General features: G+C 38.1%; 4 protein-coding genes across 7 annotated transcripts in view; 2 read left to right on the forward strand and 2 right to left on the reverse strand.

Annotated features, from left to right (window-relative positions):
• The first annotated feature begins 2,444 nt into the window (after positions 1–2,444).
• Positions 2,445–9,360, forward strand: LOC126588232 (serine carboxypeptidase-like 51). The gene is made up of 12 exons (XM_050253312.1): positions 2,445–2,692; positions 2,807–2,901; positions 3,001–3,108; positions 3,204–3,444; positions 3,554–3,597; positions 3,859–4,032; positions 4,152–4,351; positions 4,521–4,590; positions 5,025–5,075; positions 5,670–5,722; positions 5,802–5,934; positions 8,637–9,360. Exons 1-12 carry the CDS (start codon positions 2,554–2,556, stop codon positions 8,715–8,717), a joined length of 1,389 nt encoding a protein of 462 aa, XP_050109269.1. The 5' UTR covers positions 2,445–2,553; the 3' UTR covers positions 8,718–9,360.
• Positions 9,361–11,503: 2,143 nt separating this feature from the next.
• LOC126589679 (uncharacterized) lies at positions 11,504–27,600 on the reverse strand. Of its 2 annotated transcripts, XM_050255048.1 has the most exons (25): positions 27,199–27,600; positions 26,618–26,785; positions 25,091–25,165; positions 24,047–24,125; positions 22,915–22,979; positions 22,643–22,732; positions 22,409–22,498; positions 22,210–22,296; positions 21,487–21,570; positions 20,205–20,327; positions 18,500–18,528; positions 18,276–18,408; positions 17,198–17,758; positions 16,146–16,675; positions 15,967–16,030; positions 15,754–15,856; positions 15,478–15,632; positions 14,614–14,739; positions 13,996–14,066; positions 13,783–13,845; positions 13,116–13,188; positions 12,346–12,465; positions 12,169–12,246; positions 11,990–12,040; positions 11,504–11,896 (listed from the first exon to the last, which is right to left on the reverse strand). In XM_050255048.1, exons 1-25 carry the CDS (start codon positions 27,421–27,423, stop codon positions 11,795–11,797), a joined length of 3,345 nt encoding a protein of 1,114 aa, XP_050111005.1. In that variant the 5' UTR covers positions 27,424–27,600; the 3' UTR covers positions 11,504–11,794. The 2 variants fall into 2 exon arrangements, with proteins under 2 accessions (XP_050111005.1, XP_050111006.1); XM_050255049.1 differs by lacking the exons at positions 25,091–25,165; positions 26,618–26,785; positions 27,199–27,600 and having other exon boundaries at positions 22,915–22,974.
• A 1,458-nt stretch (positions 27,601–29,058) lies between these two features.
• On the reverse strand, positions 29,059–46,366 carry LOC126588333 (L10-interacting MYB domain-containing protein-like). Of its 2 annotated transcripts, XM_050253410.1 has the most exons (5): positions 45,987–46,366; positions 45,357–45,420; positions 30,054–30,571; positions 29,742–29,973; positions 29,059–29,657 (listed from the first exon to the last, which is right to left on the reverse strand). In XM_050253410.1, exons 3-5 carry the CDS (start codon positions 30,549–30,551, stop codon positions 29,269–29,271), a joined length of 1,119 nt encoding a protein of 372 aa, XP_050109367.1. In that variant the 5' UTR covers positions 30,552–30,571; positions 45,357–45,420; positions 45,987–46,366; the 3' UTR covers positions 29,059–29,268. The 2 variants fall into 2 exon arrangements, with proteins under 2 accessions (XP_050109367.1, XP_050109368.1); XM_050253411.1 differs by lacking the exons at positions 29,059–29,657; positions 29,742–29,973; positions 30,054–30,571 and adding exons at positions 30,637–31,365; positions 31,442–31,786.
• Positions 46,367–63,713: 17,347 nt separating this feature from the next.
• The window catches only part of LOC126589728 (vacuolar protein sorting-associated protein 41 homolog), a 16,671-nt gene continuing 8,295 nt past the window's right edge, over positions 63,714–72,089 (forward strand). Inside the window, exons 1-7 of one of the 2 annotated variants that reach the window (XM_050255110.1) lie at positions 63,714–64,130; positions 65,029–65,298; positions 65,374–65,553; positions 66,156–66,416; positions 66,925–67,060; positions 67,152–67,242; positions 68,114–68,216. In XM_050255110.1, coding sequence (XP_050111067.1) covers positions 63,861–64,130; positions 65,029–65,298; positions 65,374–65,553; positions 66,156–66,416; positions 66,925–67,060; positions 67,152–67,242; positions 68,114–68,216 — 1,311 coding nt within the window. In that variant the 5' untranslated portion in view covers positions 63,714–63,860. The remainder of the gene's footprint in view (positions 64,131–65,028; positions 65,299–65,373; positions 65,554–66,155; positions 66,417–66,924; positions 67,061–67,151; positions 67,243–68,113; positions 68,217–72,089) is intronic. The other variant, XM_050255111.1, reaches the window with a different exon arrangement.

Raw genomic sequence — 72,089 nt, forward strand, 5'->3', positions numbered from 1 at the left:
TCAATCATCCAACAATTTTCAGCTACAAGCCAAATTAAATGTTTAAAACATTTGGCAGCAAGTCCTTTTGCAACGTTGGGGAAGCTGTTCATCTTGTGCAAGATAGGCAACAATAAATTATGAACGTATAAATAAATCAACCTTGTGCAAGAACCCAGCTATACATGGATTTCATCGTCGAACTATGCCCTATATTCATATATGATCATTCGAAAAAATATTCAACATTATGAAAATATGGTCATTCGTAAAATATTCAACAGTGAGCAAGACGTGTTTCCACAAAGGGAATATTTTTTTTTCTCACCACCTTCGAGTGATGGTGATTAGCTCCACCATATTTATTACCTTTGGATATAGACTATAGAGTGTTTGATTCAATTTATAAATGAGAGGTAGTATTTGGCAAATTTGTGATAGGGCTAGTGGTGGTGGTGGAAAGGTGGTAGCAGTAGTGATGGTGGTAATGGCCACGAGAAGGTGGTGATGGGCATGGTCATTGGTCATGGTCTTGGTCATGGAAGGTGGTGGTAGAGATGGTAGTGGTTGGTGACAAGGTGGTGGTGATTGCTGCGATGATGGTGGTGGGGTTTGTGCAGACTTAGAAATGATAATTATTAAAATGGGACCTAAAGTTGAACTTATGATCTTGTTCTAAGTGTTTTTTGCACATGAAATTTCTATATTTACGGAAAGGAGTGGGATATGTGCATTCCCCTATTAGGAAATGCAAGTATTATCTATAAAGGTGTAAATAAATATAAGGGGTTTCTCCATTTTAATCCTTGACAAACCAAGATTTGTGACTCTATCATTAGTTTCTATAAAAACATACAAAAATGCATAAAAAGGTATTTAGAGTGCAGGGGAGAGACCCTGTAACCTACCTATCTTCCGGAATTTCTAATATTTTCAACATCAATTCAATCTAGTAATTACATGTATACACTACCAAATAGTGGCACGCTCGTAAACTAACACACTCATTTGGCCTTTGTAGATATGGTAGAGAATTTGGGGTATACGTATTAGAGTAATAGTCTGGTCCAAAGTCGGATTAATTGGTGTGCATCTTACTTATGGTTTCTTATTTGATCAAGATTTTCCACTGCAAAAGAAATGTGTGTACATAGTTGATTTTTGTAATCCACGTACACTTTTATGAGAATTCACCGTGTATATTAAGAGCCAAACGAATGCACCGTGACAATGTACATGGATAGGGAAAGTCGCACTTGCTATAACAAGAAATTAAATAACAAAATCTTTTCTTTGATTTTACTGATTGACCGCTTCTGAAAAAATTCTGAAAGTTATTATATATCATAGAAACAATATGCTACTACCTATTTCCAACACTTTAAAAAACTTCTGTCTAGGCGCTAGACAGCTGGTCACCGCTCCTATTAATCCTTGGGAATTTGAAAATTAAGAAAGAGAGCCTAGACCTACTTAGACACCCGCCTAGTCGTGACTCTTATACAGAAAATAGGTAGCTTTGATTTTTGCATCTTATTTATTAATAAAATGCAAGAGAATTGTTGGATACTCGAATAACACTCAATAAATAAGAGTGATGATAAACTCACGCCATTGTTTGATTTCCTCATCAACGTTATAATCACACCCACCATAAAAGGTTAAAAATATAAAATCATGTTTTCCCACCCATTATAATTCCTAAAATAACCTTCACCACGGTTCCATTGTCCCGTTTCCGCCATCGAGAGGACAAAATAGATGATTGGGTGGAACCTAACCTAATAAAACAAAATTTGTGAAAAATATACAGATTCCCAAAATTTCTAAAAAATTCTGAATGCACTACAATGAGCTGCCTTGAAAATTGGATGGAACCTAATCTAATCAAACAAACCCAAAATTTGCAATCACCATGGTCGTAATCCAATATTAGACGATATGATATGCATAGAATGATATGCAGAGTAATCAAACCTAGTCAGGATTTCAAGAGTCAAGGAATTTCAATTCATAGAGTGCAAAATTTCATTTCCTCTACATTTCTGTTCCTTTGCAGAAGATAGCAAGATATTATGAGGGCATGTGCAAATGAACTCCGAAGAAAAATTTTAGATTCAAAGAGAGAGATAGATTTAGGGCATTGGTCAAATGCCATAAAAACAGTTCTATGATGCCTAAAAAGTGCCATCATGTCGTTTATTAGGGATGAAGAGAGAGAGAGAGAGAGAGAGAGAGAGAGGGTGGCAGTTGGTGGAGAAGCCGTGGCAGTCGATGTAGAAGGCGAGAAGAGATGAAACCAAAGAGGGAGAAGCAAGACGGAGGGAGAAACGGGATAGGGGCTGAAATGTCTTTTTATAGAAAAATAAACATGTTATATAATATAAATAAATTTACTTAAATTTATTTTCTGTTGGACAAAGACAAGGTAAGCTTTTTGTTGCTAATATTAATCCTCAGCAGTCTCTGTACATAAAAAATCTCCTTTTACTTCATGCCTTATTTCCCAGCAAGTTAAGAAGTTGCTCTCTCTGTCTCTGTCTCTCTCTCTCTCCAGTATTTGCTCTCCCAACAATGGAAAAGCTTTCTGTAATACTTTCCGTCTCTCTTCTCCTTTTTGTACCACTTTTTCATGGAGGAACTGCAAAAACAGCGGCTGCTGCAGGAACCATAGATGGATCAGAGGAGTGGGGCTATGTTGAAGTCAGACCCAGTAAGCAATTCACTCACACGCACAATATATATATATATGTTCTTTCTGTATTGAAGCCAGAAATGTTAATTTTAATGTTCATGGAATTTTTGTTTTGGTATTGTTTTTAAACAGAAGCCCACATGTTCTGGTGGCTCTACAGAAGTCCCAACAGAGTTGAGGATCCCTCCAAGCCATGGCCAACCATTCTCTGGCTTCAGGGTGGACCTGTGAGTATTACCAAACTATATCAAATCAAATAATATGAACAACCCTTTTTTTTTTTTTTTTGAACATTGTTTTCATTGATTACTTTTTCAAAAAAATAGGGAGGTTCAGGAGTGGGGATTGGGAATTTTCAAGAGATTGGACCATTGGACACAAATTTGAACCCAAGAAACTCAACCTGGTTGCAAAAAGCAGATCTTTTATTTGTTGTAAGTTCATACAAAACTTCCAACTCTGTTTCCTTCTTTTGAGTTTTATTAATTATATGAATTTAAATTTCTTCTGATTTTTTTGGATAATTTAGGACAACCCTGTTGGGACTGGATACAGTTTTGTGGAAGACACATCTCTGTTTGTGAAAAATGATTTGGAGGCAGCTGCTGATTTGACAACATTGCTGGTGGAGCTTTTCAACAGAAATGAGAGCCTCCAAAAGAGTCCTTTGTTCATTGTGGCAGAGTCCTATGGAGGCAAGTTTGCAGTCACTCTTGGACTTTCAGCTCTCAAAGCCATTCAACAAGGAAAGCTAAAACTTAGACTTGGAGGTAATCAAATTAATTTAATCAGTTTGTAATTATTAATTGGTCTAATTAAAAATACCAACATCTTAAAATGTATATTTTTATCCTTTGAATTATTTGGTTGATTTTGTAGGAGTGGCATTGGGAGACAGTTGGATCTCTCCGGAAGATTTTGTGGTAAGTTACCATACTTCTAACTGCTGTTGACCCACCAATTTTACTTCCCTGCATTAAATTGTCTTTTAAATACAACCATATTGGGCGTAGATAGGGTTCTTCGATTTAAGTCACATAATGGGAATCAATTTGTATTAAATTCGTCATTCATAGAAGTCGAACTCTAAAATTTTATTAAAAGATTATATAGTGGTATTGACAAATTTCCGTTAATGTGTAATTACATTTAGTTATCGATAATTTATTTTTGTACACTTGCAGCTTTCTTGGGGTCCTCTGCTCAAAGACGTGTCAAGGCTTGACGACAAGGGATTACAGGAATCAAATAATGTGGCTCAAAGAATTAAGCAACAGATTCAGGATGGTCAGTTAGTGGACGCAACCAATTCATGGAGGGAGCTTGAGCAAGTCATCATATCTAGCAGCAATGCTGTGGTAAATTTTTTAAATTTTAATTTAATTTTCATATTAATTTACTATTATTTGTGACTGAAACTCAATTAAAACTCACATTTTCTGATTTCATTTACATATTGGATTCGTGACATTTGCAGGATTTCTATAATTTTCTGTTGGATTCAGGAATGGATCCAGTTTCATCCTTGGCATCAATTCGCTATAACCAAGGAATCGAAAAATATTCAATATACCTAACTTCTTTAAGGTCTTCAGCAGGTGGCGGTAAAGGTGATCTTGGTTCTTTGTTAAATGGTGTCATTAAAAAGAAGCTTGAGATAATCCCAGATAATGTGACGTGAGTATATATACTCTTTTCACCATGTTTTGTTTTAAATACATTATCAGTTGAAAATAGAATCATTTTTTTGCAACGCCAACAACAGTTCTCTTTTAGTTTTTACGGTTAAAAATGCTTGGCAAATATGATGTAATCCAAGAATGGTGTATATTTTTTGGGTTTGCAGATGGGGAGGGCAGTCTCATAACGTCTTCCCAGCCATGGCAGGCGATTTTATGAACCCAAGGATTCATGAGGTAATAATTTTTCTAATCCAGAAGAGCGGAACTATAATATAGCCATAAAGTGTACGCTTGCATTATATTACAAGATAGTTGCAGTGTACACTTCAATTAAAAGTTTAGGAAGCTTAGGAGTGGATGAGATTAGGAGACAAGTCGTGAAAACTAAGAAAATGTTACCAAAATCTAACAAAATTGGCTAGAACGATGTGTTTTCTCTCTACACCTAAAGTTCGAGTTAATTTTGTCTTGTAGGAATCGAATAGAGAAATCAAAGTCTCTTCTTCCAATTATTCTTTTTTATTAGATAACCTTTTCCTAATTGAGTATTTTATCTGCAAGGAAATCGAATTTTTGATTGCTCTACTATATTTCTTATTTGTCTTGAAAGAATCTTATGTTGTGCCAACTTTTAATTTTCCTTTGATTTCCCTTTTCTCTTCACATAGGTTGATGAACTCCTTGCTAAAGGGGTCAATGTCACAATATACAATGGGCAAGTAAGTTTTTCTTAACGTAGCTTTCATTTTAAGCAGCAATATCCAACAGTGTTATATTATTAAAAAAAATTAGGACTAGCGAATAGAAAACTGATAGATCCGTTGTAGAATTAAGATATGTGTTAGCGATATTAATTGTGCATTCCACAATAATTAAAAAAAATTGCTACATTCTGCTGGTATTTATTGGATGACTTAGTTTGTTTAGCTGGTTGTAAACTTTTTCTCCCATCGTTATTTTGCATATGCGTGACTAACATAGCAGTAGTAGTGTAGTACAAGTCCTTTCTCTCACCTTCAGCGGCCCGCAGACCCTAGGTCTCTCTTGTTGACTTTGTAGTGTATATCTCCTTCAATCAAGGGAGATTGTTTCTTAGTTATTTCCACTTAAAGGCTTGTGTTGTAATCTCGTTCTTCAATAATGAAAAATACACTTTCTTCATTTTTCCACAGTATTTCTCTTCTCTTATCAAATTTTTACACCGAAAACAAATATTACCAGCTATTTAAAGTTAATTATAATTAAGAATTGGATGCTATTGGATTTGTACAAACTAGCTAGTTTTGACATGACTTGGTTGGTAAATGTTGTAGGTTGATCTCATATGTGCAACCAAGGGGACTGAAGCATGGGTTGAAAAGCTCAAGTATATTCACACTCTCTCTCTCTCTCTCTCTCTCTCTCTCTCTCATGTGGGTGGTGATTTTTTCCATTTTGTTGTTCAGTTGGGAAGGACTCCCACATTTCTTGAACAAGAGTAGAACCCCTCTTTATTGTGGCCAAGAAGGAATTACAAGAGGGTTCACCAGGTCGCACAAAAACCTGCACTTTTATTGGATTCTTGGAGCAGGACATTTTGTAAGTCAAAACTTTCCTCCATCAGCACATAGTAATTATTACTTCTTTTTTAATGTCTTATCAGTGTCATGTCTTATCACCTCTACCTATTATGACCTTGATAACAATTACATCAATTTACATTATTCGAATGCACCTTCATGTAACTATTTGTGTCGGTAAAACAAAAATATTTGAACAAAAAGTTACTAAGTATTTTTATTTTATTAGCACGAGACATCATTATGATAGTGTACTTATGTCATGTAAGTCTTTCTAGATAACATCATAGTCACACTTGCAAAATTTAAGAATATGAAAGAAAATATACAAAGAAATCAACATCACTATTTGGGGAGGGTGACACTGCTTTTGCGATGCATTCATGCAAGTGCAAATAATGCTATAAGCCAATACATTATTGGCATATTAAAAATGTAATTCTAAGGCCATAATTAAGATGTCATCTTGGTAATTATGTCATGGTTTTTGGATAAAGTTGAGTGAAAAATCTGTATATGCTAAAACATTTGTTTAAAACAATAATATTCTCTCTAATGAAAGCTTATTAAGTGTACAAATGTAACAACTCATTTGACCATTTTCTTTAAGCATTTGAGTGTTACCCCTAGCTGTATGCTGGTCTACCAGTTTTTTGGATTAATCTGTTTTCAAATCTTAATTATAGGGGAGTGATTCCTACCTTTTTTTTTTCCACCTTTTGCACACGATTGCTAAATGTGGACTTTTAATTCTTTTAATTAGTCCAGTCTAATGACATAATGGTGTGCATAAATTATTTTCTTAATTATAAATATGGTCTAAAAGTCACTTAAAAATTTACAAAATTTTGAAAGTAAATAATTGCATAGAGAGACTTTCATCGTTCACTATTATTTTGACTACTATTCGGAGCACATTTTGCAATTTCAACTTGGGAGAAAGAGATTCTAAGATGAAATCACTTGGGATTGGATGATGGAGACAGAACGTGCTAAATGCAGTTCTCTTTAAACAAGCTGGCCATAGCTTGGATTGGATCAGCTTGTACGTTGGATGCTTCCATGACGAGAGTGATAAGTTATCACAAACATGCAATGACAAGCCAAAAGAAAGAAAATAGTACCAAAAAAGCAAACATAAATGATCCCCCTTATTTTTTTATTAAGATTATCTCCAAGCTTTGGATTAAAACCTAAAACTTAGGTTTAAAACTAACCCAAATCTTTTTCAGTGGTTTGACTCAAATAAGTTTTGGGTTAAAATCTAAAATTTGGATAAATTTAACCCATAATTTAGGTCAAGGTTAAAAGGTTGGGCCACCAAAATTTAGGTTTTAGAAGTATTGGAGCAAAAAAAAACTATTTCTAGGTTAAAACCTAAAGTTTTAGGTTTTAACCCCAGAATTGGAGATGGTCTAAAGAAAAACAAACCCATGTAATGATCACATGTTTTGTTACATTATATAATTGTTTGAGGTATTTGTCGCTTTCTTTCCGAACTTGTAAGAAGTTGCTAATCCGCCCTCCCCCCTCCCCCCTCCCCCCTTTTTCTCCTTTCCCAAATTTTTTATAATTAGCTAATTTCACTCCTAACGTTAGATTTTAGAATCACATGTCAAATGTTTATCCCTAATGTCAATAGCATATTTTTTTTTTCTTCTTCTTTTTCTCTTCCACTAGTTGACTATTTTTGTTTGAATTAGTCATGTTAGTCCAATTAGCAGCTATAAATATTGGCCATGCCAATTTACCAAGCGAAATTACTTTTTTGCCCTCATACAGTTGCTGTGTGATGTCCTTTGACCAAAATGGATTGAAAATTGGATGAAGATTTCAAAATTTAACACCATGGGAAACTGGCTATTTATACAGGTTCAGGAGATAACCAGTTAAAATTAAAGTCTAGAGAGAAATTAACAACTCTATACAAATTCAAATAAGAAATCAGCAAATAAGTCTAATTGTTATGATCATTTGTTTGATTATTATTTGTCTCATCATACGATAAAACATATATAAGATTTTTAGTAGTATTTATGAAGAAATACATGCATAGAACATGGAAAAATTAAAGCTGTAATTTTTCGTTGTCTCATTTAAATAATTTAATTGCAAGAATTTCAAAACAAAAGAAGGGTTTTGGCTTTCAATTGTTTATGGTACATAAGCTGTTCTTGATCATTGGTTGATACGTATAACACACTACAAACTTTACGAATATGATGAAACTTATGTACGACTAATCCTAACATGATTTAGGGTTAAACAAAAATATACAGAGTCGTAGGTATTGTTTGTTTCAAGTCACGCTTTTGGTATATCTTTCGTTGCATTGCATGCATATGACGTGACAATTACCTGATACATATTAATTATAGTAGAAGTAATCTATATATATATATATATATATGTATGTATGTATGTATGTATGTATGTATGTATTACTACTGACAGTCCATGAAATAATAGAAGTCTGACCGGTCAGTATGTATATAGTAAACACTCATGTGCACGACAAAGCTGACAAAGTCTAACGAACTCAGAAACCTTTTCGATTCTAAATATTTTATAAAAAAATACACACAAATGTTATTATAAATTTTATATAATATATATGAACAATAATTTGATGCTTAAGTTCCATTTTTAATTTGAAAGTACCTAATTAAATTTCGTTTTTGTATATTTACCAACTTCAATGATATTTTACTTAATTTACAGGTACCTGTGGATCAGCCATGCATTGCATTGAACATGGTGGCCGACATCACGCAATCACCTGCTCCTGCTGCTTCTACGTAGAAAACGAAACACGTAATAATATCAATGGCAGACAGACACTGTGTACAAGAAAAGACAGACTGCAGGCACACTACTACAGCAAATAAGCAAACAAAAGAAAAATGATTGATGGGGAGAGGACTCTGAGTACAAAGAGACGAGTCAACAAGCAAACCAATAACCACGTGGGACACAAACATGCAATGAGGGGAAAAGCTGCGGACTCTGCAGGGTAAATAGTTTTACTTTTCGTAAGAGACTGGATTGTCTGTCATCTTCCATCCTATCCCTTTTTCATCTTCTTTTATTTTTATGATCATCGTTAAGTTAAGTTAACATTTTATATTCTCATTGTTTTTTGTCTTATTATTTTTATAAAAAATCATTATAAAATGTTGACGTGGCTTAACCGTAACAACAGAAATAAGAGGGAATAGGAAGGACAGACAATCCAGTTCCTTTCGTAAGAGGCTGCTGAAATTTTTATATTTAATTTTCATTCTTCAATCTTCAATTGGTATATGGTCGAACATTTCTCTTATTAGTTCGGTGTTTTGTTTTTTTAACTAAGAATAGTTGTTTGATCACAAACAGATGTGTCCATTTTTTATGCGACGGTTTTCTTTTTTCTTTTGAATCGAAATATACAACGATTTTTTATTTATGTAATTTATAAGAAGGGAATTTCAAAATTTGAATGAAAGAATCGTATAACGAGCAATTGTATTTAGACTTATGCATAAGTATCCATTTAGTTATTAATTGCATCCAACCGTCATAATGTTGGGGTTTAAATTGGATCTAGTTAAACTGTTGCGACAAACTATTTGCTTCCGATTTTTACCTTGCCTCTCATTGCACGAGGAGGGAGACAGAGGGTTTGCAAGCGTGTTAGTGCAAGTGTGTGTTGCAGTTTTCTTAATTTTGAAACCAAATGATTATGCCATGAGTGGGACGTTGGCTCGGTTAAGTTGCTATCTATGCCTTGAATGCTGATGACTTCACACTCTTATGGATCGGTTGCTAAGAACTATAGAGATGAAGATGAATAAAAAGATTAAAAACTAGTATTCGTCATTCCAATTTGTATAGAAAGAGTACAATTCTTAAACACAGGCGCTAAAGACTAAAAATCTAATACAAGAACTAGTGAAACTTAAGAAAGTGCACTTGATTTTAGGAAGGAAACAGGAAATGAAGCAAGATGAAGCTCTGAGAGGCAGGAAAATGCCTTGTCGATCAAGACAATGGAAACAAGTGTCCTCGAAGAGGAAGCTCAGTTGGGAAGCTTTGATAGCATAGAGTGTTGGTTGGTTACTTCTCGATTTGCTGAATTGAGCTGAAGGTCCTTTCCTCTAAGCTCTCCTCTGGCTTTTATAGTAAAATGAAGCTTATGTGTCCTTTGTGGCATGCTGATAATGAGGGTAATTCGGGAAAAAAAATTTACATAGAACATATTCATCGCCACGCGACGCCATGTGTCCAATAATACATTGTCAAGTGTGAGTTTTTTTCCACATGACAATGTATTATTAGATTGGGAGGTCACATGGCGACGAACTTTTTCTATGCAATCTTTAAATAAGATTACAAAGTTTTAATTTCCACACGTAAAATTGGGATAGATGTTCTTTTTCTCCGTTTACTTGTCCCAACATAATAACCGTTTGATAACTATTTTGGCTTTTTATTTTTGAATTTTCACTTTTGAGTTGGTGACGATGGAAAATATGCGGAGGAAAAAATAAGACAGATGAAAACAAAAAAAACTTAAAACCAATAACTATTTATAGCTCTTCACACTTTCAAAATTTTGTTTTGGTTGATTCATTTTTATTTCTCTCTTTCCCATCATCCTTCTTCATATGTCCCTAAGCCATCTACTTTCCTCGTATTTTAAACACAAAAAATAAAATAATAATAATAAAATAAAAATAGAAAAGATTATAAAAAAGGGTCGTAAATATATGTTTGATAACTATTACTAACAGAATAAAAAGATCCTTTGAGGTACCATTTCCCTAAACATTATGTTCGGGGAGAAGGATTGGCAAGTTTCAAGAAATTGAGTCCAAGTCAATAAAAAATGGATGACACAAATAATTGATAGGAGGGATTAAGGGTTGGTTTGGCATTGCTATGCTTTGAAAAAAAAAGCTGTTGTGAGAATAAGCGGCTGTGCTGTGAGAATAAGTGACTGTGAAATAAATCAGCAGAGTGTTTGGTAAACTTTTTTGTAAAAGTGTTTTTGAAAAAAAAAAGTCTAATAGTAGGTCTTTTCATTAAAGGAGCACTATAGCTCCATGTGCTTTGAAAAAAAGCTAGTTTTCCAAAGCTGCAAATAGCAGATTCAGCTTTTTCCTTTGATTTCAGCTTATTCTCACAGTAGCTTCCAAAATAAGCTTTTTTTTTCAATTTACCAAACACCTAAAACCCTCACAGTTTTTTTTCATGGGTGCTTTTTTTTTAAACACCTCACTCCCAAACCATCCCTAAGAAATGTGCTCCATAATCATTACAAAGGTATGTTGGAGGGTTTGCAAACGACACCTTCCAAGTATTTGCAAATCTCTCTAAAATGTCTTTGTACTGGTCATGGAGGGCTTTATATCTTACATTTCAGAACTTAACCTCGGTCACTTGGGACTTTGAAATCGCAATCGCTTACCCAAACATAGATAAGATGCCTCTCTCTTAAGGTTCGAAGGTCCCTAGCTATTCTACAGAACCAATTCATAAGCATCTGCTCAGGCAAGGTAACGGAAAATTGCACGAAAGCTTTACTACAGTTCGATGAAAGCTCGTGGTTCCAACTTCCAATTGTACGTTTTTCTCTTGACATATCATTATTTCGAGACTCATGTGATCCAAAAATACATTTAATCGTCCCTATTAGGGATGACAATATATTACAAACTGAGACACGAGAAAATATACAACCGGGATCAACATTTACGGTGCACATGAAGATGAAAAATCAAAACAAAATCAAATATACATAGCTCATTAGAAAAAATTTATGTGAAGAGTGAGAGACGAGCAATACGTGGGGTTGTAAATGATTAAAACACCTACCACGCTTATCCGAAGTTGCATGCTCATTCAATCTTTTCTAGCACTTCCAGTCTGGTTTTTCTCTTCCAACTTTTCATAGTGGCAACAAGGTTGATCAACCCAACAATTTGATTTTTTGTGTATTCCTGCAGTGGAAAAGGTAAGTTCATATTCATGATGTAAGAAAATCAGTGTCCAAAATCTAACCACAAGAAGTCCGCAGTAATGGAATCTCTTACCGGGTGAGCACGTGCCCAGTGCACATATTCGGTTTCCGGAAGATAGTATGCCTGACCAAGAGTAGAAAGAGAGTGAAAGTTAGTTTCGAAACCCCACTTCTACCAAATTGTTCTAGTCGCTTAACAATATAACAGAATTTCCGAAGATCTTGCTAACTATTTAGTCTGTTTGAGCTTACCTTAATGAAGGCTTCAACTATTTGTAAATGGGGCTTCACGTTCATTGCCACAAAATGCTGCAAGCCATTGATCAAAACCTAAAACCCACAAAGGAGTCCTGAAATTTATTAAGCTGCAAAGGAGAGCAACGCTAAAGGAATGTTGAGATTCATATCTTGTCCAATTTGAGAGAGAACCTGTAGATCCAATGACATGAGAGCCCGCCCTTCATCTGTACACCTCCTGACACGGGAGAGTCCTTCTATGAGAGTTTGGGCCACAATTTCAAGTCCGTATTCTAAGAGGAGGTCTTGAACCTACATGTACACATACATATATTTGCAATCAAGCACATTTTTTATTTTTAAAATACATGCCCACTTTCGATAACACAAAGTTCTTAGCACAAGCAAGTGGTGATTCACTATGCAATTCAGATACCAATTTCATATTTAGTAGTTGCGTCAAGTCAAAAGTGCATACCATTATACAAAAATATAAAAGCAATTTATCCCTTAGTCTGATATAAACAACGTAAAACCAAATAACTTATTATCTGCTATCATTCGGGAAAATGGAACTGTAGATAGAGCACAATGGCATAACAGAATAACCACACAATAACATTCCATACCCAAGGTAAAACCTAATAACTTTTTTTTTTTACCACCTGGGAAAAAGGTAACTTTAGATAGAGCAGAATGGCATAGCAGAATAACCACCCCATAACAATGCATACCCAACGTAAACCTAATAACTTATTTCTTTTACCACCCGAGAAAAAGGAACTTTAGATAGAGCATAAAGGCATAACAGAATAACCACACAATAACAGTCCATACCCAAAGAATTCACAATTTCCAGAAGCAAACCAATCAAGTCATCCCATTAACCACTCGAACCCTATTGAGAGGAGCAACTTCTCCATTTTATTGTGAAAGTTCCAAGAAAAACAGCCAGTTATTACCTCCTTGCGAATTCCCCCATGAGCAAGCCTTGTTTTATAGTGCTTGAATTCTCCCAATAACAAATCAACATACCTATTAAAGCAACAACTCATGTCAGAAAACTTGACACTTGTCATATGGTAGTAGAGAGGAAAAATTGGTGTGAAAGCCATTTCAGCAAGACTTTTTCACAAATCTCTGTTTCTTGCACATACAAAGACAAGGCGAACATGGTCGTCAAGGATTGACATGCAAAGAGGAACCATGCATTAGACCTAAAAGAAGGGCCTAAAACAAGTTATGCTCAGGGAAGAAATTTCTGAGACTTGAGGATTTGTGGCAAATGATATATTTAAGAAAACACCCAAAAGAAAACAATAAATTATAATGTCATATGATACAAAAGCTAAAACCTCCAGAAACATAAGACCAGACATTGAAGAGCCATAAGCATAATTGAAGTTTGGTTCTCATCCAAGATCTTAATAACGACCACAGAATCAGTTTTAGTAAACATATCGCTCCTAATTTATCATACAGATAAAGCTTCGATGTGTAAAAAACTAGCTGGCCCCAAGAAGGAATTTTACAAAATCTGAAAGATCATTGTCAACGGTATGGTACAAGATCATAAAAATGAACCTGGAAACTTTCAAATAAATAAAGAATAAATATCAAGAAACTAACCCATTATGCTCTAGTCCAAGCTCTTTCACTTCCCATTTTGCATTGGCTATCCGATCCACATAACTGCAAATAATGGTTCTCCATGAAGTGACAAAGTAGAAACCAAGAGAAAAAGGGGAGCTTTTTTAAATAAAAAGATGTTTGATTTATCTGCAGAAAGAAAAACCTAGTAGTAAAGTAAACCCAACCAGGCCATGAACTCTCTGGTCTTACCCATTAATATGGAGCAGTTGTCTTGCAGTTGTCCTATGAATGTGCTCTACAAGATATGGTACAGCATCAACCTAATAAAGATAAATATATATAAATTCAAACTGAATTATAGGCATTCATCAAAAAAATTAATGATTTGTCAAAACATTTGACTTCTATAGATGAATAACAAATAAAGAAATCAAACAAGTCATATTAATAAAATTGTGAGAAACATACAGAAACTTAATTGTGAGAAAAATTATATTGTTAATTATACAAGGCTTACAAGCCTACCTAGTATCTAGCAGTACCGATATAATTTTCTTTTTCAACTTTGGTTTTATTTTCAATGTCAAATGCACATTAGTAAGAATCTAAGAAGTATCACTTTCCAATACAAATACAATTATACAACCCCCATCATAGTATCATCCATGTCACAGAGATATTTATTTATGAGATCCAATTGTAACAAGAATCATTTTATACCAATAAAACATGTTCCTAGTCAATTATCGCTAAACCGTCCACTATGGAAAATTAAACTAAGATCATATCACATCATTTTATTAGCACTCCACCAAACTAGCATGAAATCTTTGGAAAACTCCAGCAGACAATAACAAAGGAACCTACCAGATGTGCATAGAAGTCTTCAACCACAGCAGCATTATTCTGAAGTAGCATTGTCTTGAGATGAGCTTTAGATCTATGCAATATTCGAGCAACAAGGGTGATAGTGTCAGCACCTGCGCATCTTTCCTGCAACAAAATGGTCATGCAACTTAAAGCAGATTTACATTGCATATGGCTTAGTTCTAACTTCTAACTAAAAAACCAAGAGAGAACAGAACATCTGGTAACTTCCATGCCATCACTGAATAGCATTGTAACTAAGGAATTGCTTTAAATTTATGAAGTTATACTGCAGTATTACAAAAAAAGGTCGTACCCAGTGCACAAGGCTCCCGCTTTACGTAGGGTCTGGGAGAGGTGAATGTCGGCTAGCCTTACCCCCATTTATGGAGAGGCTGCTCCCAAGTCTCGAACCCGAGACCTTCGCCCATGAGCAGTAGGTCTCGGGTTCGAGACTTGGGAGCAGCCTCTCCATAAATGGGGGTAAGGCTAGCCGACATTCACCTCTCCCAGACCCTACGTAAAGCGGGAGCCTTGTGCACTGGGTACGACCTTTTTTTATACTGCAGTATTACAAAGATTGAACCTAGTATACAGCATCATAGTCTCCTAACATTTAAAAGGAAATAAAATGGATGACTGAAACATGTTGTATAGGTGTAGCATGCCAACCCATATACACTGTGCAGACCATGATAAACTGCCAAAATGAATAAATGCACAAGTACAGCACATAAACTTTCTAACTTATAGGGCATGTAATAAATGCACAAGGCGCATTAAACTCAAAAATTTTGGAACGAAAAGTTATTATTTTCCATCTAAAAGATGATCTAGGAGGACCATATGATATTTAATTAATACCTTGAGACCAAAGGATGTTCCTGGTGTGTTACTGGGAGGACTCATAGGTGTGATGTCTGTATATGACGAATTTAGAGATGTGGATGAAGATGACGGGGACTTTATCCACTGGTCACAGTCTTGTTGTATTCTGGACAAGGCTGTCTTCAGCCGATCTGTGTAGAACAACATGATAAGGTTTTCAAGTGTGCATCAGAATCAGAAAGTATCGTAATCAGTAGATGATCAGATAAAGAACACAAAATAGTTTGAAGCAATGAAAAAGAAAGCACTCACAATTAATCGGATCAGGTGACCCTTTTCCACCTGCATTGTTGTTTTGCTGAGCAAATGTTTCAAACACAAAATGAAAAAATACCTCAAACAACTGGCATATTCCCTGCAACAACATACTGAATCAGGTAAAATAGACGCATCACAGGTTTTTATTAATAAGCATAAAGAACAGACACGGTAGTGAGAAAAAGATACATAAAAAGTATAAGATACCTTGAAGAACTCAACGTTGACTATTTCCAATTTCTGCATAAGCCTGGCATATTTATCCATTGACCTAAAATGTACAAGAAAATACAGATCAACTGTCAAGCATCCATTCCAAAATATATAATTCAGGCTTTTATATCTGAAAGTGCAAAAATCTCTCCAGTAAATACAGAGCAGTTCACCTTAGAAGACAAATAGATGATCCAGTCTGAGCTATGATTTCTCCATCATTATAATGTAAAGATTGATTTCTTGACAGTCTAGGTTTCGAAATTCGACTTGGGAGTTGACTATCCTCATCAATAAAGTCTGCAAGAAGATCTTCATTTTCTTCTTCCGAAACAAAATTAGCACCATTAGAATGACTTGAATCACTGTTTTGTGGAGAGACCTTATCACCAAGCCTTTCACTAAAATTACCATCAGATTCACCAGTTGTACTGTTCCACTTAAGACCTTCTTTGGATGTATGTGCCAGCTTTAACAAAAAGGGGTTTCCATTTCTTAGCCAATTAGAGAATCCACTCTTCTTGGCACCAGTATCAACAACTCTTGTAGACTTATCAGAATGTAGAACCCTAGCATTAGAATTACCCTCAGATGGAACAATTATAGGTGCTCCATCACCGGCAAGCCCGGGAAATGTAATTTCTTGTACTGTATCTGGTGGCAGTATCAACCAAATTTCTCTTTCCAACACCATTTTAAGCGCCTAAAAAAAAAAAGTTATCAACTGTCTATATAAGTGCACCTAGACAGTGTTGTGCTTGTGCATAGTAAAAGTTTTAAATCTACTACGACATAATTTCAAAAAATAAATTAATGAGAATGTATAAAATAAGTGTTGGGAGGCAAAACTGTTCAAACAAAATGTTTCTAATACATTTGAATTGCAATACACAACAGGGGAACACATGTGACTGGAAAACCATGGTGGCACACCAGTTATGTACATGCCACCTAAGTAGGGTTTTATCTTGCATGTGATATTACAAGTTTGAACAAGTAAAAGCAAATGCAATAAAAGACTATTTATGTGTGTAGCATCAGGCAGTGAGCAATGTCTGGAGGATAACTCTTATTTGGTCACGAGTTCACAACAATCAATAATTTCTTAATCAGTAACCAATCAGTTTTATAAATAATTAGAAAGAACAGAAATAAACAAACATAATATCAGTCATCACATAGCATAAGCCCTATTTGGAGGACAAAACCTGTGAAGTTGACTTACATGTATATTTTGCCGATGAAAAGCTAAAAAATAATTTTCACATACTGCCTTCAACTTCTGCCTGAAGTCAGCTGCTTCAATTCCGCAAAATGCTTCCCCAGCCAAGATAAAGACACCCAGATCTTCATAGTTTTTCAAGAATTGGTGTATGCTAGCAGAAGAAACAGAAGCCGAAGAAAGCAAGACCGATACACGAGTAGCTGTGAGTTGCCAAAGATTTTTGCGTCCCCTCTGAAGGGTTTGTGAAACAAATGCTGTGGCATCTTTCCGTAATTGATACCATGGGGATCCACTTGTTGATGTTGTACTGTCATCCTTACTTGCCTCATCAACTAAATTTTGATAATTAGTGGAAGTTGTGTTTCCTGCAGGTTCAACCAAAGAGCAGGTGGTTGTAGATTCGTCTATGTACGCTGAACCAGGCACTATATCTACAGATTCGGCAAGAGAGCCATTAACTTTTTGGGAAGAACAAGGAGGTGAAATTTGCTGAACCCCCCCAGGAGTCGGAGAGATGTCACTTTCCTTCTGTGTCATGCTTGGAGTTTTACCGGCTGAATCCTAAAACAAAGACATAAAGATTTCTCTCATATCCTGGAAAACAAAATGATTCTGTTTTTGTACGAACATGTGTGTATGTAGGAGCCATATTTCTGCCAAATACCTACAGTCGTAAAGTATGTGACCCCTATGGCTGTAATACAATTCAACGGAATCCAAAGAAAACTAGTAACAGAAGAAAACAGCTTAATTTATTGTATAATATTGATACATCAATACATTTGAGTGCATAAAAGTATTGCAATACAGTTTTCAATTGTTATGACAAAGCAAACAGAAAATGATTTAGAGACAATACTGTATAAAAACATTCTGACGGACAGGTTAAGTTGTAAACAATGGGAAACACATTCAAATATACTTACCAGCCAATAGTAATAAGCAGTAACAAAGAGGAACTATCAACCAACATTATCTAAAATTTGGATGAAGTGCATGTAACCAAAATAAATAAATACATTACCAATTATATACTGAAAAATAATACGATCAAGTAAAAGCGTGAATCGAAGTTTACCCTATTATCCAGCTGAAAGCCCATGATTTCATGATATGAACACATCAACTTGAAAAGGATAGCTAGTGTGTTTAACAAACACTGCCTAAACTTTGGTTCAGGTATCTGAAGGCATAGATCGCTGTAGGTAAGTCTGGAATCACATAAGAATGCATTAGCATGCATACAAGATGTATAGTACTGTTACATTACGATACTAGCACTGGTAGATGTAGAAAATGTACCGACTATTTTGCATGTGAAATCCCTGATCCTGCAAAAGATAAATTAATCATCTAAGTATAGATATTGTCTCACAATACAGCTATAAAGTGAACACCATAGATCTTATCATCTCTTAGATTTTTAATACAAAATAAATTTTTGATCAAGAAAACAAAAGAGTCTCTCTTTTATCAAAACAAAACAGCTATAAACAAACTGCACAAGCAGAAAAATTGAAAGAATAAGGTCCCCTGCAAAGATAAACCTAAGGACTGTCTAAAATGTCTTGACGCCGACATCAGGAAGAATGCCAAAAGTATTCTTCCCCCAAAGAAAACCCATCTGGTTCATATGTTAAAAAAATTATTTTGTTTCTTTCCATCCAAACAATCCTAACAATCACCAAAACTGCAAAGTGCCACAGAGTACTGCCTTCTAATCTGCACTATCTCCCAAAAACCCCTCCACCAAAAAGGAAATCTCCAGCCCCAGCACCCACTATTCCAAGCACTTGCATCTACCTTGCACAAGTGAGAAGGGGAAACGGCAATGCTGAAAGAATGAGCATCTTTATACGGGGAGATGAGCAGGTACTTGGTCTTCTTGTTTGGAACACATTCCAACACTGGTAGAATTTTGCATCAGACAAGGCCCAAGCCCCTGTTGTAGTTAAAACTCTCTCTGATCTTCCCAATACCCAGCCTCTGATGAAGCCATTCCAAATTGATTTTGGTCTGCGGTTTAATAAATTAGGGTCATTAGCTCTACCAACTTTTTGAGTCATCCGCAATTTTCCTCTAATATGCTCCCACAACCAACAGTATCATGATCCAGTCCCTCTTCCAACAATTCTAATTCTTGGGCCTTGTATGTATGCCTACTAACATTTTCCTCGGACCAGTATTACCCTTTCCTGTACTAGGCCCCCTAGGTTTCTTCCCATCCTTCTACCCCTTTCCTAATCTTCATTTTTTATTCTGTAGGATACTAGATTATGGTGCACCCATCCTTTTCTTACTACAAATGTACCCTTCCCCATTCTTCATTGTTTACCTTGTCTTTATGGACTCAATTTTCCTGCTATCCTCTATTTGCCCAAGTGTACCCATCCGACCCCTTTCCTCATCTTCTACCTTGTGATGGTTTGATTGAACTTTTGTGCAATCCTCAACTCACCCAAGAATGACCTTTGACAGTGATTATGAGTTTCCCAGTTGTACAAAGGGAAACCTGGGATGAATCCAGAATCCCTTCTGAATCATAGTCTTGCCTCAAATAACATCAGCTCAAAAAACTTCTGTTGTCCACAACCAAAACGGTAACCTTTCTGAAAAATGATCCAGCCACCCTAACATGATAAGTTGTTTTGTACCCACATTTTGTATACCCATCGTCAGAGCTTTCCACAGAAGTCTTACATAGCCACCTGTTACTGCAGTGTCTCTAGAGAAGCAAAATGCTGCCTTATCTGAAACTCCTTAATTTGTATACACGTCATTTTCAGGTTGCTGCCAAATTTATCTTTTTCTCCACATTATTGTTTTGGAGAAAGAGAGGAGGGAGGGGAGGGGAGAAGAGGAGTTTTGTTAGGGGGGGGGGAGAACATACAGATTAAACATAAGTTTCAAGAAATAAATGCACAACTATGATATCTTTACTTTCTGTGTCACCCCAACACTTGTGCATGAACCATTCTACTTCTAAATCATAATTATATCAGCATACCTCCTCTTGCACAATATTCTTCAATATAGAGTGGGTTTCTGATAGAACTTCCTGCATAAAGAAACTTTGTATCTTCTCAGCAAGGCCAGAGATATCCCCAATTAGTGCATAAGCATCGACCACCTGTTCAGCATTTAATAGTGTATCAAGTCAAAATAAACATCGCACAAAACCTGAAAGAGTATACAATTGATCCCTCAACTTAAACTTATCCTCCAGAAAAAAGAGAAGAATGATGCTGCTGCAACTTAAAACTTTTCTGTACATGCTCTCACTAAAGTGGTTGCAGCATTAATACGTGGATCTACAATAACCAGAAAGCTCTAAATAGTGAATTGAGTAAAATACCACTCATTTATTGATGCTATTCCTTGCAGCTCTCTAATGCCATTCAGTTCAAAGATTTTACCTTTCTCCTGGGTGTTTAAATTTGGTGCTTGTTTTAATTTTATTTTTCTCTTTAGTGTCTTCCGTATATCCCTAGTTGCTTTTTCTATTTTCAATCAAATTTTACTTGCCAAAAACAGAATCCAACTAACAGCCCCAGTTTTATATCAATCAAATACAGAAAATGTATCGAACATTTATTAGAACTTTCAAAAATAGGAATAAGACAATATCAAACTAACAGAAGTTTAAGAATGCAGGTAAAATTAGTTCAGCACAAGGTACAAGCAATGGAATTACTTGGGAGCAATCAAATTACGTAGAAGAAACCTATTAGTAATCAACATAAAAGTAACTCAAAATAACAAATGGAGCAACATAACCCTTTACTTCAAACGGGGAGCAACATAATAACTCAAGAATCAGACATAAGATCATTTCAATACATGGTTGGATCAGACAAGTTGTTACTTAATTCACATACCAAATGGTACAAAGCAAAGGAAACTCGGACTGACTGGAGCAGAACAGAGAGAGAGAGAGAGAGAGAGAGAGAGAGAACAAAAAATACTACTTTCACTTACTAGGTGCTTCATCCCTCTTGTATACATAATTTGGTACTGATATTCCTTAAATAATATGAAGAAAGCAGATATCTATACAGAAATTTGAACCATGGTATTTCTGTGTCCTCCTCATCAATATCATTGCGTAAAGGATAATGACCACTTAAAAGAATATCAAGCTATTTGAAATAAATGTAATATAAGAACAACTATATGTAATGACACTCAAGTAGAAATCTACAAAATCTTCATGCAGCATTTGAGAGAAATTAATGATCAAGTTATCAGGAAAAGCGAAATGAAAGAAAGAAGGAAAGAAAAGCACTGACAGTTATATAGCCCTCCTCATTGAACTCCTGGCACACTCCTAGCAACAAGGAATCCAGCTTTTGAAGAGTTTTTCCCAGCCAAACCTACACCCATGTTATGAAAAATGAAAATGTAAGCATGATAAAGTTTGTTGGTTTACCAGTATTACCCAAAATTCAAGTGGTGGGATGCAAGGCAAGAATTCATGATTATTCTATATTCTGAAATGCCCCTCCCGTGTGGGTTGATCCACCACAACAACCCAACATGTGAAACTCAACCTATATTGGGAGGTTCAGCAAGGGGCCTGTAGTTGGTTAAGACTCGAGCATCCACCCCTGCACCCGAGGTCTCGAGTTCAATCCCCCCACACACCCCCCCAATATCACTTGTATAAAAAAATAAAAAAAAATAATAAAAAAAAAGACTCATATTGGGAGGTGGGAACGTTCCAATTGGAAGGACTTGCACTGAGGATCTCCTTGCTCTAGCAACATGATACAATTTTTATTGGTCACCCTACTCCCATAGCTTAATAGGATGTGGGCCAACAGTTTTTTTATATTTTAATTATATTTTAATAAATAAAGTATAATCTAGTAGCCTCTCAATGGGTAAATATGTAAACTATAAACTAAAGACTTTTTTTAATCCATGGTAAAGAATATTGAGGCACAGAGACGTATGAAATATCAGTGAATCTGCTAACAAAAAATGCTTCTTAATAATAGCTTAATACTTGCCTCTACACCACGGCTCATCTCTTGTACTGCAGAAAGATCTGAAAAAGTATCTAACAGCTGTAGATATTCAGACAGGACTTGAAAGGCCTGTAAATATACATGAGAATTTAACCAAATAATTATAAAGATTAAAATGCAACATGAAACGAAAACTGGAGAGTATAGTCTAAACTGCAGGAGAACAGATATATAAACCCACCTTGCAGTAATTTCCTTCCTCAACCAGAGACTCGAGCTCTGCTTGCATTTTCAGTGCATGACCAAGCTCAGTTAAAACAGGAAGCATGTCCTGATTTTCATAAAAATAGGAAACTGTATACGTAAGGTTATGCTTAGGCAACGAGACCTATCGAAGTGACTATGATCTAGGAACCAGGGAAAAATATCTAAAAAAGATTGTTACTGCTAACCATGCACAAAGTAACAAACATACCAGAAGAGCTTGTTTCTTTTTGGAATTGGAATTTACGATGAGATCCCTAGAAACCTCATTCCTTGATGAGGTCAGATGCCGCCTTCCATTCTGCAAAGACAATTACAAAAACAGTAAATAAAAGCCAGATCAAACATATAAAAGGAGTTTGACGAAAAAGAAACATATAAAAAGAGTTTCGACAAAAACAAAGTTATATCAAATAATCAATAGAAGCAAATGAAAAATTCAGAATGACCACATTCAGGATGGCACGTCCTGCAAGGGCTTACCATGCAGATGACATTTGCAATTTTCAAGTCTTTCTCCAATTCCCTGACCAAATGCATCCCCTTCACTGGCCAAAAGTAAGTGTCAAGATCTCATTTGAAACTGAAATATATTGTAAATCAAACTCCAGCAATGAACTATTGTTGAGCCAGAACACGAGAGAGAGAGAGAGAGAGTAGCGTTGAATAAACAATCACTCAACTACTCTGCCACCCTGGAAACAAATGTTATGATATTTCAATTTGCCGATACAATAGCAATACGATGATAAAAACACATAATATTCCAAAGAGTGCATTTTTGCTCAACCCCCCCCCCTTCCCCCTCCTCCTCTTTTCTCCTCCTTAAAGTGGGGGTGATGGTCACCACCTCATTGGTTACAGTTAGATTAGATTGGTTGAATAGATATAAAACACGACTCTCAAAAATAAACTAATCTAAAGTCAACCAATGGGGTGGTGGGCATCACCCCCACTTTAGGGGGTGAGCAAAAGTATTCCCATATTTCAAAAGACTGTTTAGGAGTTTATATATAAGATTTCCAGAAGATGCAGTATAATACTTCCTTAAATGTACTTTGTTTGTACCATACTTGACCAATCCCGAAACTACCGAGCACCGGTCAACGTTATACCGTCAAGGACCCAGAAGAGTTTCCCTCCAACCAGGAGGCCAATTACAGCGCGACACGTGTCGACATCAGAAGCCAATCATAGCGTGACACGTGTCAACATCAGAAGCCAATCACAACACGACACGTGTCAATGTCAGAATGAAACTAGAAACTCTCTTCTATAAATAGAGATCATTCTCTCACGATATTTCCTAGTACTAAATCATTCACTTGTACTCACTAAAGGAGAGCTTGAATCTATGTACTTGTGTAAACCCTTCACAATTAATGAGAACTCCTCTACTCTGTGGACGTAGCCAATCTGGGTGAACCACGTACATCTTGTGTTTGCTTCCCTATCTCTATCCATTTACATACTTATCCATACTAGTGACCGGAGCAATCTAGCGAAGGTCACAAACTTAACACTTTCTGTTGTACCAAAGTCCTCACTGATTTTGTGCATCAACATACTTCAATACAATTGCAGAAAAGGTTTAGACATTTTGATTAAAACTTACCCATTACTTCATGATGTTCCATAACATTGCGGGATAAACGTTCAGCTACTCTATCCAGTTGTGCCAATCTAAGAGCGGCCTACAAATGAGGGTTTAGATGGTAGATAACGTTGTTAGACATGAGGTTGAAAGAACATAACCAATGGAATTGATTATTACACTTCAAAATAACCATGCCACAAGCATGCAAAAATAGACTATGACTATTTTATATACGCATATGATACGGGTTTCAGCCAGCAATGTAAGCATTGCAAATTATGTTGACAAGGACATGTAATCATGAGAAGTGAAATGTGCAAAGGTCGATAAAAAGTGAATGTGCAAGATCGATAAAAAAGTGGAAACACCATTCAAAGAGAGACAATTGAATTTAAGTGCTCGTGATGTAACAGAAGAAGTATGAATATCAGACAAGAATGAAAGGCTATGCATACACAGATCCAAAAGAATTGTCAATACTGCTGCTGCAAGATATAGACTCATTCATTTCATCAACAATTTGTCCTGTTTCAATTCAACCCAAATAACGAATCTGACAATAATAGAGAATAAAGGCATGATAGGCCCATGAAAAGCATTGGTTGTTTCAAAACCATGATTAGTAGAAAGCAAATGGTTATAAATTACCAAAGAGGTTACTTTTACCAATTGAGCTCATAGAGTAGTGAACCATTTGCAGATCGAATCATCCAAACAGTAACATGTATATGTAACTAACTCCTACATGTGTGAAGAATTTCCGAATGACTATGGCATCATATGTAAGCTAACTAGCCACAAACATATGAAAAATTATTTAACATTCTAGTATAAGATTGAAACAAAGAGTTCAAGAAAACAGGACAGTTTACTCAATTATGCAAAATTTTTATAAAACAATTGAACTAATGCAAAACATCAGAATAGTCCATTGATAGATGAAAAAGACAACTTCGAGGGCAATCCTCTACCAGGGAAACAAAAGACTAGCATACGTGCTGAACAAAATGAAGAAACTGGAATATGCGGGTTACGAGGAAGATGGAGAAACTAGAAAATCACCTGTTTCTCAAAATAAGCCAGCTCACTTTCTTCAGATGGAATATGCTCCAAAATATGTCTGACTGGATCAAAATTCTACATTTAAGAGGTAGTTGCAAAGCTTTTAAGACAGATAATTCAAATTTAATCCACACAGAAATGGTAACCATTGAATAAACACTCCGTCAAGAAGTGGAAGCATTAGCAAGTATTATTAGAGAGAAAGAGAAGGTATAAAATTACCAACGAAAACATAACCACAACAACAACAAAATAATAATAGCAGCCCACTATTCTAAAAATCTCCGCCTAGCGCCGTCTTGGCCCCGCCTAGGCGCTAAGCGGCTAGCCACCACCCTAATTAGTCCCTAGGCATTTCAAAATTAAAGGGCACCCAGACCCGCTTAAGCGTCCGCCTAGCCTGCCTAAACCCACCTACGTACCCTCCTAGGTTGCGACTCCCACTTAGACAGAAAATCTATAACTTTCATTTTGCATTTTATTTTTTCAATAAAATGTAAAAGACTTATTGGATACTTGAATGAACACTCATTATATGTTTGTTCCCTATGTTTTCAATATGTTCTAATACTTTATAGTCATTTTCTTATGCAATTTATGCATCCTAATACAATTATGTGTTTTTTAAAGTATAAATAGGCACTTATTTATACAATATATAATTAATTTACTTAAATCCACCTAGCCCACCTAGGCGCCTAGGCGCTAGGCCCCAGCCCGCCGGCCGACTAGTGCCTAGCGTCTTTTAGAACCTTAGCAGGTGCTCTTAATGACTAGCATGACGTCAATAAAAATGGTTCATTTTGTTTGTGACTTAACTTAAGGTTTGTTGAAAGATAAAGGATCCCAATAACATAGTAAAGCAAGGAAAGAGAAGGGAGTGGCAGAATTATGATATAATTCATTTCTCTACCATACACTTTATGTATACAAAGTAATGAATTACAAGTCCAAAAGTCATAATTGTACTGTGGAGAATACATACTTAGACTACTTAGAATAATTTATAAGGTTGGAGCGAGGGAATCCAAGTTGTTTTAATGATTTGCTCCTCATTGTCATCAACCGCAAAATGTTTAAGATATGGATTTTCAACTACCTCTGACATGATTAAATATTTCAAAACAGCTTCTTATAAGAATAACTAAGAAAATGAATAAATAATTGCCCAAATAAATGAAAATATATCATTTTTGGTTGTTGAGAAAAATTATCTCCTACATGTCTGAGCTACCAATAGCATGTGCAACACCGCAGTTCCACAAATATAAATCTCATGAGGGCTAGTCTTTTGATTGACACAAACGTTTTATAACTGAGGAAGTATCATAGAACACAATTGACATTTCTTCTTGTGGTTGTCAAGAAAACTATTTCCTATGATCATGAGCTACCGTTAGCAACCTTTCTACTACTTGAAACATGGAAGATGACTTGGTAAAATTTTAAATAACCTAACACTAACAAACTACAAGTCATGAGGGCTACAAAATAAAATAAAATAAAAACATAATTATATAGTAGCACCTCTTCGTAGAATTCTTCCTCTATCTCCTCTACTTCTTGACCATGATGTTTGCTTCCATATATCGAGCTCAATTCTTCAGAGCTTGATGATAGACTAAACCTTTGATGCGGAGGCAGTCCAGCAATAGCACGAGCAACAGCTGCGGCAGCTGCAGCTCGTGCGGGAACCTGTTCGAAAAGGTAAACAACACATGAATACATTAAGAACGGAAAATTAATGTTAACCCTGTGCCAAGCAGCTAAATTTTGCAGTAAGCACAACATTTTCGTTCCCTACTTCACAGTGAATTAACTAGAATGTCAGATTAATAAGCATTGCTCTTAAAATGATACTTATTCAACTAAACCTTCTTCTTAATTACCATGAAACCGCAGATAATCACCCAAAACAAACTATTATTCAGTATATAAAGCAAAATTCACACACTTAGAACAAACACTATCAAATTACATGATCTAATTACACAATTTCAACTCGCTTTTACTCCGAAACAATCGAATTTCACACAACTAAACAGGAAACGCATCGAATTGGAGAGCCAAAAAGCTGCATTACGTGCAAAAACAGAAATTTCAATCACCTCTGGTCGATCAGAAGCAGAAGGGAGAAGGCCGAGCGATCTGGCAGACCTAACGGAGCTCAGAATCTTCTCGCCGACCTTTGATAAATCCATTGCACCACCTTGGAACAGAAAAAAGGGGACCAAGAACAAAACCCCAGGGGTCTCAATGCCCTCGCTCAAATCGCCATTGAACAAAAACGGATTCGCCAAAACGCTGCCGAAGGGAGACAGATTCGGCTGCATTTCAATTCGAAACTCGGAGATCACGCGCTGCAAAATCCATTGCAGGAAGGAGCTGCGATCGCGGTTTTGGATCTGATGGTTTCAGCGCGAGTCCGCGTCGTTGCTTTTGTAGACTTGGAGTTCCCTCACTCTCAGCGGCTAATCTTTTTATTGTTAATTGCTGTTGAAAGGATCTGGCCAGAATACAATATATGGTCAAATCTCGCAAAACTAATGCACTATAGTATACTATTACCAATGCTTGAGTAAAATCCATTAAGCACGCGTTATACTTTGTGCCGATATGTAAATGTTTAAAATAATAAAATTTGTTATCGTTGGAAATAAAATAATGAAAAGCTAATCACAAAAGTGGGCATTTTTAATCATAGGATGCAAAACTTTCATAATTTCCAAAATGGGCATACAGAATTCAAATTTTGAGAAATGCTAAGGCGATTTCCAATCGGGTTGGCCGTAATGTTATAGGTCAAAAGATAGTTCTTTTATACACAAAATTCATCTCCAATGAAGATCTGGGCCAAAAAACCTTGGGATCCACAGGGTCAAAATCTAGCCATATGGCCAACGAGCTGGGCATCCTTAGCTAGCCAGCCAACCGTTCAACTGGCCCAGCTGGTTTTTTTTTTTTTTTTTTTTTTGTAAGACGAAATTAAAAAAAAATCTAATTTTTTTCTTATAAATACCTAAGACATTTCTACAACATTTTTCACATCATTTTCACCCTTTCATACCATTTTACCTCATTTTAATTCAATTCTTCACATTCTATTCACCTCCAACACTCTTTTCATACACAGCCTTCTCTTACATCTTCCAATAATCTTTCCTTTATTTTTTTCAATAATTTTCAAGTGGCCACATCTTCAGGTGGCACTCAAATTATGTCCAGTGGTTTATTCATTTAGCGACAACCGATACTCAAAATATGTCCGAAAATATTATTTTAATATGGTAATTTAATTCAATTAACCAATAAAATTTAAAAAAAAACTTAAAATAATAAATTATTGAGAGGGCTAAAAAATAGTCTTCTTCGGTTGGAGATTGTATATAAATATGGTCTAGTATTGTTCATTAAAAAATAATTTCTTGTAAAGCTATAATATGGATGGGGGCTAAACAGAGACCCTTCGGTTAGAGATGGCCTAAGAGCATCTCCAACAATCATTTAATTGCCCTGGTAATTGGATTGAATTTGCCTTCAACCCAAAAAAATCATCTCCACTAGTTCCAAAATGGAGGGGAGATTAGGCCAAGGGCAGAAGCCCTTTTAGTTGCTAGTGCAACTTTCGCCAAGGCTTGCATTTGTTTGCAACAGGAAACGCCACATCGTTGCCAACCCGCGTACATATCTTGTTGCCCTTAGAATGAGTATGGGCTGGTTTGGTATTGCTGTGCTTTAAAAAAAAGCGGCTGTGAAAAAAAACGGTTGTGCTGTGAGAATAAGCGGCTGTGAAATAAAGCAGCAAAGTGTTTGGTAAACTTTTTTGTAAAAGTGCTTTTGAAAAAAAAGCAGTATGATAGTGTTTGGTAAACTTTTATGTAAAACAGCTGTGGCTGTGTGAAATGACCAAAAGGGTATAATACTAGATGTGCTATTAATTTAATTTTCTTAACAAATAAAGATGAATTATTAAATATACTTTATTTTTAAAAGAAAAATATTTATAAACTTTATCTTAAATATTAATTAGTATGACAAACTATTTCAATTGAAATATTTTAGACTGAATAGCTAGAATTCATTAGTACAATATTGTTAATGTACTTGAAAGTAGTCTAATTAGATGCATTCATCAAACTTGCCGCTATTATATTTCTTAATGCCTCTATCTCATTTGATCATTCAACTTCATAATTTCGATATTCTTCATCATCATCATCACTATTATCGCTCTCTTCACAATAGTCTCTGGGGTCATCAAAATGACGATCACGTTCAGAATACCTCCGTATGTAGTTATGAAAAGCCATTGTAGCAATGACAATCTTCACTTGCTTATTGAACGGGTAATTAGGCATATCCCTTAAAATTGACCATTGTTTCTTCCATACCCCAAAAGTTCGTTCAATGATGCTCCTAAGAGAAGAATGTGTGTGGTTGAATACCACTTTATGACCCGTTGGTTCGGCACCCCTACGAAAGTCTGGGAGATGATATCTTTCACCTTTATATGGTCCCAAATAACCTCTCATTTGTGGGTATCCCGCATCTACCAAGTAATATTTTCCTGACAATTGAAAATTTTGTTTTGTATTGTATTAATTATACAAAGCAAGTATGTAAAATGTTATAATATAAGTATGAAGATTACCATTTGGAGGCTTAGGAAAGTTTAAATTTGGATTTCGTAGCACGGATAGAAAAACCCTTGTATCATGTGCAGTGCCTTCCCATCCAGCACAAGCAAATGTGAATTGCATGTCAAAATTACATGCAGCCATAACATTTTGAGTCGGTATTCCTTTCCTACCAATGTATGGAACTTGATCCGGAGGTGGTATTGAAGCCTCAACATGTACTCCATCTATGGCACCAATACAATCCTAAAAATAATAACATTGAAAAAAACCGTCAACCTACACTTATAGTTTGCAAATAAGTTAGAAGACGAGTCAAAATTTACCTTAAAATAAGGCATGTATCTTGTATCTCTCCTTATTTCTTGGGGAATGCCACGAAACTCCGAATCCATCGGTTTGATAATATCTATTGCCATCTTACATACGATATCCAACATAGCACCAAAATATCTACTAATAGTCTCACCAGAATGTTGAAATCTCTCTTGCGCTAATCTATTTTTCACACCATGTCCCAACATATGCAAGAACATTGCTAATATTTCAGTAGCACTCATTCTCCGTGAATCTTTCAATCCATAATTAGTTTGCAAGTCATTGGATAATCTATAAAAGACATCTTTGTTCATCCTAAACATTCTATAGCATCGCACATGATTTCCTTGTAGTACTTCCATCAACCACATATTACCTGTTTGGGAAGAATTCATACACGGAGTTTTGTGGATATATTTTGAGTAATATGTTTCGACAGCTGTCGCTATAGTGCATATAATTAGACCATCCTCCAACTCCTCAACATCTTCATCATAAGTGTTCATATTGAATATACACCTGTAACCTAACACATAATTGAACATTCCATAAGTCATAATCCAACAATCACTAAGAAGTCATAATCCGACATTCAAGAATAATCCAACGTTTAATAAGAAATCATAATCCAACATTCAACATATAATCCAACATTCAATAAACACAAAATACAAGCAACATTCAACACATAATCCTAATGCAAAGTACAAACCACAAATAGTCCTAATTCATAGTTTTAGCTCTCTATTGTTGTTTGTTGAACATATATTTCAACCAAGTCAGCTGCACTTCAGGATCAGTCATAGTGGCAAACACCTCTCGCTTCTCTGCACTACAAAATAAACATGTAGCAAACAACCATAACTCGCTAGGTGGCTCACAACCAGGCAATTGTGCAACAGATGCTATCGCTTCCGCAATACTACAACCTATATGCGGCGGCCTCATCAATGAGTTTGCAGAACTCCTACTTTCATAAACTTCAACAAGACGGTCAATTTGACTAGAAAGTTTTGCAGCACCTCCAATTTTTTTCCCTTTCTTATCAACCTTCTTCTTTTGAAAATCTCCTTGGTTGGTCGCTCTTTTTTTCCCCTTCCTAGTAGCTTGCCTTAGATCCTGCATGGTCTCACTTTCTTCCTCATCATCCAAATCAATTTGCCCTATAGATTCATCTCTTGACTCTGGTGGTAGTACTCCAGATGAAGGTGCCCAAGCATGTTCACCGGTAGCAACTGTGTTCGAGAACATCCTATCTAACTTATCCTCCATCTCAGGACTAATGCCTTTTTTCCGCAATTTTCCATATTCTTTGTTTATCTACAAGTAAACAAAGAATATGGTTAATACATATTCCATGATATCATAATACATATTCAAAGATAAATACACAAACCTGAATTTTATTATTCCACCACTCCTCAGAGGCATCAACGGTGCCCTTGCTCGAATTCCACCCTAGGCCAGTTTCTTTACCAATTAGCTCTTTCCACAACTTCCACTCAATTTTAAGTGCATCCCACTTATTTTTCAGTTGCTTTCTATCATAATCATGCCCTGTCTCTGCCTTGAAGTTAGCTTTAATATTTGCATATCCATCTTTGTCAAAGTGAGTGCCCGGACGATGTCCGGCCTCAACCTCCTTGATGCAAACATCACAAAATATAGATATATTGTGGGCATTCCATGTAGCCACATGATTTGATGAAGATGCCCCCTTCTTTGCCATCGATACCAACTACTGAATTGTATATATACATATATATATATTTATATATTAAAACAAGAACAAATGAAAAATTTCTGAAAAATATTTCTTGCTTATAGTTTCATACTTATATATAAAAGCCTATGAGAAACATAAACCTCTTTTTATTGTTTTATGCCATATTTCTGTGGGGAAATTGAAAGTAATTAATCAGCAGATTGCTAGTATTATGCCAATAAATTGAAGATCTAAACTTCAGTTTCTATGAAGCAATGATTCACCTTTTCCACACTCACTAGAGGTTTCTCAGTAAAACCCAAATTCAACAAATCACTAGAAGAACAAAAGGAAAGACTCCACATTCAAACAATGCACACCAACATATTAGGTAGATCAGTTCAAATCAGAATAATACATCACAACATATCAGAGATACACACACACACATACATACAATAACACTTAATACAACAGATAATGAAGTAAAGCAGTAAACTTTCAGAAGCCCAAAGAAGTGTAATTGAACACACAAAATCCTGAAAAAACTAGTGGCACTGACCTCTCAGAGCAGAGGAACTTAGAGAGAAAATGGAGGTTGGGAATGCAATTAAAGAGTGAAATGTGATGAGGGTATATAAAGTGAGAGATGGGGGGTTTTGTTGGTGAGATAAAAACAAAAGAAAAAGCAAATAAACCGCATGTATTAATTGAAATCTATTTAGCTAGGTATCCAGAATATTCCGCATGTATTATGGAAATGATAAGAAACTGGACAACTTTAATAATAAAATGCACAATCAGGGCACAGCTACAGAGTTGCATATTTGATAAATCATTTCCATGGGACATTAATTTGCACGTAAAAATGTGAGAACTTAGAAATACAATCTGCTTCTCACTGCTGAAGTTTGGTATTTTCAATTATGTTGGTTTTCAAGTATCAAAAGATGATGATGCTAGACAGCTACCAACCCAAAAACAAGCAGCATCCTATAATAATCATCAGCCCATAACACCTTAAAAACAAATCCGTAAATTCGAAGTAAGAAACCAAACAAACAATTAAACAAATAAACCAAGAAGCAAAAGCAAATAAACCACATACAAAAGCATTGATTTCAATTAATACTAGTAATCACAATTGTTTGTACCATACTTGACCAATCCCGAAACTACCGAGCACCGGCCAACGCTATACTGTCAAGGACCCAGAAGAGTTCCCCTCCGACCAGGAGGCCAATCACTACTCGACACGTGTCAAGATTAGAAGCCAATCAGAGCGCAGCACGTGTCAACATCAAGAACCAATCATAACATGACACATGTCAATGTGACAAAGCTACAAGTTTTTCTATAAATAGGGGTCATTCCCCCACAATATTGCCTAATGCCATTTGTGTTAAATCATTCACAAGAACTCACTAAATTGAGAGCTTGATCCTTTGTACTTGTGTAAGCCCTTCACTACTAATAAGAACTCCTCTACTCCGTGGACGTAGCCAATCTGGGTGAACCACGTACATCCTGTGTTTGCTTCTCTGTCTCTATTTATTTACGTACTTATCCTCACTAGTGACCGAAGCAGCCAAGCGAAGGTCACAAAACCTGACACTTTCTGTTGTACCAAAGTCTTCGCTGATTTTGTGCATCAACATTTGGCGCCGTCTGTGGGAAACGACACTTATTCCTACTCTCTTCAGCTGTGTCAAGCTGGTTTCTATCATTCGTACACTTTCTTTTGACCAGGCATCCCTCTCCAACATGGGAAGCGAAGGAAGCCACAGCACACAGAATGACACCCCCCTTGCACATAGTGCGAAACAACGAAAGAAGGAAGGAAAACGAGTTCTTCTTCAAGCTAAAGTCGATGAGTTGGAAGCTCAGAACAACAAGATAGCAATGAAGAATGAGGTCCTCCAGGAGCAATATGAGAAGCTCTTCGAGACACTCCACGAAGCTAGGCAAGCTCAGACACGCGAGCTTGTTGCCCCCGTGGAAGTCAACCATCAACTGGGTGCCCTCCAACATGGAGGGTCACATGCATTCGACATAGATATCCCTGATAGGGAACAGATTACCCCTCGACTTGATAATCAACATGAGGCTTCTCTTAACCCAGTTGCTTCAACCCGAACCATGAGAAGTGGAGGGAGACACCTCTTTACTGAAGGGGCAGAAGGATCGAAAGCCGTCTTTCGCGATTGTCGGGATTTCCTGAAGCAACGTCGAGAGAATTCCATCCATATAAGCTCAAAGATTAATGACCCAATGATTTCTGAGAGACTCGGTCCCCTGCCACGGCCCAAGCCGGCCACCAATTTGGGGAAGGGGCAACAAGTCCCAGAGAGACATGAGGGTACAGGGGACTCAGAGGTGTTCCGACAGACATACCCTGGAAGCCAGTACAGCGAGTCCAGGGAAAAATCACATGCCCTTGATCAAACCTTCCTAATTCCAAGAGGAGATGGAGATTTACGAAAGAAAGCTCCAGTGACACATAACTCCGCTCAGGACCCCCTTGTCCTACAACTTCTTGAGGAAGTAAACAAGTTGAAGGCTGAACGTCAGGCTGAAATACCTGACTGGAACCAACCCAGGCCTGGCCCTCTTACAAGGAGGATCCTCAACACCCCCCTTCAAGCAAAGACAAAGCAAAAGCTTGGCTTGCAACTTTATACTGGAAAAGATGACCCGATTGAGCACCTTAACCTCTTTGAGTCCACCATGGCATACCGGATGCACACCGACGAAGAGCGATGTCTTCTCTTCCCCTCCACCCTCTCTGGTGGAGCTCTAAATTGGTATTGTCGTCTTACACCTGAGACGGTAGACTCATTTGAGGAATTGAGGAAACTATTTGTTTCCCAACACATTTTCCAAACCGATCGCTTGCACTCTGCAGATGACTTGTACACTATCCGCCAGAAGCCAGACGAGTCATTACGTATGTATGCTGGCCGCTTCAGCCATGAATACTCCCGGTGTGCCGAAGCAGATGACAAGACTGCCCTCAAAGCCTTCACGGCAGGCCTACGTGATTGTTTCTTTAAATACATGATCAATGCCAATACTTGGAAGACTTACTCTGAGGTGATGGCGCAGGCTTATAACCATGCCTCCGCCGAGGCAAAGACATATCAGGAGAAACCCCCTACAACCATCCTTTATCAACAAGTGGGAGGTGGAAGCCAGACTCACCTAAATGAGAAGACCTCGACTTCCCAAACAGCAGTGGCACCTCCCCATGCCTTGCATAATGCTTCACCGAATCAACAGACATATCAATTTCAAGGCAAGAGGAAGGATTTCCATCCTCACCACTCTCCTTTCAGTAAAAAGAGTAAGGGACACTATCCCGATAACCAAGGGTATCGCCACAATAACGCTCGCCCCCAGGCAGTCAATGCAGTGGGTCAAACCCGCGTCAAGATACCCCCTACCCCAAGGTATGAGACATACACGCCCTTGAATGCCACATGCGCGGCCATTTACCCCAGCATAGCTCACCTGATACCAAAACCAAAGCCGAGGCACCCAGATTACACGCCCCCGAATAACGCGGGCACGTTTTGTTGCTACCATGAGCATAACGGCCATGATAGCGAGAAATGTATCATCCTCCGTGATCGTATTGAAGCTTTGGCACGAGAAGGAAAAATTGATCAATTCCTTCTTCACCCTCAAAGGGATAACCGTAACCAACGCCAGGTGAATGTCATATATTCCATAAGCGGCGGCACACCCATATCTGAATCTTCCAATAGGGCCATGAAAAACAGTGAACGAAGTCTGAGGCCTGGTCACCAAGTGTTTCACGTGGAAGACATCAGGGGAGGGAAGTATCAAAAACCTAACTGGGATCCGATATGTTTCTACCCTGAGGAAGAAAGAGGCATCATCTACCCTCATAACGACCCATTGATCGTGGAGGCTCACATAGCCAACTTTGATGTTCGACGAATCCTCGTAGACACAGGGGCTTCGGTCAATATCATGTTTGCCGAAGCTTTCAGGGCGCTCAGTGTAGCTGAACACTTGCTCGATCGCTCGATTTCTCCTCTGATAAGCTTCTCCGGTGATATCGTGCAACCCTTAGGGAGCATACATTTACCCTTTACTATTGGTACAGGCCCTTACACGGCTACCATTACCACTAACTTCCTAGTGGTTGACTGCCCAACGGCATACAATGTCATCTTTGGGCGCACAGGCATCAATGATCTCAAGGCTATGGTATCCACGCATATGCTGTTGATGAAATTTCCAACCCCCCATGGCAACGGCTACATCAGAGGAGATCAACTTAGTGCACGATCATGTTACAACACTTCAGTTAAGCAACAACACTTGCCCGGACCCAAGGAAACCCTGTCTGTACATGACCAAGTCACAAAGACCAGCCTAGATGAAGCGAACTTGGATCTTCCTGATAGCAACAATCAACCCGATGATCCTCGAGATGACTCTTTCACCCAGCAAGCCCAACCTGCTGAAGAGTTGGAGAAGGTACCTATCTCAAGAGATTATCCAGATCGCATGGTGAAGATTGGCACCACATTGTCACCACCCCTTCGGTTAGCATTGATATCTTTTTTGAAAGAGAACACTGAAGTCTTCGCCTGGTCATACGAGGACATGCCAGGCATCTCTCCCGATGTCATCTGTCATCGTTTGAGTATTAACCCCAAGATCAAGCCGGTGAGACAGAAGCGAAGATCTTATGACGCTGAACGATACGAGGCAATGAAAGCAGAAGTTGAAAAACTCAAAGGCATAGGCTTTGTCCGCGAAGTCAATTACCCGACATGGGTAGCAAATGTGGTCCTTGTTAAGAAAAATCCGACCAAAGAAAGTCTTTTGCTTCAAAAGGTCTTGTGGAGAATGTGTGTTGACTACACCGACCTAAACAAAGAGTGTCCGAAAGATAGCTTCCCTCTTCCTCTTATTGACAGACTTATAGACTCTACGGCCGGGTGTGAACTCCTGAGCTTCATGGATGCTTACTCAGGATACAACCAAATCCTCATGAACCCTTCGGATCAAGAACACACAGCCTTCACTACCGACAGAGGACTATACTGCTATAAAGTCATGCCTTTCGGCCTAAAGAATGCAGGAGCGACTTATCAGAGACTAGTCAACTCAATGTTCGCCGAGCAGATTGGGAAGAGCATGGAAGTTTACGTTGATGATATGTTAGTCAAGAGCAAACATGCTGACCAACACATCACCAACCTATCTGAAACTTTCACTATTTTGAAGAGGTATCGAATGAGGTTAAACCCCAACAAATGTGCCTTCGGCGTAGGCTCTGGCAAATTCTTAGGTTTCATGATTAGCCAACGAGGCATTGAAGCTAATCCCGAGAAGATCAAAGCAATCCTCGACATGAAGGAACCGGTAACTTCAAAGGACATCCAGAGCCTTACTGGCAAGGTGGCAGCCTTAACCAGGTTCATTTCTAAGGCCACAGACAAATGTGCTCCCTTTTTTAAAGCACTTAAGGGAAGTAGGAAGTACATTACATGGACTGATGAATGTGCCGAGGCATTCAAAAACCTCAAGGAGTATATGAGTAAAGCCCCTCTACTCTCCAAGCCTGAGGTAGGAGACATTCTCATTATCTACCTATCGGTATCAGCTTCAGCCGTAAGTTCCGTTCTCATTCGAAAGGATGGGAATATTGAGCGACCTGTCTACTACGCTAGCAAAGCCTTACAAGATGCGGAGACACGGTACTCTAACATTGAGAAATTGGCTCTGGCATTGGTCATGTCTGCTCGGAAACTTCGCCCTTATTTCCAAGCACACGCCATCATCGTGCTTACCAATCACCCTCTTCGACAGATACTCTAGAGTCCTGACACGTCTGGGAGAATGATCAAATGGGCGATAGCATTGGGTGAGTTTGACATCTCCTACCAACCAAAACCAGCCGAAAAAGGTCAAGCAGTAGCAGATTTCATTGCCGACTTCACATATCCGGTTGACATTGCTTCTACACCTGAAGCAGTGGCTTCATTACCCCCGGAAGCTCAGAAGGTAGAATCAACGACCTCAGCATGGAGTCTGTATGTTGATGGCTCATCCAACCAACAGGGCTGTGGAGCAGGACTAGTCTTGACTACGCCCGACAAAGTAGCAATGGAGTATGCTCTTCGTTTCAAATTCAAGGCATCAAACAATGAGGCCGAGTATGAAGCCCTTCTAGCAGGATTACGTTTGGCCAAGCACCTCGGGGTTAAACAAATTGATATTTTCAGTGACTCCCAATTAGTGGTCAACCAGGTTACCAACAACTTTGATGCTAAGGACAGCTCCATGGCAGCATATCTTGCGCAAACACAACTTTTGCTCAAGCACTTCCACTACCAGATCACCCAAGTTCCTCGAGCGGCAAACAGTCATGCAGACGCCCTGGCTCGCCTCGCCTCAGCTGTGGAAGACAAGATTGGAAGAAAAATTCATGTCGAACTGTTGGCAACACCAAGCACCATGGCCGCAGAAGTATGCAACTTACAACAGGGGGATAGTTGGATCACCCCGATCTATAATTTCCTTGCTCATGGCACCCTCCCAAATGATAAAGTCCAGGCTAAGCCAATTCGATACAAGTCTACCCGCTACCTGATCATCAATGATCAACTCTATAAGCGAGGTTTTAGCCTGCCATACTTAAGGTGTCTTACGCCTGCCGAGGCGGAAATCGTCCTTCGGGAAATACATGAGGGAGTCTGTGGAGATCATGCTGGATCTCGGTCCCTAGCACACAAGACTTTTCGCCAAGGATATTACTGGCCAACACTCCACCAGGATGCCATCAAAGTATCCCGCTCATGTGACAAATGTCAACGATATGCAACTATTCCTCATTCCCCTCCAGAGCCTCTTACTCCTATGATCAGCCCTTGGCCCTTCGCCCAGTGGGGACTTGATTTGATCGGCCCAATGCCGGCAGGGAAGGGCAAAGTCTGTTACGCAGTCGTTGCAGTGGACTACTTCACAAAGTGGGCCGAAGTAGAACCCTTGGCAACCATTACTGAGGCAAAGATAGAAGACTTCGTGTGGAAGAACATCCTTTGTAGATTCGGCATTCCCAATGCGATAGTCACTGACAATGGGCGACAGTTTGACAACAAGAAGTTCAGGTTGTTCTGCTCTAAGTTCAACATCAGCTTATGCTTTGCCTCTCCAGCTCATCCCCAGTCTAATGGACAAGTTGAGGCCATCAACAAAATAATCAAGCGCACTTTGAAAACCAGCTTGGACAAAGCTAAAGGCTGTTGGCCAGAATTTGTACCCCAAGTTCTTTGGTCATATCGCACTTCATATCGGACTTCAACAGGAGAAACTCCATTCTCACTTGCCTTTGGCACAGAGGCGGTTGTCCCTGTTGAGCTCGAGCAAGCAACATTCCGAGTCCAGAACTACATTCAAAGTGAAAATGACAAACAACTCACCCTCAACTTGGATTTAGTCGAGGAACACAGAAACCAAGCTCACTTGAGGAATGTCGCCTACAAGCAACGCATCTCCAACTATTATGACTCTAGGGTCAAGCTTCGTTCTTTCAAAATAGGAGACTGGGTCTTAAAGAAAAGATTACTCTGCGACAGAGTCCCGAGTGAAGGCACACTTAGTCCAAACTGGGATGGACCGTATGAAGTCATTGGCATCAGTCGCCCTGGCTCTTACACACTTAGAAGCTCCGATGGCAAGACCCTTGGCCATCCATGGAACGCTGATCACTTGAAGTACTACTACAAATAGACTCACGATGTACAAGTGTTGAGCTATAGCCGTTCGGCATCCTATGTAATGAAGGCCATTTGGCAATGAATTCAATAAAGAGTCACTACAAAACAAGCAAATGAAGACCGTGTCAAGCGCCAAAAAAAAAAAAAAAAAAAAAAAAAAAAAAAAAAAAAAAAAACAGCTTCATCCAAAATGCTTCACCCGAAAAGCTTCACCTCCAAAGCTTCACCCAAAAAGCTTCACCTCCAAAGCTTCACCTCCAAAGCTTCACCCAAAAAGCTTCACCTCCAAAGCTTCACCCACAAAGCTTCACCTAAAAAGCTTCACCCACAAAGCTTCACCCAAAAAAAAAAACTTCACCCGAAAAGCTTCACTTAAAAAAGCTTCACCTACAAAGCTTCACCTAAAAAATCTTCACCTAGAAAGCTTCATCTACAAAGCTTCATCTACAAAGCTTCACCATCAAAGCTTCACCTAGAAAGCTTCAACACCAAAGCTTCACCTACAAAGCTTCAACACAAAACCTTGCTCCAAATAAACAAATTTTGTTCACAAAACCCAAGATGCCCTTGAACTTGTACAAAAACACTTGGGTAAACATAAACATTTTTTGTTTTACACCCACAAGGGCCCAAAATTTTCCTTCTTATTTATTCACTTATATATGTTCCCAAACATATTATAATAGATCCAACAACAAGCCAAAGTCCCAAGTTTCATAATGGACAGAAGTACAAGCAATTCATCAATAATGAAGGTGCTACAAAAATTGGAATCTGCCCCAAAATAGAAATCCAACCCAAGAGACTTTTTCTCTCTCTCCCTCTTCCGCCTCCTTTCATCTATCAAATTTCTGCAACCTCTGCTCTTCTCCAATGGAGCTGAATTTTGGACACCCTATAGTTCTTGAGCATATGAACAACTTTCAAGAAGGAACCATTTCTGTTTGAGCGACGAAAATTAAAGTGTTGAAGCTCCAAACATGATAGTCGGCTTCTTGCAGATTTCGAAGCTGTTGTGATGTTTCGAAGATCTGGAAATATTTAACCGTTAGTTCATCCTGAATTTTTGATATGTTATGAAAGAGTCGATGAGGAACAACTTCAATGAAGAAAGCATACCGATCTGAACAAGAGAAAATGGAGTTTCGAAGCTCACAACAAATCTGACGGGTTGACAGAAAAATAATAACCAGTCATTCATCATACCTGAGTTTCTTGAGTTATACAGCTCCGAGGGATCTCAAATTTGGATATGTTGTAGTTCACAAGCTGAGGAACAACTTCAATGAAGAAAGCATACCGATCTGAACAAGAGAAAATGGAGTTTCGAAGCTCACAACAAATCTGACGGGTTGACAGAAAAATAATAACCAGTCATTCATCATACCTGAGTTTCTTGAGTTATACATCTCCGAGGGATCTCAAATTTGGATATGTTGTAGTTCACAAGCTGAGGAACAACTTCAATGAAGAAAGCATGCTGATCTGAGCAAGAGAAAATAGAGTTTCAAAGCTCACAACAAATCTGACGGGTTGACAGACAAATGATAAACAGTCACTCATCATACCTGGATTTCTGGAGTTGTACTGCTCCGATGGCTCTCCAATTTGGATATGTTGTAGTTAAGGAATTAACGAACAACTTTCATGAAGACAACTTTGTGATTCGACCTACAGATGATGGTGTTATGTTGAAAAACAATTCCGGTTGTTAGGGGAAATGAAAAACAATTCCACCAAAGAAACATCATTATGATGTTTCATCATTATGGTGTTTTCATCATTATGATGCTTTCATCATTGTGATGCTTCCATCATTGTGATGCTTCCATTATGATGTTAATGCACCAACGGTTACACCTTCTGCAATTCCACTTATTCGGGCATAGCAACCTTCATCAACAAAATCTATGAAGAAAAAGTCCGGGGCTACCACTTAGAAAACAAAAGAATGAAGTTTTGGTACTTACGACATGGACTATTAGCAAGACACCTCATTCGTCAACTCCCTCGACTAGAGACTTGGGGGACTCCCACCATATGCTACTACGCCTTGGTACTCAAAAGTTCGTGACTACTCAGTGACTTGGATTTTTCAAGTCTCCAACCGAGAAGTTTTCCTCACTCGGGAAATTAAGGGAACACTACCTCAAACTACATGCTTCACTCACAAAGCTTCAACAATACAGGTTTCAACAAAAGCAAAAATTCAAAGAACTTTATGAAGAAGGCTTTGGTGTATTTAACACAATATGTTGAAATGAAGCAAAGCTTATTTATTAATATTTTCGATAAGCCACAAATATGTACATATACATGAGTCAAAATAAACAAACAAAAGGGAGCCTTCACAAAGGTTGCTTAGGGGAAGTCTCAGCAGTCGGTAGAGCCCCAGAAAGAGAAAGCACCGGAGGGTGGTTATCCGGAGCTTCAGTACTTGACAAAACCCCAGAAGGAGGAGGCATTGGAGGTTCATCATTTGAAGCTTCATTACCAGGTACAACCCTAGAGGACGAAGGCAATAAATGCCTTTGGAACAAACCCACAAACCGCTGATGATCAAGTAAAACCTTACCATCAGATTCCTTCATCTGGTCAAGCTTCCTCTTCATGTTTGTAGCATAGTCATGGGCGAGCCGGTGCAACTGCTTATTCTCATGCTTGAGCCCTCTAATCTCCTGTTTGAGACTCATCACTTCAGCAGCCAATGATTCAACTTGGCGGGTTCTAGCAAATAGGCGTTGGGCCATATTAGACACAGAACCTGCACACTGAACACTAAAAGCCAGAGAGTCCTTAACAGCCAACTCATCAGACCGTTTGGAAAGTAGTCTATTATCTTTGGGAGTGAGAAGGTTCCTGGCCACCACTGCAGCGGTCATATCATTCTTCATCACAGAATCCCCAACGGTAAGAGGACCAGTAGGGGATATGAAGGATGGGCGCCATATGTTGTCTGGAGAAGGCGTGGCTGTCTCTTCTCCAAGGTTCAAGTCAAAACGACGGTCGGAGGGTCCAGACATTTTCAAATGTGTTGAAGAAAGAAGAGGTCAGACAAATCAAGATCTTAGAAGTGCAAGAAATGAGCTTCTACTGGTAGAGATTCAAGTGTGCTGTGGAACTTAATGCCAGCCTCTATAAAAATCTGCACTCGACGGAGCTTCAGAAATCGAAGAGGCGTTTGCTTTCTCAAAAGCTGGGCTGCTCAGAGACCACGAGGGCCGATCTCAGAAATCGAAGAGGCGTTTGCTTTCTCAAAAGCTGGGCTGCTCAGAGACCACGAGGGCCGATCTCAGAAATCGAAGAAACACCTGCTTTTGCAGCCTCGTCAGCACCTGTCACATGCACAATCAGCTTTGCGGAAATTACGGGCAATCTGTCGAAGATTTCTGGTGAAGTAGAAAGCACGTGAATCTTACTGTTCAATCACCGCTCTCCATATGCACCATCAACTCCTCGGGTACCACATATAACTTTGTCAAAGATCTCTGACAAAGTTTAGGCACGAGAATTTCGAAGTTCCAGCTACCCTACTATTACCCATAAGGGTAAAGGAACAGCACCACTGCTTGACAACTGGAAAGTCCCTATGTGTGTCGACCTCCGTGTTTTGCGGCAAGACAAGTTGGCAAGAACGTCCAACCTTTACTCACATTCGAGAAAAGACTCTCAACATAATTACTTTCTCAAAAACCGGAGCAGCACCGCTTTCCGAATCTCGAGAGTCAGATCCTCGACGGGATTGCTTGTTCGAAAACCGAAGAGGCACAACTCTCAGAACTTCGAGAGCCAGATTTCCTTAGATAAAGCTTGTCTGTAATCTTCACACGTAATATCAGCTTTCCAGATACCACATACCACTTTTTCAAAGTGCTCTGACAAAATTAAAACACGTGAAGCTGGCAGCTCCCACTACATTGCTGTGACCAAGAAGGGTAAAGGAATAGCATTACTACTTGTTATTGGGAAATCCCTATATACATTGACCTCCCTCCTCAACGGACAGGCAAACCTGCAAAAATGCTCAACCCTTTCTCACATTCGAAAAGGCACCCTCAACATAACCTCTCGAAATACTCAGCTTTATTTCCCCCCGATAATACCTCAGCAAATAAGCCACACCAAGAACAAGAGTATCTCATATCATCAGGGTCGAAAGCAAGAGTATCCCATATCATGCTTTCTCCCTGTCTTTGTCTTTGTCCTTGTCCACACCTGCAGGACAAGGAGAAAGAGAGCAGTCAGTCGGAACCTGAAATCAAACCTCCAATTTGGAACTGACTGCCTGGAGCCTTTGCCTGGTTGCTTACTTAGCATTGCTCTCGAGTACTCATCCTCAACTGCTGTCAAGGTCACGAATTCCACCGGCAAATACCTCATGACAGTTGATCAGATATTGGCTCTTTACACTGAAGCTGCCAAGCGTGGATGAGTCACTATGAAGGAATGTTCTGAAGGACCATTTAAATGCAAAGGTTGCACACCACTTCTGCCATGCAAAAGATTGAAGCAGAAGGTTCAACGGTGAGCTGAAACAGATCACTACAGCACGACACCTTTCCATACCACATTCATTATTCCGTCAACAGCAAAAGTATCCCATATCATCAAGGTCGAACGTACTCTAGATTTGATGGACTTGTTTTGACCCTCAAATTTTTGAGTCGGCCTTATACTCTGAAGGGCACCAGAAAACCCTCCAGCACAGTTCAAGAATAAGCCTGTGGAAAGTTACTTCTTCAAAAGCAAAAGTATCTCATATCATCTCTTATCCATTTGCTTCTCCTTATCCTGGCAGTTGAATGAGAGACAAGGAGAATGAGAACAATCAACCGGAAGCCGACGTCAAACCTCTGATCCTGGGTTGCTTACTTGGAAGTTTGACTGCTTACCTTGTCTGTCACCTCTTTCGGCAGATCTCCTAGCTCGGCGACTTGGGGGACTCCTACTATAGGGTTTGTATCACACTTGACTAAGCCCGAAACTACAACTAAGCTTCAAGTGAAATTGATACATTACCTTGTGCGTCAACATCAGCTAAATACACCATTCCCGGATGGAGGAAAAGTACTTCCAGAGAAGGGCAGATGAAGATCAGACCACACTTCGGTACTTAGAAGTTTCGTGATTACTCAAGGGATTGGATCTTACAAGTCCCCAACCGAGGAGTTTCCCTCACTCGGGAACTTAGGGGAGCACTGTTTGTACCATACTTGACCAATCCCGAAACTACCGAGCACCGGCCAACGCTATACTGTCAAGGACCCAGAAGAGTTCCCCTCCGACCAGGAGGCCAATCACTACTCGACACGTGTCAAGATTAGAAGCCAATCAGAGCGCAGCACGTGTCAACATCAAGAACCAATCATAACATGACACATGTCAATGTGACAAAGCTACAAGTTTTTCTATAAATAAGGGTCATTCCCCCACAATATTGCCTAATGCCATTTGTGTTAAATCATTCACAAGAACTCACTAAATTGAGAGCTTGATCCTTTGTACTTGTGTAAGCCCTTCACTACTAATAAGAACTCCTCTACTCCGTGGACGTAGCCAATCTGGGTGAACCACGTACATCCTGTGTTTGCTTCTCTGTCTCTATTTATTTACGTACTTATCCTCACTAGTGACCGAAGCAGCCAAGCGAAGGTCACAAAACCTGACACTTTCTGTTGTACCAAAGTCTTCGCTGATTTTGTGCATCAACAACAACAAAATCAAAAATTTATTTGCAAGTTTCCAAAATTAACAATCGAAGTATTTTCAATTATTCTTTCTCTTTCCAGGAAACAATTAAATATTAACGAAAACCATAAATACAATACAATAGGAACGAACAATACCTAGAGCAAGACGGAGAAGATGAAACCGTGGCGGTGGAGATTAATAGACGGGAGGAAGCACAGTCTAAAAATGCAACATGAGATGGAGGATTAAAAGCAGTGTACTGGCAAGCATCAACAGATAGAGAGGATTAAAAATGGATATGCAAAAATGCAGATCCAACAACAACACACAAATCTTCTCAACCGAACATCAATAGATAGAAAAGGCAGGGGAGAGTGGTTTTGCTGCTCAAAAGGCAGGGGAAAGTGCTTCATGGATCTCATGATAATAAACCTTAATTCAAACCCCAAAACTGAAATTTAGAGAATTAATTCAAACCCCAAAACTGAAAATTAGAACATTAGAACATTAACAAATGTAACCACCGCCCTATCAATTGAACCCAAAAACACAAAAACAAATGTTAACTAGGTAATCTCCTCTCTTTCATGATTTCCTTAAATAACTAAATCAATTTTGCACAAGACATAGACAAAGTACGAGGAACCAATCAGAAAACAGAACTAAACGAATCACACGAACTGATGATATATAGGAAAGAATTTTAACATTAAAAATGCTGTTTTTTTTTTATACTAATTGGATACATGGGAAGAACAAAGATGCAAAATTTATAGCAATTTTACCTGGTCTTGGGAAAATTGAGAAGGTGGTCGACGCCGCAACCTTTTCTTCACTAAGAGAGGGCAGTGAGGAGGAAGAGGTGCAGCGGCTGCATACGAGAGAGAGCTGAGGCGAGAAAATTTTAGGGTTTACGAGAGAGACCTGTCTTGGGGTAATTTTGGGTTATTCAAAAATTTCATTAACTTTTTTACTGTTCACCCGTGTTTTTTCTCTTCAAAGCCGCTTTGGGCTTTTGGAAGCTGCTATTTGCAGCTTCCCCATTTTGGCTTATTTTGATCTCAAACTTTGAAAAAAAGCTGATTTTCAAAGTTTACCAAACACCTAATCCCTTTGGGCTTTTTTTCATAGGTGTTTTTTTTTAAAGCACCTCACTCCCAAACGGGGGCTATATATCTTATACTGTTATAAAATCACAAATATCCCAAAAACATTCCAAATAAATACAATTTGTTTTTTAACAACACACTTAAACAAATTAGTCAAGGAACAAACATACTATGTACACACTTACAAGACATACAAAATAAAAAAAATTATGAATAGTAATCGTCCTTACTCTTGCCCTTTCTCTTTTCAAATGGTAGACTTGCACGAAGGCAATTACTGTTTAGAGTGAATAATAAGAGCAATGAAATTGCCCTTCCCGCGTTCCTAAAACGAGTGGAGATGCTCTAAGGGACTCTCTCAAATGTAAGACTTTCCATAGACTCTGTCATCTCATATTTTTTTTTTTTCACAATGTTTTATAAAAGCAGTTCCAGCTTTCTCAATTGCAATGGGCATTGGGTGATTCAATCCACCAAAACCAACAAAAATGAGCTACACCCCAGCCCAAACAAGTCAAACAAAATAAAAAAAATGAGGCTCGACTGCTCACTTGGGCCAAAATCGCCCAACCCAGCATATGCGGGAGGGTGATGTAAGGGTGATGTCACCCACATTATTTTATTTGTGTCAGGCGTGTGGGCTTCACGCTCTCGTGAGCGCTAGTGGACCAACGAATCCTACATTACTGGGGCCCACACTGCAAGCGCACAACAGGTTCAATTTGCATAAAGTTTCTATCTATAGTTCATATTTTTTCAAAAAAAAAAAAAATACTTATTAGTTGTTTCCACGTGGCACAATATGAGTTGTTGGATTTTACAAAAAAATAATTCAAACGGTCCATGTTAATTAGGTAAGAAATAAGTATAATAAACATCAAAAATTACATAATCGTGACAGTGACGGAATCGGTAATTCTTATTCGAAATTAAATATAAATTTATTTATTTATTATTTTTTTTTAATTTAATGTTAATTGCATAGGCAAACTTATTTTACAAGGTGAAGATATAATCGGGCAGTTATTGTTCACTAAGGCAGTATGACACACCCTAACCCAGATATCCTAATGTTACCTAGATGGCACGTGCTAGGCGACACCCGAGAGTGACGAAAGTCATAAATATAAGAATATGCATGAATATAAGAGAACCTGTAATTCAAAAGTCATATAACAAATAACGATGATTCTAAATATACAATTGCTAGGAGACAATAGTAAGATTCTGAATTAAACATAAGTGCAACGGAAGGTCCAACGATCACAAATCCAAAACAAAAGATGCACGAATATGTCCAAAGCACACTACTACACGGAAGTACGAGTGAAGGTAAGAAATCAAATTACAATTATCATAAGGAAATCATACATAAATGGAAGGTTGCAAAGTCATTGATAGAGAAATGCCTTGATGCTCGGGTCGTATTCCTCGTCATTATGTCCTAAGGGGGCGCAAAAACAAAAGGTGAGTGGACCATAATTTATACCAATACTAATAATACGAAAACCAATTTCCTTTCTGAACATAATAACCCCTTGTTTTGAAAACACATATATAATATTACATATAGGTTTTGCTAAAACTCTAGCATGCCCTGAAAACATTCATAGGTAATAAAACCATATGTACAAGTGGTATCAAAACGCCCAAAGGCAAAACTCAAGAATCTCAACACAAATCAATGATAAAATCAACTAGGGGTATCATAGTCACCCGAAGGCATAACCTGTCCATCACCTGAAGGTGAAGCTGTACGACACTGGGTTACGCCAGTGAAGAAACATGGTAGGTCTCATCACTCGAAGGTGAAGCTGTATGACTCTAGGTTACACCAGAGAAGAAAAATAGCTATATATAGCATAACACACCGACACTAGTCGTGGTTAGTGAAGTTGTCTGACACTGGTTTCACCAGTGAAGCTGGAGGTATAACACAAGTATCTTCAACTGTGTCATAAGGCCATAGACTACATACCCGTGTTGTGTGTATGTGTCGTATGATAACCCACTAGATAATCACTGAAAACATATCTCAAAAACTCATGCCAAAACACCAGAGCTTATAACTAAAAACCTGGTCAAATAAATCCATACTAATTTATATTCGTAAATCCACCGAATTTCATACGTATAAAACCAGTAGTTCATAACCTTTAGAAAAATGTAAATTCAATCATCATAAATATGTCGTAAAAACAATTTAAATAAATCACAAATTCTCTGTAACCATAAATATAGAAATCCATAAAGCATAATATAAGACATGTTCAAATCATGAAATATGAAATGCATGCTAGACTAATAGTTGTAAAATATTCAATTTGAGAAGGGGTCCACTCACAAATATTCCACTCATTGGGAGCCGCTCGAACTAGGGAGGACTGGATCACTTCTAACCGATACACTTATACACCAATAGAGACTATTTAATAAAGTGTTACTAAAACGATGGAATTTAAGAAAATGGACAACGAATTTGGATTCGGCATGTCGAAAAACCTAATGAGGGATCTCGAGTTCCCCAATGAGCCGCCACGGGACGACGACCCGGAAGGCCACAGGCAGCCACAAGCACCGAGATGGGTCGCAGAAATAGTCATCGATGCTGCAGTGGATGACGACAAAGCACAGTACCTCCAGCAGAGGCGTTCGTGCTCCACGCGCCGGCCATGGCTGTGTCCACGTGTCGACCGTGCCAACTGGGTTTCAAACTCGGGTCGGATCTGGGCTTGGGTCTGAGGGGTTGGACCAGTTATTAGGTTAGGTCAATTATTGGATCGGATTTGTGCCTAGGCTATAGATTAGGCTTGGTTATTGGGCTAATGGGTTTGGGCCTGGACATGGGCTAATGGGTTTGGGCCTGGACATGGGTAATGGGTTGGGCTCAAATTGGGTTGCAGGTCGAGTTGACACGATTGAGTTTGCGGGTCACCAGACCTAACGAATGAAAAAGCCAGACTTTTGGTCAGAAATTTTCTCGGCTCCGATTTGGGGTCAAGAGTTTAAAACCAAAGTGAAGCTAAGGAAGAGAAGAACAAGAGTTTACCAATGTGAGGGTTGATCGTGGTCGGAGTTGGGGAGAGGAAGAACATACACGGACAAAGTTAGAACATTCGATTTTCAACTTAAAAATGCATCGAAGACCAGAGAATAACTCAAATGAATGGAGTAGGGCAATAACCTCACCTGGGTTTAAGCAATGGAAACTTGAAGCTCTCGGCTTCAATGGTGGATCACTCAAATGGTGCTCTGATTATGCATACAAGGATATATTCGAATTCCTTGAGTCTCAAGGATTCCAAATATGTGATTTTGGGGCTGGGTTTGTGAGATAATCGAAGTGAGAACAAGGGTGAAGCTCTCAGAGCTTAGATAGATAGGAAGTGTCTGAGAGAGGTGTCGAGGTAGAGGTAGAGAAGAGAGAAAGGGTGCTCTAGAGTGAGAGAGAGGTGTCAAGGGAGGAGAGTAAAACAATGGGCCAGGTTACAAACCCAACATAAGGGTATTTTCATAATTTCGTATGTAATTTTTAAAATGGGTTGTTACACAGTAACTGCGTTGCTCTAATGTTGGCACATGAATGACATTAAATTGTAAGGTTGCAGATAGTCCTACTTTAAAGATAATATACTTAGGATTTCTCTTTCAACACAAATAAGGACCACCACACAAATGAGGCACCAGACAAAAGCATAAAGTGGTTAAAATCAAAAGGCATCAGAAAATGGTGGACAAAAAGATTTCAACCAGCTTTCAAAAATAGTGACAACAATTTTAGAAACAGTGACAACATTTTCAAAAATAGTGGCAAATGTTATTCATTTTTAGAAACAATGTAAATAATTGTATCTTTGTGTAAATGAGTCTTGTAAGTTAATAGATCCATTTGTGTATAAATGAAGGTCTTCCTTCATTCACAACACACAAAGAAATATAGAGAACCTCACACATAGAGCAACCAACTTTCCAAGCATTCTAGCATCCGTTGTAAACATCTTTCTTCTTTTCCCTTGTAAACTTTTGTATATCAATAAAAGAGCAAGTGTACATATTCAACCAATTCTTCAATCTTAAGTAAGTTTTCTTTCTTTCTTTCTTTTAGTGTGTTTGTTTAATTAGACTTCCAGTCTAAAATAGAGAAACACTATTGTAGTTATGTTATTATCTTACTTAACTGACGATCATACTTTGTTTGAGCACTCTATTATAGTTAAATGTTTGTAAGGCAAATAACTAGATATTAACCAAGGTACCTCTAAATTCTCAGTACCTTTGAGTTCAGCCCTTGTGGCCTTATACCTACATTGGAAGTGTCTTTCATGCTGAAACATGTTGAGTTCCATATGCAAGGTTTTATGTCAAGTTATTATATGGTCATCCAACTATTTAACCGAGCCCCTGCTTCGAATTTGGTATTAGAGCCAAGTTTAGCATTTTAATAGTATAATTATAATAGTAAAGTACCTTAAGGACGAAAGTCATCAACACAACTGATATCACACGCTCGCTTAATTTTTGTATGAACGTTGTATATTATTGTCCCTGTAGACATTGTCAACCATAATTACCAGGAGTTTATTTTCTTAGATATCCAACTAAAACTATCATAAAGAGAAGATTAGCATATATTTATAAGTAAATTAACAGGACTCATGTTATTGAACACCTTACATTCCCCAGTAAGGATAAAAAAGTTCTGCATAATATATTAGCAACAAGTAGACCAACTAATTATACTTTAGAGACTTTGAGAAAGAAAGAAAGAAAGAAAGAAAGAAAGAAAGAAAGAAAGAAAGAAAGTAATTAAAAATCAATTAGTAATAACTTTGGAGAAAGGTAGATTGTAATTTATGATTGATTGTCTTAATTTAGAAATTAGTGAACAACAAAAGAGAAAAATCACCTTAGACCAAAATAGTTTTGTTTGTTATTTTCCATTAAGGAAGCATAACCAGATTTTGCATAATGAAGAAAATGTCTAAGCAAATAGTATTGTAAATCTTATTATTAATCAAGCAAAAATATAAATTATGTAATAATAAGCATATTTATTTATTAATTCAATTGTTAGATTGTTTAAAATAAAAAAATCTTAAAGACCATTAGGCAAAATTTAGATTATATTACATTTCAATTAGAAAATAGTAATAAAAATATTCAGAGATTTCCCAAGAAGAAAGAAATAAAAGAGTTCATTGATATTATATATAGTAAGCCCAAGCAAACATAATCAAATCAATAAAGATAGTTGAGCAATCAAATTAGAAGTTTAAAAAATCCATTGAGTAAAAAAATAATTAACTGAACAAGTAGATAGATTACATGATAAAATAGATATATTATTAGTTTAATGATCAATTCCGGAACTGATAGCAAATATATCCAAACTTTGAAAGAAATTAGTAAATTAGATTAAGAACAGTTGGTTTAATAGATTTTTCATCACAAGTAGCTAGTAGTAATATTCTAATTAGGCAAAACAATTTAATTATCCAATTAATTTTAAATCTAACCAAAAAATTTGATCAAGTTGAGGAGCAGATAACATAAATTAATCAAGTTTTACATAAACATCCTCATCAGCTCCACCATCTTTATAACAAAAAATTAGAAAATTTGACTTTGAGCACAATAATCATAATAGAAGACCTAAGATTAATCATTTTAATATAGAAAATGGGAGGTTGTTATCTGGTTCTCTTTGTTACTTGTCAAGCTCCAATCCCGACATACATCCACGGTCGACACGTGATGTCACCACGTACCTAATTATCTATCATGCCTCACCTCAAGACATGACAAAAAACAAATCAATGATTCAACAACGCATTAACTTTTTCTTTTATATCATTACTGCATCTAACCTTAGCATTTGACTAACACACCCCGACCTGGGATGTCCACTAGAACTCTGAATCGAGTTGTGCTGGTCGACACCTGGAAGGTGACGAAGCCATAAAGTATGATGATGTGGAAAAAATGTGAATAAAATTTAAACCTAAAAGTGCCTAAATACAAGAGTGCACCGTGAGCAAAAATGAATCTATTTCACACGCGACGTCAAAGTATAAGTAAAGTACATAAGAGTGGATTGGAAATCATACCATCGAAGGTAATCTCCAATACCAAGACTTGCCACAAATCCTCGTCGATACGAAAGCTCTACTACTAGACCTGGAGGGATAAAAACAAGAGTAAGTGGTCAGAAAATAAAGCTTTAATAAAGACCTTCTAAACGATATAATCCCTTACCGTAACACCTGTTTAGCTTCCAGAAAATCATACTACGGATAAACATGAAATCAAAAGAATACTAACATTAGATCCGGAAGTATACCACATCACAACATCTCATTAGCAATATAAATAATCAAGTGCTTAATAACCTATACTAGCAATCCAGTCGGAGTCACCTATGATGACCTGTACAACTACAGCCATATCTCATCAATCAATGCTAGCTCATAAGTCGGAGTCACCTATAGTGACCTATACGACTTATCCATATCTCGTCACATATGCTAGCTCATAAGTCGAAGTTACCTCTGGTGATCTGTACGACTTATTCATATCTCGTCACATATGCTAGCTCATAAGTCGAAGTCACCTCTAGTGACATGTACGACTTATCCATATTTCATCACATATGCTAGCTCATAAGTTGGAGTCACCTCTAGTGACTTGTACGACTTAATCTATAGCTCACTAAGTATACCTGCACACGAGTCGGAACCACCTAATGTGGTATGTATGACAGGGCTAGGTGTAAATAAGTACGCTCAAGTGCTACGATCACGTGAAGACTGTGCGAATAATTACGGGTCACCTACGAGTCAGAACCACCTAAAATGGTCTGTACGATAGGACTGTGCACCTACTTTTGATCAAAGGTGAGCGTAAGGTGCGGGAGGTGAACATCATGTGAAGGATTGTGTCTTGGCCACGGGCGGGAACACTAAAACCGGGGTGCAGGTTTATGAGCTTTCAATGCATCTCAACATAACATGTACGACTCATGGCCAACCCGTATGACAATGTTGAAGTTGCTTAAAACATAATATAATCATGCCATCACTCGATCATTCCAAATAAAATGTAATCATAATTATACATCCCACATTACACAATATATACTCACCTGAACTTATCTATGCAACCCACGTTCACCTTTGTACTTTAAAGCATTCATAATAATTATGTGCAATAATATACTTATGGACATGCCTGGATGCAATTCAAAACTTAACCATATCGTAGTGCTTCCAAATATATATATATATCAATAATGTGGCGTAAAATGCACAATCTATAATGCCTTACTCTCGAATTATTAATTTTCGAGAATTATTATCGGTGACAAGCTCAACTAAACACTAGTTTAACTAACTATCAATACTTACAATTCTTTACTTCGAATTCTCGATCCTTCATACAATGATTTATGACCAACATCCAATCACTAAATCATAAGGTTAAATTTCATATTTTGTACCAATGTCCCTTACCTTGCACAAATTCCCAAACAAGGATATTACCTCAATTACTTAATCTCATTTATGTTATGGCTGCATCTAACATCTCGTTAGACTGCCTAGTACCCTAAATAGGAATCAAGCCAATCGTAGTTCACATTAGTACTTCACGGCATTCACAGTAATTATATGCAATAATCAGTTTATAACCGTTTGAGGAATTATCAAATATATATATACACACACAATAGAAAGGAAAAGACCCACTCACCTGAGGTCCGCGCTATGACTCCTTAGCACTTATATCGAGACATCACGAACCATCGTCGCCTATAAGCAATTATCAAACCACATCTCAGAGTTCATACTGATAAAACACACAATTTACATAAAACAAATCCCTACGTAATTCAATTCGGAAGATCTGTATCACAGATTTCCGGTCCGTTGCTTCCAAAGATCACCATTATACCTCTAGAACAATATCCTAAAGTTCCATTACGATCCAACAGCCGGATCTCCACCAATTGCCAAAACTAAGTGGCGGTTAACCTTTTATTTTATGAACTTACAAATCCAATTCGGGAAGATCCGTATATCGAATTCCCAATCCGTAAGTTCCTATGGTCCTCAAATATTACATACTATAACATACTAAAGTTTGGCGACGATCCAATGGTCGGATCGTCGATTCATATCTTTACCAAGTAACGCATCCTAATGAGTTTAGGTCCAAATGATCAACCTACGATATACAATTGCCAAAAATGAACTCAAGACATCTAATTTAGCCTAAGGATAACATCAACGGTCCCCTGGCCACGCGCCTCTGCTGGTGGCAGTCGGCCGCCCCGACTCTCCGGAAAATCCAACTATTTCAAAAAAATATCAAAATTTGCAAGAATGAAGATCTCAATGAATAGCGTAAACTTTATACATGTGGCCAATTTTGCTCAAACCCGCTGGAACCCTAGAAAATGGTGTGCTTCAATTCAACCTCCATACTCACTCCGACGCCTCGACCATTGCTTGGGCTTTATTCCTAAGGTTGAGGGGAGCCTATGGGTGGTGGTAATTGGTTGGGTTAGCTTCAAATTTTTACGAATTGTCACCATACACCCGCACGGCCCTCGTCGATTTTTCCTCTAAAATACCACTAAATTCTTCTAATTTTGGGATGAAAATGGAAGAGAGAGGGTTAGGGTGGTATTTCCAGGTAGTGACTCAACACAATTCATCGGAAATTGGCCAGAAAATGCACTGATTTGCCCTTGATACTCGGCCGGGTCGCACGGGTCAAGGAGGAGACCCGATTTCCCCCTCCTTCTCACCTTCCCTCCTTTCCCTCATTTCCCTCTTTTCCCTTCTCTTTGGTTGGTCAGTTTCCTCTCTTCCTTTCTTGCGATTGGGCAGCAGCCCATCTGTCTTCCCTCTCCCGCTCCCCCTTCTTCTTTCTCTTCCTCTTTTTCATTTTTTTTTTAAAAATCACTAAATGATAAATAAAATATACATTAGAAAAATATATAAAAATATATAAATAGTGAACAAACCAAAAGTACTTCTCGGGTTTACGGTTCCGTAATGTCGAGTACTTCAGGAAAACGCTAATGGATTAATTCATACACCTCGCTATACGTTGGTCAACAGAAGTCAAGACCCTCGCCTCTAAGGGCATTTTTGTAAAATCACACTTTTAAATTTTGTAAAAACATAAGATTAGGGATGGTCACATTGACTGTCTGCGTACCCTAAGACAGAATCAAGCCATTCAGAGTTCATACTTTATTTAAACCCCAATATTTCTCATATTTCTTCTAGCAGAAAAAAAAAAAACACATAAAGTTCTAGAATCACTCAATGAAACTCGACTAGCATGATTCACTATATTCCAAACTACATAATGAAACATATACTAACTAGAATTGTTATTTCATCATTCACACATCTCACAATGTTTTCCAACACAATTCCACAATCACAACATATAATCAATTCCATGAACCCAAGTTGCACAATATTAACAGTTAACTATGCTAATTAATCAACAAGATCAAATATTACTTAACTAATTTTTTTTATAATGCCAACCTCTATAAGTTTTACTGTATTTCATTATTGAAATCATATCTAGCATTATAACCCTAAGTTACAACCACAGGTGTATTGAGCAACTTCTATGCACAATAATCTTGGATTCTGAACTAACTCAATGAAATCCAACATGAAATGGGATTCCGAACCAACTCAACGAAATCCAATCAAAGGTAGGGTTTCAGACCACTGAATGGAACTGAATAAGGAAAGCGATTATGGACTACTTAACGAAATCCAACTAGGAAGTTGTTGCCCATCGTGGATTTACCAAGCACAACCATATGCATTGTTTAATAGTGTAAGCAATGATCACCCATCATGGATACCAAGAATGATCATCCCTCGAACATGTATGGTCATCCATCATAGATATACCAAGTGAAACCATATTCTATAGTACTGGATAATGATCACCCATTGCAGATATACCAAGTATGATCACTCATAAAATATGTATGGTATCTCATCGCGGATATACTAAACAAGACATTTTCATAGTCTAATAATATAGGCAATGAACACTCATCACAGATATATCAAGCATGATCACCCATTGAACATGTAAGGTGCCCCGTTGCAAATATACCAAGAATGACCATATCACATATATACTAAGTATGATCAATCGTAAAATGTGTATGGTCTCTAATTGTGGATATACCAAGCAAAACCATATAGTATAGGTAGTGATCTACCATAGGCATAGTCTTATAGCTTTGTCTATCGCGAAACAGCCGCCAATTTGGGTCAAGTTTGAGTGGAAAATGAAGTTGGAGAGGCTCTCAATCGATTGGTGGTGGCAGATGGTTTCGTCGTAGTTGAATTTTGTTGGAATCGTCATTGAAATTTATTGTAAGAAACATGTTGAAAACCCAGGTCGCGCGTTAGAACGGGTCAGGTGCAGAACCATGTATCCCAAATGGAACCCCCATCACATAATCTTGGAATTTTATGAATAGGAATCCCAAATTACCCTAAACTTAGATTCGAGCGTTGCATGCTCAAATCTACCCTGAAGTGGAGAAACCTCATTTTGGTTAAGGGCTTTAAGCCTCTTTTCGACTGTCACTGACTAATTGTTGGCCACAGATTAGGTAAAAGTCGATTCTCTTCTTTCCCAGCTTCTAATTGGTATCTTTTGTGCAAAAGCGGTTAAGAAATTATTTTGTTGTGTTAATTTGAAAATTTCTGACAAAAAACCTAGATACTAGCGAATTTCTGGCCGATGAATGACAAGAGGACCACCAAAGAATGAAGGAAAATATTTCATCAACTTTGAGGACATATTCTCTTGCCATTACAATATACCAAACGACAGAAGGTATATTCTGTGAACTTTACGATTGCACGCTCAGTAGATTGGCGCGTGTCGGCTCAGTGCTACCGCATATTAGCTTGGTTCAACACATATTGGCTTCGGCCAGCACGTGGCGGTAGGTGAGCTACTTTAAATTCAATTTTAGATAATTTTCAAGTCCCATTATTGAGCAAACTAAGGGAAATTAGCTTTATTACATTAATTATCATTAGTTGAATTTTCAATATAAAAAAGGACTACCCAAAAGAATATTGTGGACATAATAGGTAGAGCGGCTATGACCCCGTAACATACCAGTGAGTGAGTCTTTTTGTTTTACAAACAATATATTTATATATATTATATGGACGGATCTGTGACATTATATTTTTATGCTAGACTTTATGTAGATTTTAGACCATTATATTAGTTAATGGTTGAGTTGTAATCTTATTAGTCTAATTTATTTTATAATTTAAACAATTAAATATTGAAAAGAAAATCCTTAATTAGGATTTTATACTCTCTCCTTTTCGTGTTTCAATTAATTCTGACCTCCCTTAATTTCTCATTCCACTCTTTCTTGTTTATATTCCAGTTCTCTCCCTATCGATCCTCCTGCATATTTTTTATTGTCCATTTGTCTTGCTATCTCATTATTTTTGTTTAGAGATGTGCTTCTCATTATTCGATTCTCCTTCCTTTTTCCCCTAATCTTAACGGTCACATGAGTACAATGAGAATTTTATATATAGTTTTCCTTAATAACTGCTGATAACTTTACATTTATTATATTGATTGTGATAATAAACCTGTAACATGACATCTTTATATCAAATATGCTTATAATTACATGTTTGTGCCAGTGTCTTTTATTGTACTGGTTTAGGCGCAGGACGAACCTACTTGTTATTCACATCACACTGTTTACATTGCTTTGGATCCAAAGTAGGTGATAGCTTGTTCCCCCTTATTGTGGTGGTAGAAATCCCATAGGGTGTTGACATACATGTAAGGGAAGCTCTTAACACAACTTCACGTGGTATAGTACTAGAAGGTAAACCTTAACACCTAGCAAGTTCATGTAGTTACTTCCTATGCGTCTGTGTGCCTTCATTAGATAATGAGCATTGATTTTTGTGACAGTGGTTAGAGATATTTTGTAATAGCACCCTATATCATTTGACTCATTTGTATTGCAAGGTACCTTACTACCTATTCTTATATTATTATTTTAAAATTTTGTACACTTGTTTTACAACGAGAGGTTACACATTATAGTTTTCAATAACTTTGTTTTATAGGCCAACTCACCCTTATTTTTCGCTCATCCAGTACCTAGAGATTGAGCTTATTGGAGTACGAATATATTTGAGGAACTAGTTGACTTGAAGTATGTTATCTTCTGCAATAATAATCATCCTTTATGGATAATACTATTTTTTTTTTAACTTTTTGCACTATGCTCTAAACTTCATGTTTTGTAATAAGGGTTTCCACCCAATCACGTTGTACGCTCTGATATATTTAGTAAAAGTTTAAATTTATTTGCACTTTTACATGGCAACCATACTTCATGGCTTGGTCACCCTCTAGGCGTTGGCAAACACACCACTGTTCGGATGGACACATGCACTTTCCAGGATGGGATGTGTCATCACCGCCACAACTTCCTGTTTTTAACCCCAATCTTCCAACCACCACTCTCCCACTTTTGAAGAAGAAAAGCTTTCCCAATTACCTCAACCTCCTGGAATTCAAATACCTTATTCGTCCAGGGAGTCCAATTCCTCCAATTTTAGGAGTTGAATTCCTTATTTCATGTGGGCTCCACCACTCTCTTGATTCCTTCAAAATTTAAATGCTTGAATACTTTGTGGTCAAAATCCAACTTTCTATATTTATTCCAATTACAAGTGGGTAAAAACGGCATCAATTTTTTGACTCAATTTAAAACACACTAAAAAATGACATTTTGTTTGTACCATAAACAATTAAAAAAAAAGGATTTTTAGCTACACTCCTGGAACTCGATTTCGATCTACCCTTGCCTTATAAAACTTAAAAGACGCCACTTTACTCTCTGAAACTCAATTTCGATCCCACTTTGCCTCTGAAACACAAAAGTCACCACTTTGCTCTCTGAAACTCAATTTCGATCCCACGTTGGTCTTGAAACTCAAAAGTCGCCACTTTGCTCCCTAAAACTCGATTTCGGTTCTACTTTGCCTTATAAAACTAAAACGTTTGTCACTTTACTTCTCGAAACTCAATATTTACTCCAATTTGACTTGTTTCTATGTGTTCCATTAATAACTGTTTACTTGTGCATTATTAAGTTCCTCGTTGAAGTGACACAAGTATAAGGTTAATATTTTTAATCATATTATATACCATTATCCCTTCTCCCTCCATCTCCGGCCACCTTAACATTAATTTTGTCATTTCTTACCTTAACAATAATTTTGTTTATACCATATTTAGGGCATCGTATTTAGATCTCGTACAAATACTCGAGGGACTTAAATGTAATTATGTAATAAAGGAAGGGGCAAATATGTAATACGCGAGGAGTCCTTATTCTATAAAAGGACTCCCCACTCTCATAATTAGGGGAGGCCATTTTTGAAGCCTTCTCACCCCTATCACATCCCCTCTCATATTCAGAGGTTCTCTCCCTCACCTCTCAGATAAATACAACAATCAGTGTGGACGTAGCCCAAACCTTGGGGTAAACCAAGATACATCTTGTGTTATTTACATTTCTTGCAGATTCACGGTTAGATTTACGTTGTTCCAAGACCTTTCCGGTTTTGTGCATCAACATTTGGTGCCATCTGTAGGAATCGACATGAAAAACTATGTCGGTTCTCTTTCATTTTTTCACCTCCGCCGTGAATATGCAAAATCACAAAATCTGCAAAAACCTAACACGGGTTGTACTCTCTCTGCGACCGCACAGACCTGTCGTTGGTCTCAGTTCTGCGCTAACTGCACAGACCTGCCAGTTCTCAATTCCCACCTCTAGCTGTCACAACTCGGCCCCTAACTTATCACCGTCCTCTTCGGTCAATCTCCGACCACCACGTGCCCGACCTTCCTCTCTCTTCTTCTTATTCATTTTCTTCTCCGTCTCTTTCCTCATACGCTGCTCCCACCCATATAGGATCAAAGCTCTCATTTAGCACTATAAGGGCTTCCATCCGCTGCTTCCATCCATTGATCACTTGGTTTCCTCATCGAATCAAGCAAAGATCCAGCTGGTAGTTGCTTTCCTGGGACTTGCACTTGCTTCTTTTATAAAAGGCTTGGCTCTATTTATGCTATTTCCATCCACTTGGCCATAACTTTTCTTCGCGAGTATATTTCGTCTCTTCTTGGAAATCCAATGGTTATTGGGCGTGAGATCCAAAGCTCGCTGGACGGACCGCGAGACAATTGGTGTTTTTCTTTTTGGGCTTCAAAGTTACGGCCTTGGGAGGTAGGAGCAGGCCTGGTGGTTGCGCGAAGACGAGGAAGATGGTAAGCGAGCGTGAGGGAGTTGAAGCCGCAGTGGATCTCGACGGAAGTGTCCTCACTAGAATCAACGGCAACCACTGCAGAGCTTGAAGTCAAAGGTTCAATTCGCCAAGATCTCCAGGCTCAATGTCGTTTTTGCTTCTCCGTTGTTTGCGGTGTCATCGTTGCTAATCAGTGTGAACCAAGCTTCCATTTTTTCGGGTTTGTTATGTGTATTACAGCTACAGCTATAAAGGCATTCAAATCGGTGCTTCAAGAAATTTTCCTTTCCTCTGATGGGTAATCATTTCTTCCATTCATTTTTCTCGATCCATCTTCATCGCCGCAGCCATAAACGGCCACAACCCATTTCAGAAATCCCGAACCGATCGCATACATCCAGCCAATCGGGTTTGGATTTGTGAGCAATTCGGATGGGGATGTGAAACGACGTCGTGGAGATTGATAGCTTGGAGGAAGAGTTGCTGTCAGAAACTGCAACCGAAAGGCACTGTGTGGATTTGTTCGTAGCTCACGAAGGCCACGTAAATGGAATTGCGATCAACCAAGAAGATGACTGCATGTTCACTTGCTCCTCGGATGGCTCAGTCAAGATTTGGAGGAAGGTGTTCGGTGAAAGTTCTCACATCCTAAACTCGGTGGGTTTTCACCAGATGGAGAGATAGAAAGAGGCGCAGGAACATGCCGAAAGCAAAAGCAGTGGAAAACAAAAGGAAAAGAAAAAAAGAAAAAGAAAAAGAAGGAGTGATGGGCACGACCAGGCTATCCAAGAAAAGCAAGTGGTTTGCAAACAAAAGATACCTACAAAGCAACATGGGTTGACAGAGAAGGAGCGGGGAGGACAACAGAAAAACACAAACAAAAGCAAGGAATAAACATCCCACCAGAAGGATGTGATTTACTTTTCTTGTTTTTGTATGATGTGATTTATTTTTCTTATCTGTTGGAGACATCAGAGGGTAATAAAAAAAAAACGGAAAAGCTCAAAAGAAATGGGCCGGTATGTTGTGGAGGGCGAAGGCCCATAAGCCCAAAATAGCACCAACCAGGTGATCAAAAGTACGCCCAATACTCCAAAATTATTCGGCAACCTGCTGTTATTACCACCAACCAGGTGATCAAAAGTACGCCCAGTACTCCAAAATTATTCGGCAACCCGCCGCTATTACCACCAACCAGGTGATGAAATGTACAATCCGTACTCTAATATCATTTGGCAACTAGTCATTCATGCCACCAACCAGGTGATGAAATGTACAACCCGTACTCTAATTTGGCAACTAGCCATTCATGCCACCAACCAGGTGATGAAATGTACAACTTGTACTCTAATTTGGCAACTAGCCATTCATGCCACCAACCAGGTGATGAAATGTACAACCTGTACTCTCCTTCATGCCACCAACCAGGTGATCAAAAGTACGCCTAGTACTCCAAATTATACATGAGCATTACTCATGTCATTCATACATAAACATTCATGAGCATCACTCATGATAATCATACATAAACATTCATGAGCATCACTCATGTCAATAAGCTTCAAAAGCTTCATTTAGAGAGCCACAGCTTCAAAAACTTCATTTACAGAGCTCTAGCTTCAAAAGCTTCATTTACAGAGCTCTAGCTTCAAAAGTTTCATTTACAAAAGCTCCAGCTTCGAAAGCTTCATTTACAAAGCTCTAGCTTCAAAGCTTCACTTGCAAAGCTTCACCTACAAAGCTTCAGTGTAGGGTATACAAATACCACCTCTGAACAACCACCACTTCGGCCCATACATGGGACTCCCTCACCTTCGAAAGGGACTCATTCACATTCAACGCCACAAGCCGAGCCAACCAAGACAACATAACCCACAAGCCGAGCAGCCTCGCAACATGTGATAGTTGAGTATCATTTCGGATTGGACACCGCCTCATATCGAGTATCAATCCTAGACGACATCTAGTTACTTCGGCCCACACATGGACTGAATTTCAAGTCTCCAGCCAAAAGACGCTCTTGACTGAAGACTTGGGGGACTACTGTTTATACCATATTTAGGGCATCGTATTTAGATCTCGTACAAATACTCGAGGGACTTAAATGTAATTATGTAATAAAGGAATGGGCAAATATGTAATAAGTGAGGAGTCCTTATTCTATAAAAGGACTCCCCACTCTCATAATTAGGGGAGGCCATTTCTGAAGCCTTCTCACCCCTCTCACATCCTTTCTTATATTCAGAGGTTTTTTCCCTCACCTCTCAGATAAATACAACAATCAGTGTGGACGTAGCCCAAACCTTGAGGTGAACCACAATACATCTTGTGTTATTTACATTTCTTACAGATTCACGGTCGGATTTACGTTGTTCCAATACCCTTCCGGTTTTGTGCATCAACAAATTTTGTCATTTCTTATGTTCATAATGGAGGTGGCAATTGAAGAGAGAAAATGATTATTTTTGTTCCTTTTTACTATTTATTTATTTTTGGAGGATTAACAGTTACAAAATTTAAATGGCTGAACTTATTTTAAAATAGAAACAAGACAATATAAAGTGAATTTTAAGTTTTAAGGAATAAAGTGACGGATTTTGAGTTATAGGGAGCATAATCGAATTGAAATCGAGTTTCCAAAAAATAAAATAACGACGTTTGAGTTCCAATAAAACAGCGAATGTTGAGTTTAAAATTATTTTTTTGATGAAGAAACTTATTAGACTTTTGAGTTTCAAATGATAAGTGAAATTAAAATCAAGTTTTACAAAGTGCAGTTAAAAATAAGGAAAACTAATGAAAATAACTTGAAAATTTTGAGTTTTAATGATAAAAATAAAATAAAGAGTAAAATAAATAGTACCATAATTGATTTTTTAACGTAAAAATATAATTTTTCGTTAAAATAAACAGTACCATAAACGTTTCGTTAAAGTTCCCTAAAAAATAATTGTTAAGCTTTAGAAAAAAATAAAATGACATTAGGTGGCGCTCATTCTGCGTTCATAACCACTCTTTTGTCCCTTGCAAATAAATAGCTTTGTCTACAAACCGAAAGTACCCACACGAAGGAAAACTCAAACCAAACAGATCTCTCTCTTCCAGTTCTCAACTCAATCATTCTTCCGCCTGTCTCTCAGAGGCGACGAAGCAACCACGAGAAGAGCTGAAGACGTACATAACAATGGCCCCGATTCCGCCCGATAACGGCGTCGAAGGCGACGACGAGATAGAGGAAGAGGGCGAGGAGGAAGAAGAAGAGGAAGAGGAGGAAGAAGAAGAAGAAGAAGAAGAAGAGGAAGAGGAGCCGAGGCTCAAGTACCAGCGAATGGGAGGCAGCATTCCCACACTGTTAACGAGCGATGTGGCGTCGTGCATAGCCGTCGCAGAACGAATGATCGCGCTCGGGACTCACGGCGGCACCGTTCATATTCTCGATTTTCTCGGGAATCAGGTGAGGAACCGAGCTTGAATTCAATTCAATTTTGCATGTTTTGAATCGATAGTGGTTGGGATCATTGCATTGACGGGTATGTTAGTGCGATTCGGGGGAATTGAGTAGGATGTAAAATTGAAGTTGAGCTGATTGGATCTGGTTTTTCTCGGTAATTTTTAAATTTTTACAGTTTTACCGGAGAATTGAATGTAAGGGTTTTAAACCAAGTGGCATTTAGTTTGGGATGGTCAATCGGGTTTTTGCAATTAGCTCAATTGGGAATATAAAAAGAAAGCTACTTTAGTTAAATTTCATTTGGTTAATTATATGCAGGAGTTATAGAGTTGTTTCCTATGATTTTTCTGTACTTTTAAGTCTTTGGTCCAATCATGAATCAGAATATGAAAGCCTATTCTTAAGTTTTGTATTCAAACGTTGGCGTCCGAATTGAATTTTCAGCTATGGTGAACTTATACTCAGAGAACCGAGTGCAATGGTGTTCTAGGATTCATATAGCCAACCCCACTTAGTGGGAAAAGGCTTTGTTGTTGTTGTTGGTGAACTTATACTTGTAGGGTGATTTAACTCTACTTGTCCGAAAATCAGTCACTCAAAACATTTATTGTTTGATGGGTAAATTACCTATGCAATAGGTTACAGAATGCAAAGTTTAACCTTGACAAGCATTGTAGGTAGTTTGCAATGTCTGTACATTGTTTGCAAAGATGATTTCTTTGGGATATCTGTAGGTAGTTTTTGAACTCACAGTTCTTATATTCTGCCGTCAGTACTAAATTTCTTGGTACGCGTGTTAATACTCTATATCAAGTTATGGTTGATCGACTGTTGCATTTTGCACCTGATTTATCATTGAAGGCAATATGCCAATATTATGTACTCGATTGCTTCTTTACAGGTTAAGGAATTCCCTGCTCATACTGCTGCAGTGAATGATCTTAGCTTCGACATAGAAGGTGAATTTATAGGAAGCTGTTCAGATGATGGGTCTGTTGTAATAAGCAGTCTTTTCACTGATGAGAAAATGAGGTTTGAGTATCATCGCCCAATGAAGGCTATTGCCCTGGATCCAGATTATGTAAAAAAATCATCTAGAAGATTTGTAGCTGGTGGTTTAGCTGGTCATTTATATTTTAATACAAAAAGATGGCTGGGCTTTAAAGATCAGGTTTGTACTAAATTATACTCAAAGCATGGTAAAAGGATTTCCGAGCACGTTTTCTAATTTCTCAAGGCAATGTAGGTTTTGCACTCTGGTGAAGGTCCTATACATGCAGTGAAGTGGAGAACGAGTCTCATTGCTTGGGCTAATGATGCAGGTGTGAAAGTGTACAATACTGCAAATGATCAACGTATAACATTCATTGAAAGGCCACGAGGAAGCCCACGTCCTGAGCTTTTGCTTCCTCACTTATTTTGGCAGGTTAGTGAAGGAGTATCATGCTCACAGTATTTACATGCACACGTAACTACTTTATAAGTTTTGATGCGGTGCATGTTAGTGCAACTTGTGTAAAGTGCTTGTATTGGGTGATTCTGTAGTGCATTTTGAACTTTAAAGTTGTACAGTTTTGGGGATTTATGTCTAGTTAAGTAGAATGAAATAGCGTTGAGATTTGAAAAGTAAAGGAGGGACATTGTGGCAGATTGCTGGAGTTCTGGGGAAGCAGGTAATCTTGGGATTTTAATGCCTGTTTCAAGGGTAATTGAGGGATAAAGTAGCTTGAAATCGAAATGAGTGATTCATGCCGCTGGCTGCCCATCTCTTTCAAGCCCAAGGCAATCAAGCAAAAGGCCTCTCCGCTACTTGTCAAAATGGACTTATAACTCTAGGACTAATGGTTCAATCTCAAAACTAGATTAACCCTGGGGTCCTTAATAAATCAGCTTCATGATATATAAGACTTTTAATACGAAAAATACCAGCTAAACTTCCTTTCCTATTGCACAACCTTTTCTTCTTCATCCTTCAAATAAAGTACTTGTGTCGTTTCATTAATGCTCACTGCACTTCATCATATTCAGGATGACTCATTGTTGGTCATTGGCTGGGGAACATCAATCAAAATCACATCGATAAAAACAAATCAGTCTAGAGCCACCAATGGGACATATAACCATGTCCCATTGTCTGGTATGAACCAAGTGGATATTGTGGCGTCCTTTCAGACCAGCTATTTCATTTCTGGGATTGCCCCTTTTGGTGATACTTTGGTCGTTCTAGCCTATATCCCTGTTGAAGAAGATGGGGAGAAGGAATTTAGTAGCTCTGCTCCATCACGACAGGTACTTTTTTCCCCTTTGTTCTGTATGATATGTATTTTATTTTTTTTTAGAACTTTTCTAATTTACAAATGCAGGCCCCTTCTTTGTTTTTCCTTGGGGTCAAACGTTGTAAATTGCTGAAAGTGATTTCTCCTTGAAGGTGTTCATTAAACATTTTTGAAAAATGCAACCTTACTTTTTGTATAACATTTAGAATATTTGCATTTATTTGATTTTTTTTCTTTTTTTTTTGGAATGAGTTAGATGCTTCTACATGTCAATTGTGAGTGGTGAAGCATTGTTTAATTTGGCAGAATAATTTGTCAGTGCAACGTTTTCATTTTACTCTTTTATTTTTTAATGGTTTATTTACCTTTTGTTATTATCAAGATTTTCCTTCCTCACATAATTCTGTTTCCATTATTAACTGTAAAGTAAGTTGGAAGTTACCCACTTTTCATCTTCTATTGTAGGTCCTGCTATGACTGTTTCCCTGTTATTGTATCTAACTCTTATAATATATTTGAAGCAGGGAAATGCACAGAGACCAGAAGTACGTATTGTAACATGGAATAATGATGAACTTTCAACAGATGCCTTACCTGTACATGGCTTTGAGCATTACAAGGCAAATGACTATTCCCTTGCACATGCTCCTTTCTCAGGTTAACATACTTTGTTTTTGAATGTCATCGTCGAATAATAGCAGAATAATTTACATTTATATAGCTGTAAAACCCTTTAGTTTGAATCTAGGTAGCAGCTATGCTGGTGGCCAGTGGGCCGAAGGTGATGAACCTCTGTACTATATTGTTTCCCCAAAGGATGTAGTCATTGCAAAACCGAGGTCAGTACTCTCTTTCTATTTGTGCTTCTCTAGAGTTATGATATATAAGCATTTTTGTAATACATACAGTAATTATCTCTATCCACTTTTGAGTTTCATAGAGAAGAATCGATCTCCTTGTCCTAGTAAAACTTTGGTGCTTGTGGCCCGGAATGATCTTGTTTCATTGTCTCATCCATGGTTTAAGAACACAATTATCACAAAAAAAAAAAGACAGATGATTTTCCAGACTTTCAGAAACCCAGATATAGACATTACAGTTAGGGATATCCAGAACAATTCTAGAAGAGATATGGTACTTCCACACCGTCAATCCCAGCCTCTGCTGACATCTTGGGTTTAAAGGAAGTTAAAAAAAAAAAAAGTTTGGGGTGGGGGCCAAACACTAAAGGTGCACACAACCACCTCCAATTATCTTCTGAAAATTAGAATCTGAAGGTCAGCCTAAGACTTGCTAAAACCACTGGTCCCATACTTGAAAGGGCAAAGGATATCAATCTAACAATATGCATTTAATTATTTTTTGAAGAAAAACAAGTAGTAAACTTATGAGTTGCTTCATAAGACTTATCCTTCTATTTTATTTTTTGGTAAACTTTTAAATTTAGTACATTTCTTACCATGCTTTTATATTTTGTACATCGCCCCTCTAATGGTTGCCTTCTTATGTTGACACATGAGTTAGGGATTCTTTCCTGTGGAGTGATTGCATTGGTTTATGTCCTTGAGTTTGATTTGATAAGGATGAGGAGTACTTAAGCGGAGGATAATACGTTGAATCTTATGCAATCATAAAATCTTCGTAGATTTAGATATATTTTAATCTGGTCTTGCTAATGTGATAAGAATCGAATGCATATATCCTTTTCAGAGATGCGGAAGATCATATTGCTTGGCTTCTTCAACATGGTTGGCATGAAAAAGCTTTGGCTGCAGTTGAAGCGGGCCAGGGACGGAGTGAACTTCTTGATGAGGTATTAACATTTCATTCTCGTTTTCATATCACAATAGAGAAAAATGGTAGTGTGTCTGTGCTATGTTGTGCGTTATAGGAGCTCTTTTCAAATTAGTTTCTAAGTGCCATAATTAAGGACAGAGGCAGCTACGGCCCACTGGGGGTTAGCTGCCCCCTCACATTTTTTTCCAATTGTTTGGAGAAATAAATCTTCATGGCCCACTGGGGGTAGCTGCCTCCACTCACATTTGTTCACATTGTCAAAATCACATAAAGGAGACAGCTATCACACATTACCCACAACACTCCCTTTTATTCACACCTATTATAAATACAATGCCTTTCGAGTTATGCAGTTTTATTTCTCAAATTTGATTTTGACAAAATCATAGTTTAGCGAGTTTGTGTCTTGAGGAATTAGAGGAAAAAAGAGGCATCAAATGTGCCTATTGTAATGTGTCATACTGGAATATCTATTTATGGACCAAACTATGTAACAGATTTTGTGCCTATTGTACTGTAACAAGTGAATTGTAGTGACCACGTGATGTGATTACTGGTTTGTGGCCCTTATTGCATTCCTCTTTTTTCTTATGTTTTTTCAATTTTGGTCAATAGTTTTACTTAAAATTGTTCAAAGTCCACCAGAATTTTTTTTTCTGGTTCTATCCCTGGCCATACTTCTGTTGACATAATTACCATGTTGACAAGTTTCTCAGCTGCACACTTTTTAGCCTTCTGGCTAAAATTGTGGATTACCACTTTTTCTTAGCTTTAAAGTTGAACCCACTTAAGTTAGTTGGATCATATATAATTGTGGATCATTTAGATTCTTATGCTCCTTGGTCTTGTGTGATTATTAACATTTAGGGAAATGATAAACGACATAGATATAAGAAAAGAAAAACTGCAGAGAAGCTTTCTAAGATTAATGTACCTCTGATTCATATAACAGCCAAAGTTTCAGTTTTTTCCCATCCAAAAGTAATATATTGAACAAAGTTCTTGGAGCGACTTTAACCATGATAAACATTTCTCGATTTTCACACAAGACTATTGTCAAATATTTTGTAACTGTAAAACTATTATCAAATATTTGGATTTTTCTTAAATGGCTATTTAGTTGGTGTTGCATGTGCACAACAACAACAACAACAACAACAAAGCCTTTTCCCACTAAGTGGGGTCGGCTATATGAATCCTAGAACGCCATTGCGCTCGGTTTTGTGTCATGTCCTCCGTTAGATCCAAGTACTCTAAGTCTTTTCTTAGAGTCTCTTCCAAAGTTTTCCTAGGTCTTCCTCTACCCCTTCGGCCCTGGACCTCTGTCCCGTAGTCACATCTTCGAACCGGAGCGTCAGTCGGCCTTCTTTGCACATGTCCAAATCACCGGAGCCGATTTTCTCTCATCTTTCCTACAATTTCGGCTACTCCTACTTTACCTCGGATATCCTCATTCCCAATCTTATCCTTTCTCGTGTGCCCACACCTCCCACGAAGCATCCTCATCTCCGCTACACCCATTTTGTGTACGTGTTGATGCTTCACCACCCAACATTTTGTGCCATACAACATCGATGGCCTTATTGTCGTCCTATAAAATTTTCCCTTGAGCTTTAGTGGCCTACGACGGTCACACAACACGCCGGATGCACTCTTTCCATCCAGCTCGTATTCTATGGTTGAGATCTCCATCTAATTCTCCGTTCTCTTGCAAGATAGATCCTAGGTAGCGAAAACGGTCGCTTTTTGTGATCTTCGCTAGATTGCTCCGGTCATTAGTGTGGATAAGTATATAAATGAATAGAGATAGGAAAGCAAACACAAGATGTACGTGGTTCACCCAGATTGGCTACGTCCACGGAATAGAAGAGTTCTCATTAATTGTGAAGGGTTTACACAAGTACATAGGTTCAAGCTCTCCTTTAGTGAGTACAAGTGAAAGATTTAGTACAAATGACATTAGGAAATATTGTGGGAGAATGATCTCGTAATCACGAAACTTCTAAGTATCGGAGTGTGGTGTCGTCTTGACTTGCCTTATCTGTCTCATAGGTAGATGTGGCATCTTCTCTGGAAGTACTCTTCCTCCATCCAGGGGTGGTATCTTTAACTGGTGGAGATGCACAAGGTAATGTATCAATTTCACTTGAAGCTTACTTGTAGTTTCAGGCTTGGTCAAGCGCGATACAAACCATGTAGTAGGAGTCCCCCAAGTCGCCGAGTTAGGGGGTCTGCTGAAAGAGGTGACAGACAAGGTAAGCAATCAGAGCTCCGACTGATTGTTCACCTTCTCCCCATCTTGCAGCAGCATGAAGGATAAAGAGAAGAAAAATGAGAAGAGATGATATGAGATACTTTTGCTTTTGAAGAAGTAACTTTCCACAGGCTTATTCTTGAACTGAGCTGGAGGGTTTTCTGGTTTCCTCCAGAGTCTTAAGGCCGACTGAAGAATTTGAGGGTCAAAACAAGTCCATCAAATCTATAGTACGTTCCACCCTGCTGATATGGGATACTTTTGCTTTTGACAGAGTAATGGATGTATCGGCACGTGTGCTGTTACGCTTGTCTCCACATGCTTCCTTGTATCCTTCGCACTTGCCCTATCTGTTCCTCAAGCAGATGCGGAATCTTCCCTGGAAACATAAGATGTTGAAGATGAGTACTCGAGAGCAATGCCAGGTAAGTAATCAGGTAAGGGGTTCCAGGCAGTCAGTTCCTGGCTGGAAGCTTGATTCCAAGTGCTGACTGATTGCTCTCTTTCTCCTTGTCTTGCAGGTAAAAACAAGGCCAAAAGAAAAGACAGGGAAAAAGCATGATATGGGATACTCTTGCTTTTAACCCTGATGATATGAGATATTCTTGCTCTAGTATAGCTTGTTTGCAGAGGTATTATCGGGGGGAAAGAAAGCTAAATATTTTGAAAGGCTTCGTTGGGAGTGCCCTCTTAGATATGATGAAGGGTTGAGCATTTTTGCAGGTCTGCCTGTCCGTTGGGGATGGAGGTCGACATATATAGGAGTCTCCCTAACAACAAGTAGTAATGCTATTCCTTTACCCTGCTTGGTCATAGCACGGTAGTGGGAACTGCCAGTTTCACATGTTTTAACTCTGTCAGAGCACTTTGAAAAGGTGGTCTGTGGTATCTGGCTCTCGAGATTCGGAGAACGATGCCTCTTCGATTTTTGAGAAAGCAATCATGTTGGGGGTCTGACTCTCGAGATTCGGAGAGCAGTGTCTCTTCGATTTTTGAGGAAGTAATCATGTTGGGAGTCTGGCTCTCGAGATTCGGAGGGCGGTGCCTCTTTGATTTTGGAGCAAGCAATCTTGTTGGGAGTGTTGTCTCGAATGTGAGTAAAGGTTGGGCATGTTTGCTAGTCTACCTTGCCACGAAGCACAAAGGTTGACACACAGGGACTTTCCAATTATCCAGCAATGGTACTGTTCCTTTACCCTCTCTTCGATTTTGAGAAAGTAGTCATGTTGGGAGTCTGGCTCTCGAGATTCGGAGGACGGTGCCTCTTCGATTTTGGAGCAAGCAATCTTGTTGGGAGTGTTTTCTCGAATGTGAGTAAAGGTTGGGCATGTTTGCTAGTCTACCTTGCCACGAAACACAGAGGTTGACACACAGGGACTTTCCAATTATCCAGCAGTGGTACTGTTCCTTTACCCTTGTGGGTAATAATATGGTAGCTAGACCTTCAAAATTTATGTGTCTAAACTTTTGTTAGTGCTGTTTCTTTGCTATTCTTTTACCTTTCTTGGTCAGAGCGATGTAGTGGGAGCTGCAAGCTTCACGTGCTCAACTTTGGCAGAGAACTTTGGCAAAGTTATCTGTGGTACCCATGAGCTATTGTTGCGTGTGGGAAGTGGGTGATTGAACAGTAAGATT

Source organism: Malus sylvestris, chromosome 11, assembly GCF_916048215.2.
Source record: "Malus sylvestris chromosome 11, drMalSylv7.2, whole genome shotgun sequence".
Taxonomy (NCBI): domain Eukaryota; kingdom Viridiplantae; phylum Streptophyta; class Magnoliopsida; order Rosales; family Rosaceae; genus Malus; species Malus sylvestris.

Bases quoted from the DNA above. Each gene is read 5' to 3' on its own strand.
- LOC126588333 (XM_050253410.1), bottom strand. From the start codon at position 30,551: ATGAACACTTATGATGAAGATGTTGAGGAGTTGGAGGATGGTCTAATT. The intron at 29,974-30,053 runs GTAAATTTTGAC...TATTATTTTTAG, and splicing joins GATACATGCCTTATTTTAAG to GATTGTATTGGTGCCATAGA. The intron at 29,658-29,741 runs GTAATCTTCATA...TTCAATTGTCAG, and splicing joins CTTTCCTAAGCCTCCAAATG to GAAAATATTACTTGGTAGAT.
- LOC126588232 (XM_050253312.1), top strand. From the start codon at position 2,554: ATGGAAAAGCTTTCTGTAATACTTTCCGTCTCTCTTCTCCTTTTTGTA. The intron at 3,598-3,858 runs GTAAGTTACCAT...GTACACTTGCAG, and splicing joins TCTCTCCGGAAGATTTTGTG to CTTTCTTGGGGTCCTCTGCT. The intron at 5,723-5,801 runs GTATATTCACAC...TTTGTTGTTCAG, and splicing joins GCATGGGTTGAAAAGCTCAA to TTGGGAAGGACTCCCACATT.
- LOC126589679 (XM_050255048.1), bottom strand. From the start codon at position 27,423: ATGCAGCCGAATCTGTCTCCCTTCGGCAGCGTTTTGGCGAATCCGTTT. The intron at 22,733-22,914 runs GTAAGCCCTTGC...TTGTCTTTGCAG, and splicing joins TTGCAAATGTCATCTGCATG to AATGGAAGGCGGCATCTGAC. The intron at 13,846-13,995 runs GTAAGACCAGAG...CATTATTTGCAG, and splicing joins CAACTGCTCCATATTAATGG to TTATGTGGATCGGATAGCCA.